Source organism: Coptis chinensis, chromosome 9 (assembly GCF_015680905.1).
Source record: "Coptis chinensis isolate HL-2020 chromosome 9, ASM1568090v1, whole genome shotgun sequence".
NCBI lineage: Eukaryota > Viridiplantae > Streptophyta > Magnoliopsida > Ranunculales > Ranunculaceae > Coptis > Coptis chinensis.
In genome coordinates, this window is record NC_141464.1 from 58,402,105 (window position 1) to 58,474,193 (window position 72,089).

The window sequence follows — 72,089 nt, forward strand, 5'->3', positions numbered from 1 at the left end:
ATTAACAATTTTTGTGAAGAAGAGTTTGCCTAATTTTGACCCAGTCAAAGGAAATTTGCAGCATTGAAAATATGGTCAAAATGGGCTTTTTTGTTGATTTTGGACTTGTGCTCGTGGGCTGTGGATTCAGCTCTAGTTGGACCTTTTCATTAGGTTTTCTAGCCCATTTTCAAGCCTCCAAAAACCTAGAGAACCTTCCTTGTTTGTTTGATTTGATTTTGATCCCAAAAATCAAGAATATTCTAAAGAATATGCCATTTTGGAGCCATGTTTGGAAACCTTGGATTATGGGCTCATTGAGGACGTGTAGGGCTTGTTTGTTTGCCCTAATCCATCTAAAAGATCCAAAAACCAAGGGCCAAGATCGCACCTCTTATTCCACCTCTTGAATCAAGGGCCAAATTTAGGAGGTGCATCCAGAAAGATATCAAGCCATTGGATTTTTCTTCATCAACACTCAGCCATTAGATCAAACTCATTACCATATTGAAATTCATCCCAAAAAGCTATAAATATGGGTCTCATTCACCCACAAAAAAAATCTGGAGCTAGGAATTCAGAGTTAACAATCTAGACCTTGTTATTCAGAGCTAATAGCCTTCTTTTATTTAGTGTTCTTCATTTTTTCTTTCTAGTTCTTCATTTTAGCCTTCTTTTCTTCTCGTTGATCTTGAGTAGAAATTTCTTTTCACCAAAAGTTATTTTTTCCTCAAATCACCTGTTTCAATCCAAAAATCAAAGTTGTCAATTCAAGATCAAGTTTATTATCATCATTCATCAACAATCAATCAAGATCATCAATCAGTCAATCAATCTACAATCAAGTATGAGACAACATTTAAAACAATGTGACATCATTATTTTCTCTTTTATTTCATTTAGCATTGCATATTAGGTTATTTTTTTTAGTTTTATTATAGCATATAGTTATTAGTTTTAAAATAATTTAGTGAAGATCATCCAACTTGGTAGATTAATTTTTCAAGCTTTCTTCGTTCGCCTATCTTAAAACTTTACACCTCAATAGAAGTAAGGCTAGTTTTTACCAGGCGAGTGTGGATGCCTAACACCTTCCCACATCGTACCTTGACTCCCGAACCCAATAATCATCTAGTTTCAAGGGCTAGTCCTTCACATAGGTTTTACTCAACTTTCCTTAATAAAGTTAGTGGCGACTCTAAAACCAATTGCATAGACCTAGGTACACATTTTTTGTCATGAGGTTTTGGCGACTTTCTTTGGGGACCTCCCTAGAGAGTCAGACTTACGTTTTCTTTTGAGGTGTTTCAATTAAGATAGGAGAGAAGAAGGATTATCCAAAAGCTAGTTGGAATAGAAGACCAGGGTTAAGGTTATCTCGTGCAGCCATTAACTCGCTGATTGAAATGGAGAATCTACCAGATGGTTCTTCTCAAGAGTTATCGCTGCCACCTATATCTTCATCACAGATGTATGTGCCACAAGGAAGTTCTCCACTAGCACCTCCATCTGAGGGACAAATTTTATCAGCTAACATCCGAAGTCCACATACAAATAATTATGGTGAATCATCAACCCCTACCAGTCAAGAGGAATTGATGGGGAAGGCGATGGAAAAGATGTTTCTCAAGATGATGTCAAAGTTTGCAATAACTCCAAGTCTGGGTCAACCACAATAACTAGGTATCGCACTACCCCCCATGGTTAGTCCTAAACCCTACCATTCTACCAACCTCATTACCCACCCCATATGCTACACATAGATCAACCCAATTGCATGTTCCTATGCCAACCCATACTCCGTCCCAATTTTTTCCTTAGGATAACCCAACCTACATGCCTCAACCATCCACTCATCAAACTTTTCAAAGCCTAAACCAAATTCCAACTACAACCATGATGTCCAACCCATTCATGTTACCAACCCCAACCTATTTTCCACAAACTCCACAACCACTATTCTACACGAACCCCCAATACCAAGTGCAAAACCCAATCCAACCACAGGTTGACCCTGTAATGGAGGAGATTAAGAAATTGAAAGAAGTAATGACCAAGATGAAAGGTGAAGACTTGGACCTTGATAATCTGTGTCCATATCCACAGATCAGAGTACCACATGGATTCGAATTTCCAAAGATGGAGCGATATGAGGGAACCGGTTGTCCAAAGGCCCGCATTCGTATGTATGCAAGTTATCTACAACCGATGGAAATCGGGCCAGAACTAATGGTTCAACTATTCCAGAGGATTCTTAAGGGGTGCAGCCCTTACTTGGTGGATGAATACTGAAATGCAAAAAATCAAGACTTGGCCTGAACTGGTAAACGCTTTCGTAGCTCACTTCTCTTACAACACTAATATCCAAATGGGCCGAAGGCAACTTGAAACTTTGAAGCAAGGTCTGAATGAAAGCTTTACCAAGTATATTACAAGATGGAGGACAAAAGCGGCCTAAATCATTGATTGGCCCACAGAGCAGGAGCAAATTAGGATGGTTATGAAAAGTTTGAACCAGGCTAAATGCTAGTTATCATCCGACATATCAAGCCTTAGTTGCTGACCTTCGCTCCTTTTTGTGTGTAGATGGTGTATGGATGATGTAGATAGATGATGGTCGTTGAACAAAAAGAAGCGTATCAAAACCTAATTATTCCTCAATAAGTAAAGGATGAGTAGGGTATCGTTCCACTTTTAAGTGTATGTTTATATGAATTATAGGACTGGAAAGGGGGTTTGAGGGATTAAAAACTATGATTATAGAGATAGTAGATTCTAATGCTAAACTAAACTAAACTAACTAAACTTATACTAAAGCTAAGAATTGGAAATATGGAGAGAATATGAGAGAGATAGATTCAAGAGATTCAAATCCACCAATGCTTTTGATTCAATGACTTTTTGCTTCATGTTGTTCTCCAAGTAGACTACAATCGGGCAATCGAGCGAGTGTCGATGCATTTTTGGGTGAAACATCGTTAAACAATTAACTCTACTTAAGGTTATTCCTATGTTCATGTTACTAGTATCTTCTTTCCTTTTATGTGAGTTTGGGCAGCTATTAAATGAATCACCATCTAAGGCAAACACAAGGAATATTTTCCTTACTCTAAAACACTACACAATTAGAAAAAAAGTAGAGAATAATAGTATAATATTCAATTACAATAAATAAAACTCTATTCTAGCATTATATTCAATTGCAATAAATAAAAGCATGTTACTAGCAAATATTCAATTGCAATAAATAAAACCCTAAACTAGCATGATATTCAATTGTAATAAATAAAAATCTTAATCTATACTTCCATCCCCTTATGTGGGCAATGAAACTAATAACTAAAAACATAAAGAACTAACATGATTGAAGAACATCATGAACCAGAAGAATCATTAAACCTTAAGCACTGGCTTCATCTCCTCCCTTGAAGGAGAAGATTAGCCTTCCATATAGAAGAAAGAACACGAAGAACGAGAAGAAGAAGAGTCGAAGAACATAAGACTAGAAAGACTAATTTATTAAGACTCAGCTAGTTAAAACCGATCTTTTATTATTAATCTCTCTCTGTCTCAAGTTCTAGAGACAAGAATATAAGTGAATTGGCAAATTACATGAGGCACTTAGGTCCTCTATTTATAGGGGTTACAATGAGCTCTAGAAGCATTCCAAACCGTCATTTGTTTCCTAATACAAATAGAGTTCTTTCGAGTCCAACTTCATCTTCAAAACTGAGAAGGAATTGGCTACAATTGTCGATTCATGCGTCCGGACGCACTATTCATCGTCCCCGGACTTAATCAATGCAATTTTTGGACTTTCGATCCATCGCCCCGGACTTGATCAATGCGTCTGGACGCTCGATCCATGTGTCCTAGACGCGTAAGCTTATTTTGTCTCTTCTGCTCTATCATTTATCCTCTTTTGCGGGCTTTGGTCCAAGCAACGAATCCTTTGGCCTTGGGCTTCCAAATAGGCTTTAAAATAGGTCCAAGTCGCATCTTTAATAGCTTCAATTCTTTGGCCTTTTCCATGATTGTCCACGGGCTTCCCATGTGATCCTTAATGCTCCATATTGCTCCATTTTATCCCTTTTTCTCTAATATTCTACAAAACTCTCTTTCTCACCTGTAGAATCTTAAAACATAACTTACAAACACTATTAGTCCACTAAGATGGCTAAACAAAAGGCATAATCGAGGGTTAAATTGCACTTTTTGAGCACTTATCAGTTGTCGCTGGATCACAAATAGAAGATGGGTTATCATCTGGTAATATTTCTCCCATCAGCTCAATGTCTACAGGATCTATCCCGCAAAAGAAGAAGCCTCCCATTGTAACGGTGAACAACAAAGAAGCCAATGTGGTTACTGCACAAGTTCAACCTCAGCCACATACGTAAATTCAATCGGAGGTGACAACTCATCCTTTTTCCAATCAAGTCATTTTCCCTCCAAGATAGCAAGACAGGGGTTTGCCCAGGCAACAGAGGCAGTTCACAGAATTGGGCTTCCCATTATAAGTTGAATTGAGGGCTTTAGTCCAACAGGGCTTAATTAAGTTAATGCAACCGAGGCCTCCTCCAAATCCGGTGCCATTCTAGTATGATGCTTCAAAACATTATGACTTCCATCAGGCTCCAGGTCACACAACGGAGAGGTGCATGCTCCTTAAACATTTTATCCAAAACTTAATTGATGAGGGTAAGATAGATGCGTCCAGTCTCGACACTCCCAATATATCGACAAATCCACTACCAATGCATAATGGAAAAGTTAATACTTTGGAAGCTGTCAAGAAGGATCCGGCATCATTCATCATTCCAATCAGACAGACGTCCAATGTTAACACCACAAGGCTAGTTAATCTTCAAGATGTAGTTAGAAGATGCATGGAGCAAACAAAATCTAGAGGTATCCAATTAAATGAGGTGGTGGCACCATTTCTACATACTCTATAAATTCAAAAGTCGTTTAGGTTGACTAGAGAGCATCTGGAATCTTTTATGATGCAAAGGCCCGTTACGAAATGGGTAGATCCTTTGAATACATCTCAATCCGTGGCATGGGTCAAAAATTCAAGGACCCGTGATTCGCCAAAATCCAACTCAACAACAGGTAATCCCAACTCCTATCACAATCCCCAAGGTCCAGTTTATGCCAGCTAAGAGTCACAATACCAAGGAGGTTATAGAGAAGAAGTTGTTGAGCCTGAGAAAAGTGAAGATGACTCAGCAATCTCACTACATCAGTTGAAGCAATTAGAACCTAGTTTGGCAGAGAAATGTGTTGAGACTCACGGTTTGACAAGAGGAGGAAGGATATACAAGCCACCACACTTACAGAAGGATCAGGTTTTGGCCCAACAGCATGACCTGCCCACGGCTACTGAACCAGAGAAGCAGGATGGTAATGAAGTAATCCAACAATTGCAGAAAACCAAGTCCAACATTTCCATATGGGGTTTACTCATGGCATCACCCCAACATAGGCAAGCAGTTCTTCAAGTCTTGAACCAAGCTCATGTTCCAGCTTCTATCCAGCCGAACGATTTGGCACGTACAGTCGTTTCTCTCAGGAAGACAAACTCCATAATATTTTTTGATGATGATCTAACCGCAGATGGAATAACCCACACGAAAGCGTTGACTATTATGGTGCATTGCAACAACCATAAGGTGCCATTTGTATTGATTGACAACGGATCTGGTTTAAATATCTGCCAAATCAATTCTGCGAAAGCCATTGGAATCATACCGAAAGACTTCACTTTCACTAAGGATACAGCCAGATCAATTCATGGGTTTGACAATCGGAGAAGAGAAGTCCTTGGCAAGTTCACAACTGACATCCAAATAGGTCTAGTCACGTTCAAAGTCACATTCTTGGCTATGGACATCGAGGCTAATTACAATTTCCTTTTAGGCAAACCGTGGCTACACCAGGCCGGTGCAATTCCATCTACACTTTACAGAAAGCTCAAGTTTTTATGGCAAAGGAAGCTTATATGCATCACTGGTTATTCGGATGATCTGGACTCTTCAGAGGAGGATAAGGTAATACCAATGATTGAAGGAAATTGTAAATACACTGAACTAGGGATTGTGGAGTTTAGAGCACCTGACAAGGAAAAGCTCCCTACCCCGTTTTGCCATGGAAATCCCAAGATGACTCAGTTGTTCCGTGAGCAGAACTATTTTCCAGGACTTGGATTTTGAAAAAACTAAAATGGCATCTTAGAACCTCTGCAGATTCCTAGTCAAAATGATCGAAAAGGGCTAGGCTATACTGAGGAGGTTGTGGAAGGATTGTCAGAATTGTTTATTGGTTCTAGTGCTACGATGAATTGTCTCGGATTGGCTCTACCTGATCTAGGGGCGGAGATTGAGGCTATTATTAATTCCAACATATTTTGGGGAGAAGACGATGACCTAGATCCAAACTCAGAAATTATTGTTTCAGAGCCAGATATTAATTCCTATTCAGGATATCGCAAGCTTAGGTTGGATCAGGAGGCTAGGTAGTTTAGTTGGATAAATGAGGTTGGATCGACATCCTCCTCGTCAGGTATGGACTATACTCCATCTTTTACTTTAGCCAGTTCCCCAGGGTTAGGATTTGACGTAAGAGACAAGACTGTCACACCTTAGCATGTCCAATTGGACCCTCAGGCCATACTTGATTTGGATGATCTGTTGAATATGGAATCTATTGTTGACCCAGTTCCAGTGGATGTTGAGAACATGCCATTTTCTGACTCCCAGACGCAATATGAGATTTGGGAAAGGTTTTTAGAGACCTTAGATTCTGATGAAGATTCATTCATTGATAGAGACTATGATTATTGGAGAACGCAAGTCATTATTGATCCAATCCCCAGCCATCATATTGCTCCGGTTGAGCCATCAGATGAATTTGATAGGGCTCAAAGGGCGTGAAACTTTTTGTTCTAACTCCTTTTGTATATAGTTATATTTCAAAAATTCAAAAAAATCAAATATTTCAAAAAAATCAAAAAAATCAAATATTTCAAAAAATCCAAAAAAAAAAATCAAATATTTCAAAAATCCAAAAAAATCCAGATATTTCAAAAAACAAAAAAAAAATACAAAATTTCAAAAATACAAAAAAAATCAAAAAAAAGTTTTCAAAATCCCACAAAATAAGATTTACCTACTTGCCTTAGTGCAAGATGATTGAATAACTTGTGCAAATTATTATGATCCCCTCCCCCCGACGATGAAGAAGGAATGGACAATGAAGCTGCTGAGTCCATTCTTTCTCATGAGCAGTCTGAGGATTGACAGACGCTAGTCATTGTGGAGACAAAGACCATCAACCTTGGCACCACAGATGAACCAAATTATGTGCAGATTGGTATAACCTTTATCCCCTCTGAGCGTTGAAGCCTGATCAAATTACTGAAGGAATCCATAGAAGTGTTTATCATACCTATGACAATCTATTGTCTTAAGGGGGTACATGATTTTCATTGTTCGAAGATGAGAAAATCACTCACCGAGAAGAAGAAATTGAGGAGGAAGAAAGTTCAGCGGTTATGTTTGAGAAGATTTTTCAAATGTCTAAGATCACCAACACCCAATATCAGCATTCAGCATTATGCATTTACCCTTGTGGAGAGGGCAAAGCTCCACAATATCATTTGATCAACTACCCTACTGAAGAAGGGGAATATTCTGCATTCTATCAATCAAAGGGTACTTAGCCAATCAACCAACCAACTACCCTACCGTAGAGAGGGCAAATTCCATATTGCATCATTAGCCTTGATCGAAGACATGAGAGCTATCTATCAAAGAAGTCAACTGACTCGAATATGACTACATCAAAGAGCAAAATGCTGAGAAGAGTTCATATATGATCAACATTCTTGAGAGCTGAGATATATGAAGGAGGGCATTGATGTTCTATTGGGACTTAGATACCAATGGAGACAGATTGTTGCAAGTAAAGTTGGGCAAGCGGATCTAGACTAGAGTGGAATCAATGAACCAAAAAGTTCAAACCCAACAGTGAATGTCCATTCAGTATGAAGATTCTACATGGAAAATCCTACCAATGTCGACCAATTAAAGAGTACTACTTTTTACCCAACTTTGTTTATTTTAAGACGAAAAGTATAGTGGAAATCTTAGAAAGATGATGGAACAGGCCATCTTTGATCGTTTTGTTTTTAGCATCATAAGCCCACCTAATATCATATATTCCCGATTGAAGCCCATTCGAGTCTTAGCATATTCTTTTGTTTCCCATAATATAAGCCCATATCTTTTAGGAAGCCTAATAAATCCTTAGCCTACCCATAGATTACCCATACCCACTCTTACAGAACTTGTCATAATCCAAGGGCATCATTCCATCCATCTTTGATCACAAAATAATCACCCCCATGTTATTTATCCCAAGAAGATGTTGAAGAAAATCCTATTGCAAAGCAAAAAAAAAAAAAAAATCTCGTCAGAACTCAAAATGCTTAGAGTTGCACAAAATAATCAACACCGGTCCAAAATGGAAAACCTAAACAAGGGACAATTTCATTTGAGATTTGGGATCCGTATCATCATCTCACTACCATCATTCCAATTACTCATCCCTTTATATGACAAGTTCTACTCCATAAATAATTTTTTGATCTTATCCCTTCTTTTTGAGCTTATCACCTAAGCCTACATTATAGTCCTATGAAAGTCCGATTTTGATCTCTAAGTCCACTATATCTCCTGGTTGAGAAGTACTCGAGGAAAAAAAAAAAAAAAAAAAAAATGGAAGACATTGGAGGATTCACTACTAGTGATTGCGATGTATGAGGAAGTTGTCTCCAGAAGATTAGTCCTATGCTTTATGCTCTATCTGTTTTGGAAGAAAATTTTTGGATGTCTGTCGTTCAGTACGTTGTGAAGGTCAAGCAATCAAAGGGAAAAGAATATCATCTACTTCATATGTGCCAAGTTTGATCGTACTTCTAACCTATGGTTGTCCTCATGCTCATCTTCTTTTCGGTAACTCATTTCTCTGCCCTCACTTGTTATTCAATCATCTGTGGTATTTCTTATTCTGTGAAAAAAAAAATTGTTTTGTTTTCCATGGTTTTCAAAATAATTTTCAAAAATATTTTAATAAAAAAAAATTGATTTGTTTTCGAAAATTTGGTTTGCTTTGGATGGCTTATAATGAAAAATCGAGGATAACACTACTGGCACATAGAAAATTCTGAAGCCAATATATCCTAAGTTCCTAACTAAACCATGTACTTTTTCTACTAACATATCATTCAAATAAGGGTTCATACATGCATCATCATCTAACCACTCATGCAGTGGCGGAGCTAGGAAATAGAATGAGGGTGAGCCAACCCTGACTACAAAGTATACAAAAAAAAAAAAAAAAAAAAAAAAAATCAATTTTTAACTAATTATTCATAACTCTTATTTGAAATTTTTATTTCACCCAAAATGAAAAGAATCAAAACTGAATGTTCCGTGCAAATCTCGCCCATTAATGTTGTTTATGTACTAATATCCAGATTTTTATAAATAATTTAAGTAGTTTTTTTTTTTTTTTTTTTCGATAATAACTCTAATTTAATTAGTTTTTGCATCTACATTTCTTATTTTCTTAATCCTCTCAGGTGGTTCTAGATATGATTAGGATTTACTAATGCATGTCACATAAAGTGATGCAATTGTTGAAAAGGGGGCTCTATTTTTTGTTGAAAATATTATTGATATAGGTACTGAACTATAGTGGGTTTTACATTATAGGTACTGTATTATTTTTTTTGCATAATAGGATACCGTATATTTTAAATATTACTAATATGGGTACTCATCATCATCTTATTTGTTAAGTATTTATCGTATTTGATGATTTGGCTTAACGAGTCAACTAATTTTACAACGGTCAAAATTTGTTTGCTTCATAATTGTACAACGGTCAAAATTGACAACATTCAAAATTTGAAATTAGTTAACTCCATTTGCCAAATCATCAAATACGTATAAATACTTAACAACATACATGACGAGTACCCATAGTAATATTTGAAATATACAGACTGGAGTACTCACAGTAATATTATCAATTCCAGTTTCTTCTTCCAACTTCTGAATCAATTCATTTATTTCATTCCCTTTAAAATTAAACGAATCCTCTTCAATCGCGTAGTTAACATTTTGATTATTATCAGCAGTACGATAATATATAATCTGATCATCTCCCGCCTTTTGCATCGAATTAGCGAAAGAACCACTTGACTGCAAAATCCAAAATTACAAACACAAATTAGCCCAGGTTCAAATTTTGACAAATACCCTTTTCTTAGAATACAATATTAAATCAAGACTCAAAAGACCCAATCTCTAAGACTTGTTCTTCTTCTATGGGTTTCGGTAGTGAATCAGCATGATCTTGAAACTCTAAAACATCAATATCCCATAAAATCCATTATTGAGTAGTAGTTCTATACTTCTATGTGGAATGTCATGAGTAAGAGAGTTTCCCCAAGGTGATAATAATAAAGCACGATTAGCTCTTAAAAATTTCCCATATCTAGTTTTCAACTTAACTTGAGAACCATCTTTAATAGGTTCCCATTCAATAGAAGAATCTAAACGTCTTGGTTAAGTTTGTGTAACTTTACAAACAGTCGTGTACTTGCGCCATAACTAGTTAATAGTTTTTTTTTTTTTTTGGTCAAAGTGAGGGTACGCCCAGGTGTATGCTGGGCCCCCCCTGGCTCCGCCACTGCACTCATGCATATTCCACTAATAACATAGTTGTATTATAGTTTTATGTATATCATGTATATTGTACTAATTTGCCATGGAGAGAAATAATGCCTGTGCATATTTTTTGCCAATAATTTGTTTTTCTAGTCTCACAGGCTGTCCAACAGAATTCTAAGATGCGAGAGATTGAGGGTAAAGCTGCCAGCTGCCAAGTATGAATAAAGTAAGATTCCATTATATGTTGCGCAAAAGAATCAGTGTTAGTTCGGACAGAAAAAGGAGAAAAATGCGTTACCATACGTGGCGTGGTTTTGACTATGTGCCACTTCGACACGTTCTACTATTCTTCCTCTGGACGTTTGCAAGGTATGAGTTCTTATTTCCAATCGTATTTATATGGGCTGCGGCACGAGCTTGATTTATATTTAGTGAAGTCGCATGTCATTGGAATAGTTTAATTTGGAAAAAGACAAAAATAAAAATGGGTAAAAGATTGGCTTACCACGCATGGTGCGGCAGTTATTTCATGAGCTTTGGCTTGCTGGATATTGGCAAAGGTATCTTTTCTCCTCGCAGTCTATGTTTACTAGCCAAATACACGTGCTATGCACGTGTGGTGAAATAATTTTTGATACATTCGTAGGTCCGGTCTCTCTCTAACAGTCTCTGAGTCTCTCTCTTTAAGAAAACAGCAAACAAAACAGAAAGAAAAAACAAAAAATGAAATATGACAACTTTATTGACTTTTGTTTTGATTGACCGGCTCAAATGGCTTAAAAGGAGTAGAGATAGAGATATAGAGTTTAGCATGCATGTCGTTTTAGAAACTGTCCATAATTAGGAGTCGGTGCATGAGAAAAACTTGGTCAGTACTCAGTAGTCGGTTTCTTACGTTTTTAGAAAAGGACAAAACAGAGAATAAAACAAGGAAATAATGATATGTCGAAGATTCTCTTTCCTTTCTAATCTGTTTTAACAAAAATGATACGGTGCAAATACTACGAAGGAAGGTCGGGGTGCCCCTTACCTGTTTCTCACCAGGTCCTGTATCACCCGGTTTGGTCTGGTTCAACATGGTTGGCCCAGGTTGACCCGGTTTCCACCTGTTGGACCCGGTTTCCACCAGTTGACCCGGTTTTGACCAGTTTTGACAGTTGACCAAATTTGACCCAAATAAAGAAAAAAAAACTTTCTAAAAAAAAAAAAAAAAAAATTTTTTTTCAAAAAATAAATTAAAAATGATGAATATTAGTACCATGGGGTTCTTACCCTCCAATATGATAAAATATTCATCAAGTTTTGTTTTCACCATCGCACTATTGGCAACCACTTGATCATTAATATCATTTAGGTAATTTCATTTGTGCAACATTAAAATTGTTCGCGAGAACAATGTCAGTTTTACTGACAGCCTCACGGATGGATCAACATGAACTCATAGTGACAGTCTTTTTCAATCCAAGTACTTGAACGTAATTGACTGATTGATTGATTGAACTTGAATATATTATCCCCAGCATCCATCTTTCATCTCCAGCACATCTCTTATCTTCCCCAACAGTGTTTGTCTGTGTCTTCGTCCATCTTCTTTAGAATCTCTTTGCTCTCCCCGGTGAGTTTTTCCTTTCGTCAGTGTTTGGTTATCACCATTATATGAGAATCTTTAATCTAAGTCAAAATCATGAATGAATTGATTTATCAACTTGATTTCACCAGTTTCCTAAAATAAATTTGGAAAATATCAGATTTCAAAAAATTTGTCCCTTGATTTCAAAAAGTTGTTCATCCTTATCCATCACCATTTTTGGCATAAATGCCTGGCTTGAGCGCCATTATCCTGGTACACACTGATGTAATGTAAGACATAAAATACACGCATTAGAAGGAGTGATACCTTTGGTTGACTACTGAAAAAATGTAAGACGTAAAAAACGCATTTGTAAAGTACGATACCATCCTATCTTGAGTGACAACCATTTTCAACTGTGCTTTCACCATTGTCACCAAGTTCGGCGTTTTTTTGAAAAAAACGCGTTTAAAACCCGAGATATTGGCAAGGCGTCTGGTTCCAGTTTAAAACCCAGGTTTTTCAAAAAAACCCGTTTTAAACTTAAAAAACATTTAAAACCCGAGATTTTGAAAATCTCCCATTTAAAACTTTTTTTTTTTTTTTTTTTTTTTTTTTTAAATCTAAAAGAAAACACGAAGAAGAAAAAGGGGTTTTGGAGTTTACCTTTTTAAAGAGTGGGCGTTAGATTGACTTATTGAGACAGTTTTATTTTGTTTTGGACTATTAATAGTTAATTATAAATTTTAAAGTTATTAACTTATTTGTAGAACTTGATTATGCCATTATGATTGGTAATTAGTAGTATCTTATTTAGAGTCGTGTTTTGGTACTGAATCTAAAACTTCTAGTATTTGGATGAGTAATGATAATTTGATACTTTTATGTATTTGTGGGGGGTTTAGAAAACTGTTAAGAAAACCGTAAAAATTTCCACTCTGAGTTGGGGTTTAGAAAAGCATATATTTCACAATTAGCCAGAAACAATATGCACAATTTTAACGGTTTAAAATGGCATTCTTGGTTTGGGAGCGCAGCTCTCCTTGCACTACATATGTTTTTCTTATTATTTGATTTCTTAAAGTATCTGCTTCCTATACATCTTCCAGACTACGTGCAATTTTCCAGCTTGGCCAATTTGTCTTGGAAAGACTAGATTCCTTTGAGCTTTCCAAAGTGTCCTGTGTGAACTCAAGTTTCTTTTTAATACGTCTAAGGTTTTGAAGTTTGATACATTTCTTATGTCTCTCTTATTTTCTTTTCCTTTCATAAGAGTATGTTCAGATTTCACATGACCATCAAATAACAAACTGTATCAATATAAAGTTGTATTCTTCCTAAAAAATTTAAAAATCAAATCAAATCAACGTAATATAATGACAATGAATTGTTTGTTTGAGGGAGTCGACAAAAGTTATAAATGATTGACAAGTAATATGTATTACATATTAATGTAACATCAATTACGTTACTTTTTTTCTTTCTCTTTTTACGCTTGAATGATTGAAAGTCGATTTCCTATAAGGTACGCTATCTCTCATCTATTAGGCATCGGAATCTTGTGAATCTTTTGGGTTATTGCCAGGAAAATGGTCAACAAATGCTTATCTATGAGTATACACCTAATGGAAGTATTTCCAGTCACTTATATGATAACTGTCCAGCCATTTATGTGTTACTATAGCTTATAAATTGGTTATATATCCTAGTTGCTTATATTAAGAATTTGATCTAATCGTTTCGTGAATTTTGTGCTTCATGTGGTATATTTATGTGGATGCTTGATTGTTTCTAATCATCACAAACTTCAAAAAGTTTACTGCAGTCCGCAGCTGTTCTTCTGAAATATAATATATATGCAAATTCTCCTAGAATTTTAAATTAAAGTCATAGTCACTTAAGTTTCTTGGTTCTCTTTTGCAGGTGCAGGTCAGGTTTTAATGAAAAACTACAGTTCAAGAATAGACTTTCAATAGCTTTTGGTGCAGCTAAAGGTGATCCTATGCAAAACAAAGAGCATTGACTGCTTCTCTGGTATTAGTTTTCACTTTTCATAGTCTTAGTAAGCTAAGATATCTGAAGATTTTTAGTGGATCTCACCAAATTTTTAGTATGCTTCCTGCAAAACGTATAATATATTCCTTGAAGTCCTCCTTAAGACTTGAAAGGTCTTAAACCAATGTTACCTGATGCTGCCCTGTTTTATTTTCCTGCAGGATTGGCTCATTTTCATGCCATAACTCCTATTTTGGTGCATAAGAATTTTAAGACGGCCAATGTCCTTGTTGATGAAAACTTCATTGCTAAGGTTGCAGATGTAGGGCTTCGCAATGTACTTGGTAGAGTTAACGTTGCGGATCCATCTCATCGAACAATGGATGAAGACGTGTTCTTTGCTCTTGAGTAATGTTCTTTTCTACAAAATTCTCCATGCATTAGATCATATTTACGTACTTAATATTTCAGTATTTGCAGCATTCTTTGCATGCAACCATAATGCAGTCTAATCCCCATCCCCCCGACTTTTTTTCCAGATAAGTTATATCAATTGATATAATTTGGAAATTACATCAAGAAGATTATATACGGGTGATCAGCAAGTAGCTAATTTGCCATAGACCCTAGTCTGCCCAAGTACCAGTACACCCAAGCTCCTGCATGTATCTTGTAGTCTAAAAGGCCATTGCCTATTTGCCTATACTATATCATGCATTTGTATTTTCAAATAATAAAAACATTGTGTGTTTTTTAAATTAAGTTAACTGTACCTTGGGCTTGGATAAATGCTCTCGGTGAGTATGCGCTTGCCTTGAGACATTTCGTTCTTAGTTGGGCGTTGTGAGTATAGTACATTAGGTATTAAAGTTTAAACCAATACTCAGTTCAACTCCATGAAGTTGGTTTCCGAGTATGCAACATCATTACGGTCTTATGTTTTTACTATAAGTGAATAAGTGATCACGTACCAAAATCATTTTTTCTTTATAGCTTCTATTTATCTATCTCCTTTTACTGATTATAGGGTAAAAGAATTTGGGAGATTTTCAGATCGAAGTGATGTATACAACTTTGGAGTATTCCTGCTGGAGTTAGTAAGTGGAAGAGAAGCTTTGCAATATGAGTCTTCAGAATCTGATAGAAGCTTGGTTGAATGGGTAATTAACTTCTTAATACAATGCTCTTATATGTTCTTAAAAGAGTGATCTTAAGTGATTAGATAAATCTTCCTCTGATCAGATAATACAGGGCTTTAAAATGAATATTTAGAGCTTTTCGTGTTCTCATTTTTTTTTATAGAGTATTATGTAAGTGTATTAAACTTTGGAACATCTAACTCAATATCAATTGGCAATGAGTGGAGCCAACCCAGGAACACATATTATTATGCAAGACTTTAAAGTTTATACTTCTGATGTGGGACAATGTCCTGTGGGGCATGACTAGAGCCTAAGTACTGCCCAACACATAGACTTTGATTTAGCGGGTAAGATGAAAGGCATGGTTGCTTCCATGGACTGGCCAGAGATACCCAAAAACAAAAGTCTGGTCTCGGTGCAACAACATCGCCAAGGATTGATCCAAGAACTTTACTCATAGGTTGAAGTTGGGAACCAAGCAATTTAAACGGTTGCCAGTGTGTCTGCTCAGGCATAATAATGTCAATTGTAAGTGTGCTCACCCAAATTATGTATGTTTATACTATATATTCAGTAAGTTTTGTTTGACATCGCGTGCATTACATGTGCATCTTACTAGTAATGATAATCACTAACAAGGCGACAACGCACAACGCATATATTATGGTTTGTGCACTTGTTTTTTCTTTTTCTTTAAATATATACAATTTTACATTTGAACTTTTAGTCACAAAATCAGAACGCATTAACACATATAATTCTACGGTAAAGTATATTTGCGTCTAGGTACCAATAGGTACCCGATTACTCGAAACTGAACCGAAACCGAAACCGAATGTTTCGGTTTTGGGTCTTAAAAAGTTAGACCCATTTAAAATGGGTCATTAAAAACCGAACCGATAAAGAATCAAAACCGTTGAACCGAATAGTAAAAAACCCGTGGGTACCAGAATCGAAACCGATTATTATGATTTCGATATATAAAATTTAATATTATATTATATTTAAGATAATCAAACTCATACATCATAATATAAAATATATTTTTTACGTGTAAAAGTCTATTAAATATATATAGCATAATAGTGAATGTGTGTTGTTAAATGTATATTTTATAATTATACGTTAAACAAGTGTATCATAGATTGTTAATAATAATATCAACGTGTATATTATGAATTAACTAATACATTTTATATTTATTAATTTATGCACATGTATATTTAAATAGGATATACATGTTTGATATATTGTGGTACACATATTTATTATAAACCAATATATAGTGTTCATGTTAAAAATTAGTGATGAGATGTAATTGTAAAATGCATGTACTCGCATGTTCGATTTAAAATGCGAGTTAATACATGTGTACAAATATATATGTATGCACGTAAAATATATCAATGTAACAAATATATGTGATTGCACGTGTACACGATCGAGTTAATACAAGGAAACAAATATATGTGTATGTACGTAAAAATAAAAATAAAAATTATAAAGTTAGATATTTGATTATTTTAATTTCTATATCAAAGGTTTAAATTATCACATGAATAGTAAATATTTTAACGTGTATGATTGATACATATTCATAAATTGATGAAAATATGATTGTTGATACATCACTAATTATATATAAAATATTATCGTGTAGGAAAAAAAAAAAAAAAAAAAAACAATGTAAGTTTTAGTATTTAAATGATTGAAATTGTTTAATAATCATAATAAATAATAAAGACCCGAATTAGAACCGAAACTGATAAAAACCATAAGTTTTTATGGTTTTGAATTGGGTTATATAATTCTTGTACTAAAACCGTTGAGAACCGAAACCGATAAAACTGCAAATAGTAACCGTTAAGACCCGACACATTCGCACCCTATTTGCGCCTGTGCGTCAAAAAATTATTGGGTGAAAATTTGATAATGTCAAAGAAGTTTTGTAATAGTTTAATGGTGTTGATAAAAATGGGACCCCTGATTGGGAAATATCAAGCTTGTTCATGCATAGTTGTATATTTACTTATTTTGAAATGATTTTATGATGCGATTTCAATCAATTTTCATGTCGCAATGGACGTACATAAAATGATTTAAGAGAGCTGATGATTTAATGCATTTGGCCCATTCCATTGTCCCGCGTTCAAAGTTCAAACACTGACCACGGACCACTCATAGTGCAGCACGTTTTTCCTGTGGACTGAGAAATAAGTTGGGAGTTGGGACATTAGATCTACGTACGAGTATATCCCTGATAGCCGGGGTCTAAAAAAAAACATGTTTTAGTCCCACATCGTATTTTTATACAGTGTTTATTACGTAATTAATAAGTTTGATACTAGGAACAGGAAACCCCACTTCCCCTGTCATCGAGGCACTTCCTTTAGCTTCACTTGTGCAGATACATTCCGGGGACAACTAAAATCTGTTGCTTTCTTTTCCAAAGAGTTCCTTCAGTTTTCTATGTTTAATTGTAGCTTAAACACCAAAAGACTAAAGAGAGGAAACGAAAAGGGAAAACTTAGGAAAATATACTTTTGCCAACGTATTTCCAAAAGACCAACGTATTACACTTTTGCCACTTTTATGCAAAATATACCAAAATAATTGACTTAACATAGTTTTGGTGTTTTGTTTTGAGACTTTGAATCCTTTTTAAAGATTTTTGGTTTGGGTCTTGGGTTCATATGCCAGGATGCTAGAATAACTTAATCAAATAGACCTAGTGCTATGTTCTCAATCCTATGTTTGTGTAGCATCAATTGTTTGCTTCCTTTATATTGGTGTGTAGGATTATTTCGAGGAATTTGAACGTTTTTTTTTCTCTTCATATTAAAATTTTAAAACAGTATAAAACATTTCTCTCCTTTTGTGATCCTTCTGATAATATGAAGTTCATCAAAGGGCAAAACAAAAAGTTGTAGACGTGTGGGCAGATGGGAACTAATGGCTATTAGGTGATTCAGCCGAAAGGGTGGATGAAGTAGCTTGATAGGTGACATGGTGCATGTACAAGTTTGAAAGAAGAAACTTAGGTTCAAATTCAAGTCTACTTGGTTTTTGTTGTAAACTAAGTGACTGCTTTTTCGATGTTAAGTGTACTTATCTAAACTTAAATTTTAGGATTGGGTGGATATGGAAAGTATATATGCATCATTCTGTCTATATTCTTGATTTTTACATGTAAGTTACACCCCGCTTCAAGTTCAGGATATAAATGCATAAGAGCTAACTATTTTATATACAATCCCTTTCGAGATTGTGCGTGTGCACACATGTAGATATTCGATATCTTTCACGTTGCAATGGTAGTCCTCCATGTTAGAAATCAAGGGCAATTAGTACATGTACAGCCATGCTGAATTCCATTTAGAACTTTGTAAAGCTTCTCCCCAGGGTCGTGTTTATGTAATCTCATCATATCCATTGTTAGTCTCAAAATTACCTTCCAAAATGTCCACTAAGATGTGTCCCATATATGTGAGTTGTGACAATTTTAAGGCTCTGAAAGTTTTTGTGTTTCTCTTTGTAAGTTGTTGTTGATTGTCAATGTGTGTGCATGCAACAATTGATGAAATAATATGACAAAAGGGACAACTCTTTGTTGGTATGGTGTGCTATGCAGTGCAACAAATTTGAGTAAAATTATGTTCACAAAATGAATGAGAAAAATAATACAGTCTAATTCAGGAAAAAAATATATAGTTTTAGAGTGATACAGTGATTACATTTTTGTTTGAAGAAAGTCCTCACTGAAAATGATTCTGTTTCTTTGGAGTAGTTAGTTTTTTGACATTGTGGGTACTGTTTTTTTTTGGTTCTGTTTGGACTTTGGAATTGCATGAAAATGTTACCATTCTATCTCAGTTCAACTAGTATAATGCATGTCAGCATGTGTTAACTGAAAATATTCATATTCATGTAAGTTTTTGCATTTGGAACTCTGTTGTTTGAAGTTCTATTGCCCATATTCACCATATCCAATATGGTTTACTACAATGTTTCTACAATATGAACTGATATAAGGTTTCTACAATGTAGCCTGCCAAGTGTCAAAGCTAGAAAAGAAGATTGTAGATCATATTACTCAGTAGTGCCTCTTTATTATGGTGCAAACAAAGAGGTACGTCCCATTTTCTCCATATGAGCATTTGTTTTTTTTAAAGAGCTAATATGAGGTTGTTATTGATTATTGAAACTTGTTCCCAGTATGAGGGTGCTATAGGATATCTGTTTATTTTCTTTTACTGAATATAAGTTTATTCTGTATGAGAAATAAGGATTGTGTGTATACACACCAAGAGTATGTTATAAATCCTTTTTTCTTGGACTTATATTTTGTTATTATCTAACTTGACTGACCTCAGTTGATTTTAGTTTTGAATAAATGAAAATCTAAGTCTGTAACTTTCCGTTATCTATATGTATATGGTATATATCCTAAATGAATTATTGAAATCCACTAAATACCTGGATGCAAGCATTTAACTACGATTCTAGAGTCTTACATGCTTAGAGTAGATTCAAACTTAAGAAGCCTGTATGTCGTCTACCACTAAGCTAAGGAAGATTTTCCCGAGATTGCAAATAGTAGTATTTGTGCATTCATCCAGAAGAAAAGAGTGAGGAATATTTTCAGAGACTACTAACAGTATGAGTAATGGTTCACAGCTTGGTTGTGTGGCTCTATTCACATTGCACACTAGACCAAGAGTCCAAGACTGCCCAGCCATACTCTTGCATTGAGTCCTTTCCTTTCTACAGTTTCAGAAAGAACTTGATTTGCACCACAATCAACAAGAAATTCAAATATTAGATAATTGGCCTAAGGGGGATAAAAGCTCATTTGTACCAGGATAAGCTGGAAATGAGAACACTGATGGATATCTAAAGGGAAATGAGACTGAGGTGTACGATCCCGTTGATTGATATCCGTATGTTGATTCTACGTATCATCTCTAAACCATCACCGCTTGAAGAGGTTACAGTCGATTACTAAGAAATAATAATTGTCTAATAGCCATTTTAGAATGAGATTATAAAAGCTCTTACAATCTAAAAGGTAAACTAGTAGTAGTTATTCTGTTTTACCATACTAAGAAAGAAGTGAATCATATGGAAGGGGACTCCGGTTACTTAATTTTCGATGAGTGAAAATAAATGAGGCACGTGAAGTTGAATGTTCCACTGGACATCTAATTATTTTCGTTTAAAGAACAGATTAAGAAGACTGTATCACTTGCTAAATCCAATGAAGTAAGTATATAGCGGGGTGAGATAGGGAGTAATTTGCATGTCTTTTTCCAAGTATCCCTGTTCACACACAATTTCCATCCGTCGGCACGTTAACTTTTTATCAGTTTTTGTTTTCAGAAAAACTATATCTGATGGGTGAAAGCTGCACGCAGCCAAGGTCCTTGACCTGTTTTTGTGCAATAGTTTAAAATTATGTGCATGTTGTTATGTCTTGTCTTCCGGCTACTTGGTGCACTTTATTACCATAGTATGCCTGACCAAATATGTAATATTAGTATTGTTACAGATGAAGAGTATCTAAGTGCTTTGCCTTCATCAATCCCAAAGCATACAAAGCTTATGTCCACTTGTTCACTTTGCCATCAATTTCTTCTTCCAAAGGTTTATTTCAGTTACTCTATTTTCAGTTTGCAATATGGCTTGGTTGGTTTTTCATATCTTTGCATGCTTTGTCTTGACTGATGAGCAGGGGAGAACCAGAAAGAAATATTAGAGCTAGTTTAACTCTGCGTCTTCGAGCAGTCCTGTCAAGTTCAGGTAGTTTCTTCTTTCTTTTCTTTCTTTATCTTGGATCTATATATTGCTGCTGTGTTTCATCTATTTAAAGTAGACTCTGATTAGTAAAATTTATATATGGTGTTGAGTTTAATACTATTGTTTCAAGGGAAAATTAACTGCTCCAGAAAGAAACCTGCATGCAAAGGTATTTCCCTGATTTCGTTTTTGTATATTACTCCTTATCATTTTTTACTACGCTTATCAAGATTACAATACTTAAAATTTAGGATTGGTATTCTTGATGGCAGGTAGGGTTTGACGAGGAAGGAGAATTCACTGATGTCAAACGATCCACGGTGTACCCACGCACAACTTATTAAAACTGCAAACAACGATCTCTCACTCATCAACAATCTCATCACCTTGTATTCCAAATCAAATCTCTTATCTGACGCTTTATGTCTCTTTCGTCAAATTCCATCACCCAATGTTGTAACATGGACGGCGCTGATTTCTTCATACACAAACACCGTCTTCTCATTTCATCACTTCATTTCCATGCTCCGTTACCCTAAACTCCCCAACGAGCGTACCTTTGCATCTCTCTTCAAAACCTGCGCATCTCTTTCTTCGCTACCTTTTGGTCTTCAACTTCATTCCTTTTCTCTTAAACTTTGTCTCTCTCACTTACCCTTCACTGGTTCTGCTTTGGTTCATTTTATTCAAATGCCGTCTCCCTTAATGATGCTGTCAAGGCATTTCATGAAATTCCTGACAGAGATGAAGTTAGTTTTTCTGCTATAATTGTTGGTCTTGCACAAAATTCTCAGCCAACCCATGCGTTAGCCCTTTTTGCTGATATGGTGTCTAGTAATGTTGGATCTACTATGTATAGTGTGTCAGGCGCGCTTCGTGCTGCTGCTCACCTTGCTGCACTTGAACAATGTAGGATAATTCATGCCCATGCTTTTGTTGCTGGCCATACTGAGGTTGTTGTAGGGACTGCATTGGTTGATGGGTATGGAAAGTCGGGTACTGTTTCGGATGCGCGTCAAGTGTTTGATGAGATGTTAAGTAACATGAATATCATTGGGTGGAATGCTATAATGGCAGCTTATGCGCAACAAGGGGATGTGAATTCAGCAATTGAATTGTTTGATGGGATGAAACAAAGAGGATTTGTTGCTGATGAACTTAGTTTCCTTGCGATTTTGACTGCTTGTAGGAATGCAGGTTTGGTTGTTGAAGCTGAGAAATGGCTTAATTGTATGATTTCAGACTATGAGGTGGAACCTGGACTTGAGCATTATACTTGTGTGGTGGGTGCACTGGCTCGAGCTGGAAGACTAAGAGATGCTGAACGATTAACCAAGACAATGCCGTTCACGCCTGATGCGGCAGTATGCAGATTGTTACTCTCGGTGTGTGCAATCCATGGTGAAACAGAAATGGCTTCCGAAATGGCTCAGAAATTATTAGAGAAAAATTCACAAGATGATTCAGCTTATGCCATCCTTGCGAATGTCCATGCGGCTTCGAAGAGTTGGGACAAGGTGGCTGATGTCAGGAAAATGATGAAAGTGGGAAGAGTGAGGAAGGAAATTGGGCGGAGTTGGATTGAAGTACGTGGAGAGGTCCACGAGTTTTTTTCTAGGGATACGAGGCATGAAAGAACCAAGGAAGTATATGACAAGTTGGAAGAATTAATGGAAGCAATACGGAAGTTGGGTTACAAGGAGGTATCGGATGCAATGTTGCATAACATGGATGTGGCAGAAAACAGCAAGGCACTCTGGTATCATAGTGAGAAGTTGGCTGTGGCCTTTGGGGTTGTTAGTGGTGCTGCACCTCCAGGGAAGGCCCTGAGGGTGGTCAAGAATCTAACGATATGTAAGGATTGTCACGAGGCTTTGAAATACATGAGCATAGTGATAGAGAGGGAAATTCTTGTAAGGGATGTGAACAGATACCACAGATTCATGCATGGGAGTTGCACATGTGGTGATCATTGGTGATTATATTGGCTGAGTGTAGAACACTACTACAAATTGTTTCAAAGACATACATGAAGATCGGAAACAACACTACTATAGAATCTTACATGGACATACATGAAGATCAATGAAAGCACCAGTGGAAGATGTTTACTTCAGTGTGAAGGCCCCAGAAAGATCGGACGGAATTGATGCCAGAATTTATTCAGTGCATGCCTTGATTACAGACCCAGTCACATAGCAAACCTGATTCATTTGGCAACCCCGGTAGTAAAATTTATATAAGGTGTTGAGTTTAATACTATTGTTTCAAGGGAAAATTAACTTCTCCAGAAAGAAACCTGCGTGCAATAAATTGAGAATATTTTTTTTGTGGGAATTGAGAGTAAATTATGGCACAGAGTAATTGGGAAGCAGATAAGATGTATGTTCAATTTTGTTACTGGTTTAATTACTTTTTATGTTGAATTCTTGTTTCGAAATTATATTTCTTTTTGCCAGGCTTTATGTGTATATTTATGATTACTTGTTGAAAATAAATCTTCATAATTTGGCAAAGGCTTTCATGACCCAAGGGAAAGTAGCCGTGGATCCAGTAGGTAATAAACGACATCCTTTCTCTGCCCTCTGAATTTTAAGTAATAGTGGATATTGGGTTAGTGTCTTTTTTGCTAATGGAATTATATTGTAGGTTTTTATGAAAATTTTAACATGCAATTGATATCAGCCATGAACATACAATATTTTATGAGGTTTATGATTTTAACTGTTTTCCATTTTAATGGTTTTTGCATGCCAAGTGATCTTGTAGTAATAGTATTTCAAAATTTCTTAGGAATGAATTGATTGCTTATGTGAGTGGCTAATAGAATGAAGTTTGAGCATATTAGGGCAAGCTTTTGATAATGAAACCTTGTGTTGATATGCAGCGATTGATGCTCCTGGAGGGTTTCTTTTTGAATGGTGGTCTGTCTTTTGGGACATCTTTATTGCAAGGATGAACGAGAAACATTCTGAGAATGCTGCAGCTTATATAGAGGTACGTGAAATCAGTATCGAGTAATCCATTAGTTTCCAGAGTGTGTCTCTTACTTGATTCATAAATTCTCTACGGAGGGACAGACACAACAAATCAAGTCAAGAGAGCATCACCAACAGCTCCAGATGCCGCGAATGCAAATCATGCAGCAACGTCATGCTCTGCAGCGAAGGGATGGTAATCATCCTTCAATTGGTGGGCCTGGAAATGCTATAATGCTGAAGGAATGATTGGGGGTTCTACAGCCAGTGTATTGGCTGCAAAAATGTATGGAGAACACATGAAACATTTGCACTCTCAATGGAATCAGAAGCATCACCACAACTTATGGATGCTAGTAGAATGGCCCTTTTGAAATCAGCAACCAACCATCCAGGGTAATCTCTTTCGTCACCGTTTTTACTTGCTTTGCTTGAGTACTTCGGTGCGCCCGCCGCCCCCCGATATGCGACTTGATCATCGTTTGCCCTTCATGACACAGCCAGTTGGTTCAAGGTAATCCAGGAAGTGTCTCCACAGCATTGCAGCAAATTCAGGCACGAACACAGCTAGCCACTGTAACTACTTGAACTACAATGTCTTTTCCATTATTATTTTTTTTGTTTTTTTGCCTGTTAATTTTTTGTTTTTGCTTGGGTTAGATTGCATTCACTTACATGTTTTCAAACGACTGTAGGACATCAAGACTGAAGTTAACATGAGCGTCACTCAAAGATCTTTGCCTATGGCATCTACAATTTATGGACAGGTTATGCAATCAAAATCCGGAATGGTCAGTGCAGGTAGACTTTTCCAAGATCTCCCACTGTTAATCTTTTCACATGTATCTACATAGGGTCTATTGCTTCTTTTTGCAATTCTTGAAGAAAGTTGTGAGCCAACTTTGTGACCAGTTAGAATTGAGAGAGTGAGCTTTTTGGAGATTTTATGTATGATTCTGTCTGAACAGAAGCCCCTGTGAGAGAAGTAGTTGATGGCCCAAAATTATCTATTGAAGCGGTATTTGTCCACTTGGTTATTGAAACTTAGATCAAGATTGTTAGGTTATAAAGCTTACGTTGAGGAAACCTTGGAGAAGGTTGGATGTCACTTTGGAGATAAGACGTTAGAGTTCCCCTTGATCTGTCCTTTGTCCTTGGCATGTTGCTAAAAAAGCCAAGTCATTGTGTGGATTTTGAGTACTACTAGTCTACTACTGCAATATGTCTTTTGTTTTTTTTGTGAAATTTTGTTGATTAAGGAATCTATTAAGACTGTCTTTTGAGAAAACTGATGGAAGCCTCCTTTTTTATTTTATTTTATTCTTTTATGAAAGTTAAGTTATTGTCCCTCTATAAATGATGTCCAGAGCGTATATGGTTGGCACCGAGCTTGCATATGCTTCTGGTTTTGTAACATATCATTCATCATTAGCATTGGACACATGTCTTTGCCCCTCACTATCAGGCTATTTAGAATCCACTCAAAAGAACATACTTAGTTTGTTGACTTTTAAGAAAACAACAGAGTTTTCTGTATTATCTTTTGGTGATTAATTTTGTCTGGAACAGTTTAGTGATTTATTTTAGTGGTGCAGTTGAATGAACATTCCCCATGTCTTTTCCTACAGGGTTGAACCAAGGTGTCGGTGGCCTTCCTTTGAGGGGTTGGCCCTTAACTGTAAGTGTAATAGTGAATTTCTTATTTTTCTCTGTTGGACACTATCTTCTTATTGCGTTTTGAATAATTCTGCATCATGTAGGGCATTGACCAAATACGACCAACTTTAAGTGCACAAGTACAGAAGCCATATCTGCAGAACCCCATTCAGTCTCAACTTCTCACACCTCGACAACGGCAACAGATCTTAGCACAGGCTCAGGCACAAGGCAACCTTGGCACCTCTCCTAACTACGCAGATATGGACCCTCGAAGGTTTAGGGTTTTACGTCGGAGAAACATTAATACAAAAGATGGTCAGTCTACAGGAATTGAGGGCTTTATAGGTTCTCCCATGCAATCAAGTTCACCGAAGGTTAGAGAACTTCCTCAAGATCAAGCTGAATATATGATGAAGGTCAGCATTAATGACAAATTTGTGTATATATAGAGTATGAAATTTGTTATTGAAAGATGAAATAAAAAATGAATAAGAATAAATTCAAATAACTTGAGAACGCAAAGATCAACAATGTTAAAATGGTTGACACTGAATGTTATCTTTCTAATATAAAATTTTGCTTCATATATTTTTTCATTTATATGCAGTAAGTTGCCATTGATTTTGATATGATTGCCTTTGGCGGCTCTAAGCAGATGAAGATGGCCCAAATGCAACAGTCTTCCTCTCAGCAACAAGACAGCTCCAACAGGTTAGTATAGTAATTTCAATTGTTGGTTCAGTTAACCATGTTGTTTTTTCCTTACCCTGCAAAATTTATGAACTTGTGAAAGTTTTTTTAATACATTTAATACATTCAAATATTAGATCATTGCCTAAGGGGGATAAAAGCTCATTTGTACCAGGATAAGCTGGAACTGAGAACACTGATGGATATCTAAAGGGAAATGAGATGGAGGTGTACGATCCCGTTGATTGATATCCGTATGTTGATTCTATGTATCATCTCTAAACCATCATGCTTGAAGGTCTTACAGTCGATTACTCAGAAATAATGATAGCCTAATAGCCATTCTAGAATGAGATTATTCACGATCTTACAATCTAAAAGGTAAACTAGTAGTAGTTATTCTGTTTTACCATACTAGCAAAGAAGTGAATCATATGGAAGGGGACTCCGGTTACTTAATTTTCGATCAGTGAAAATAAAAGAGGCACGTGAATTAAATGTTCCATTGGCCATCTAATTATTTTCGTTTAAAGACAGATTAAGAAGACTCTATCACTTGCTAAATCCAATGAAGTAAGTAAATAACGGGGTGAGATAGGAGTAATTTGCATGTCTTTTTCCAAGTATCCTGTTCAGAGTGCGTTTACTTTTATCAGTTTTTGTTTTCAGAAAAACTATATCTGATGGGTGAAAGCTGAACATAGCCAAGATCCCTGGCGTGTTTTTGTGCAATAGTCTAAAATTATGTGCATGTTGTTATGTCTCCTGATGCACTTCATTACCATAGTATGCCTGAGCAAATATGTAATATTAGTATTATTACAGATGATGAGTATCTAAGTGCTTCACCTTCATCAATCCCGAAGCATACAAAGCTTATGTCCGCTCGTTTATTTTGCCATCAATTTCTTCTTCCAAAGGTTTATTTCGGTTACTCTAGTTTCAGTTTGCAATATGGCTTGGTTGGTTTTTCATATCTTTACATGCTATGTCTTGATCGATGAGCAGGGGAGAACCAGAAAGATATATTAAAACTAGTTTAACTTTGCATCCTCAAGCACTCCTTGCAGGTAGTTTCTTTTTCTTTTCTTTAGTTATCTTGGATCTAAATTTGCTGCTGTGTTTCATTTATTTAAATCCGGACGCAACTGTGTTAAATTTTAGACTCTGATTAGTAAAAGTTATATCAGGTGTTGGGTTTAGTACTATTCTTTCAACGGAAAATTGACTGCTCCAGAAAGAAACCTGAGTGTAAAGGTATTTCCCTGATTTCTTTTTTGTATATTACTCCTTATCATTTTCTACTACGCTTATCAAGATTACGATACTTAAAATTTGGGATTGATATTCTTGATGGCAGGTAGGGTTTGACGAGGAAGGAGAATTCATTGATGTCAAACGATCCACGGTGTATCCACATGCAACTTATTAAAAATGCAAGGAAAGATCTCTCACTCATCAACAACCTCATCACCTCGTATTCCAAATCAAATCTCTTATCTGATGCTTTACATCTCTTTCGTCAAATTCCATCACCCAATGTTGTAACATGCACGGCTCTGATTTCTTCAACAAACACCGTCTTCTCATTTCATCACTACATTTCCATGCTCCGTTACCCTAAACTCCCCAACGAGCGTACCTTCGCATCTCTACTCAAAACCTGCGCATCTCTTTCTTCGCTACCTTTTGGTCTTCAACTTCATTCCTTTTCTCTTAAACTTTGTCTCTCACTTACCCTTCACTGGTTCTGCTTTGGTTCATTTTTATTCAAAATGCCATCTTTCCAATGATGCTGTCAAGGCGTTCAATGAAATTGCTGAAAGAGATGAAGTTTGTTATTCTGCTATAATTGTTGGTCTTGCACAAAATTCTCAGCCAACCCATGCGTTATCCCTTTTTGCTGATATGGTGTCTAGTAATGTTGGATCTACTATGTATAGTGTGTCAGGTACGCTTCGTGCTGCTGCTGACCTTGCTGCACTTGAACAATGTAGGATAATTCATGCCCATGCTTTTGTTGCTGGCCATACTGAGGTTGTTGTAGGGACTGCATTGGTTGATGGGTATGGAAAGTCGGGTACTGTTTTTCGATCTTGGCGCCGAAAGTGTTTGATGAGATGTTAAGTAACATGAATATCATTGGGTGGAATGCTATAATGGCAGCATATGCGCAGCAAGGGGATATGAATTCAGTGAGAATTGTTTCCTTGCGATTTTGACTGCTTGTAGGAATGCAGGTTTGGTTGTTGAAGCTGAGAAATGGCTTATTTGTATGATTTCAGACTATGAGGTGGAGCCTGGACTTGAGCATTATACTTGTGTGGTGGGTGCACTGGCTCAAGCTGGAAGACTAAGAGATGCCGAACGATTAACCAAGACAATGCCGTTCACGCCTGATGCGGCAGTGTGCAGACTGTTACTCTCGGTGTGTGCAATCCATGGCGAAACAGAAATGGCTTCCGAAATGACTCAGAAATTATTAGAGAAGAATTCACGAGATGATTCAGGAAGATGATGAAAGTGGGAAGAGTGAGGAAGGAAATTAGGCAGAGTTGGATTGAAGTACTTGGAAAGGTCCGCGAGTTTTTTCCTAGGGATACGGGGCTTGAAAGAACTAAGGAAGTATATGACAAATTGGAGGAACTAATGGAAGCGATGTGGAAGTTGAGATACAAGGAGGTATTGGATGCATTGTTGCATAACAAGGATGTGGCAGATGACAGGAAGACGCTCTGGTATCATAGTGAGAAGTAGGCTGTGGCCTTCGGGGTTGTTAGTGGTGCTGCATCTCAAGGGAAGGCCCTGAGGGTGGTGAAAAGTCTAGGGATATGTAAGGATTGTCACTAGGCTTTGAAATACATGAGCATAGTGATAAAATGGGAAATTCTCGTAAGGGATGTGAACAGATACCACAGATTCAGGCATGGGAGTTGCACATGTGGTGAGTATTGGTGATTATGTTGGCTGAGTGTGGCTCATTTGTATTTTTTTCTTTTGTCAAGGAATACATTTTTAATGTGATGGGATTCTCCTTACCTCCAGCAATCATTCCATATTAACATTTTAGCATTTGCAATCCTGGAAACTCAATGCTATTTCCAGTTGGAATTAAAAGCTATGATCATTGATCAGTGTAAGAACTGTAACATAGGCCATATCATTTCAAGGGTCTGGATCCACTGATCTTGTCCAATCAATACTGATGGGAAAAAAAAATGTAAAATGTAATGTTTTTTACTTTTAAATGACTGCTCCAAAGGAATGATTCATCTAAAATAAACAACTTCTGAATTAATATAGATAAAAGAAAACAAAAAGAAAAGGCTATCCTGAGAACACAAATATGAAGTTCATTAACTACAGAGTGTAGTCAAAAGACCTAAAAGTAATTAACAAAGACATAAACCATGCATAGAATGTAAAAGTTCATGCAAATTTCCATTACAGAAAAAACAACCATATAATAATTAGTTGCCTTGAATCAAAGTAGAAGGGAGGAGGAATAGCGAAATAAACAATGTGCCCGATTATTTCGGCGACATGAAGGTAACGAAGCCCAATAAAACCCTTCATTTTGAAGCCTATCCCAAATCCAACAGACAAACATAAACCCTTCCCTTCGTTTTTTCTTCATTCCACTAAACCCTCACTCTCACTCTTTCACTCTCAATCAAACCCAGGGACGGAGCAAAGATTATGAGCAAGGGGTGCGAGATTATCTGCACACCCCTATTTTTTTTTTTTTTTGTTAGAAGGTCTAAATAATAAAGATCAACAAAAGTATGCATTTATTTCAATTCACAAAACTAGAGTGCGCTGACTACTAAGAATTTAATATGGACTAATGAAGTTAACTATTTAATCACTTAAGTCATTAAATTAATTGATACTATTATTTCTATATATATCTACATAATCTAGTTCACAAGTCTACAACAATTCAACAAATTGTTAACTTCCTATAATGTTATAAGTCTATATAACTCTATTATTATCTGGATAAAACTATAAAAGATTAACATTGAAAGTAAAAAATTACATTGTTTTGTTTTGTTTTTGTTTTTTTAAGTGGAAATTTTATTGATAATGATAACTAGTTTTACAAATAATTAGGACAAACGTGCAACGCGTCGCAAATCCTTTATGAATTTTTTTTTTTTTTTTTTTTTTTTTTTTTTTTTTTTTTTTTTTGTTGAGCTTGTTTGAGAATGAAAAAAAGGAGGGAGAGATTACGGGTTTGTTATGGGTGATTAGAATTGTACAAAACCGATTGGTCTTTGGGCATTTGGCTAATGATTTTGGACTCAAAATAAATGATAAATGATAATTTTGTAAGTGCAAAAATAAAAGTAAAAATAAACGTTGGTTTATTGGAATATTTTTTATTAGTCTTTTTTTCATATTATTAGTTTTTGTTGACTATAATTGTGAAAATTTTGGGGGTGCGGTAGTGGAAGTTTGCTAAAATAATTTGGGGGGGTGCGAGTCCCTATAGTTTGAAGATTTTTCTAGGCAATTAGTTAGTTATGTGGTAATTGAGTTTTTCTAATCTTAGTGGGTGCGATTGCCCCCACACGCACCCCCTATATCCATCTATGATCAAACCCCCACTCTCCTTTAAGCATCACTCTGTCAACTTCTTTATTTCATTTTTTCTCTCATGGCTGAACCAAACACTAGCAGTAGGGGCTAGATAGCTGAACGAACGAATGAATGTTGTGACGCTATGAAAACACGTTACAAAAAAGTGTGTGTGGAGGAAGGCAAGAACAATTGTGCTACGTAATTCCCTTCACGACTGGTCGGTTGCTTTTCAAGGACATTATCTCGCGTTACGTACGTGGACGATAAAGAACGTGGAATTTTTTCGCAAATGGATTACTACTGAAACTACAGCTTTCCGTTGTAATTGGATGATGATTTGCTAGGTTTTTTCATGTATTTAATTTGGTTGGATTCGTAAGTTTAATGATAATTCATTTTATCGACACGAATAGCTTTTGGAATCGAAATGTTTATTGATTCATTATTCTCCTTGTTGTCAGCATTATCCTAATTACACTAGTTGCTGTGTTTTCCACTAAAGCGAAACTTTATGAATTCATTCCCAAAACGCTCATTAATAGATTTGGGAATAATTCTTTGTTGACCACTCTAGTGCATTCTCTCGATAAGGCGTGTGTTGATTTTGCTTTTACGGTCGCCTTGAAAGCACAGGTATGCATCACCACATGTGCTTTTCCTTTCTTATTTCCTTGTTCACATCTCATATTGCCAATCTGTCTTGGTGTAAATACTTGCAGCTTATATTTACTCTAGTTAAAGTATTTTAGAGGAAATTTCTCACATGATGCAGTTGATTGGGTCCAGAATAAATCATATATTATTATTAACATGGCATTACTCTGCTTATCTTTTTTTGCATGTACCAACAATACCAGTTCCTGGCGTTCAACTTTTGCTACGAGGTGCAGAATTGGCAGTGAAGATGGCAAGACAGGAGCAGCTACAAGGAATCACCTTGAAATGACTTCTAAAGGGTCTTTTTGATCCAGACATAAATGTGGATTGGTCATCCTAGATAGCATTCACCTCAAGTTGTTCTTGTTCATTTTTGTCTGCATTTACTAGTAAGGCCGGGTAACCGGGTTGTAGTATGTGGCCATATGTTTTAGCTGACAGGGCTTTCAAGCATGGTCTAGGTTCTTTTGGATTTTGTATGCACCCTCGAGACTTTGAAACTAGTGTTGTGTTTGGATGAATGAAAGGTTCGGTACGTGTCAAAAGGAAAAAAAAAAAGAATAACTCGGAAATTTACATCTTATTCTCCAGGTTACGTGCCACTGAACTTCAAGCACACCTCCCTGTTCTAATACAACTTAAGATAGCAGCAGCGATAAATTTCACAAACTTGAGTTTTTACTAATGATTTTTTGTTTTTGTTTTTGATAATCATTTTTACTAATGAATTAATAATGTTAATTGAAATTATTATATGTGCCGGTATTTGGTTCGAAGGTATCCAAAAATAATTCTCCCATCGTTACGATCTTGGCTAGCTATGTTATTACCCTTCTTCTTTGAGTCTAGTTCCTCTATAACCGGGTACAGAGATTAATCTCTGTAAATGTATTATTTCACTGTTAAAATTGTGTCGAGATACACAACACACGAAATTCGAGGTCGAGGTCTGTATTTCGAGACGATCCAACGGTTAAATGACACGGTTACAGAGATTAATCTCTGTACCCGGTTATAGAGGAACCAGACTCTTCTTCTTTAATCATCTAAAAATAGATACCTTTGGATCCATGCTGACTTAAGAACCTCAAGAAGAGAGTTTAATTTTGAACGAAAAAATTAGCCAATCTCTTTGGTGGCCTTTATGGTAGTCCCAGCCCAGGCCCAGGTCTATCTCTAGTACTCCAGTTGATCCATTAAAAGGACCACTGGTGACAACTTTCAACTGCAATACCATACTTCATATTTTCATAAGGACAAAGTTGTTATCTATAAAACTAGCCTCTTTGTACGTGTCTCCGCCACGTTAACAATCTCCGATTTTATTTTATTTTTCATTAATTTATGAACGTGAAACTACCATTTTACCCCTCCAAAAAAAACAAAATAAAAAAATAAAACAAAAAATGGCATGAGCTGTAATATTCGTGTTTGGCAAGGGGCAAAATTGGAAAAAAAAATTAATGGCGTGATGAATTTACTATTGAAGCCCTCATTTAGAAGAGAGTTTAATTTTGAACGAAAAAATTAGCCAATCTCTTTGGTGGCCTTTATGGTTGACCCAGTCCAAGCCCAGGTCTATCTCTAGTACTCCAGTTGATCCATTAAAAGGACCACTGGTGACAACTTTCAACTGCAATACCATACTTCATATTTTCATAAGGACAAAGTTGTTATCTATAAAACTAGCCTCTTTGTACGTGTCTCCGCCACGTTAACAATCTCCGATTTTATTTTATTTTTCATTAATTTATGAACGTGAAACTACCATTTTACCCCTCCAAAAAGACAAAATAAAAAAATAAAACAAAAAATGGCATGAGCTGTAATATTCGTGTTTGGCAAGGGGCAAAATTAGAAAAAAAATTAATGGCGTGATGAATTTACTATTGAAGCCCTCGTTTTCTTTAAAGAAGTTAGATGATCTGAACCAGTGGAATTTCTAGAAAGTGCATTATTAGTAGATTTAAATTATTCAACAATAACAACGTTGTGAGTAGAGTCACTAACCCTACTACACAACTTTGTGCTACCTCTAGCAGTATTAGTAGATTTAAATTGTTCTACAATAACAAAGTTATACTATCTCTACTACTTATAAGGGGCGAGGGTGAGTTAGCCAATTGAGCTGTCTATCGGTTCTGCCTTTGCATAATTTCACAACACCTGTTTATTTGAGCCGGTTTTGTTTTTTGATTTTTGATTTTTGATTTTTTGTCTTTTGTTGGGCCCACCACAAACAAAAGCATGAGAGAGGCACGTGGTTCATCAAAAAAATAGGTATGAGAGAGAGCATAAAAGAAGAGAGAGAGAGAGACGACATGGGAACCACGTGCCAAAGGCTAGTATATAGTTGGTCACTTAACCCAACTGAAAGCTAGAGTTCGAGGTTCTCGAATATGTTTGTTGCATGTTTGTACGCGGAGCATTCTCTTCGAAAATGACGGCTTCCTTTATGTGTTGCTTGGTTACTTGGTCTCCTAAGAGCATTCCCAATGCAAATAATAATTTGTTACCTCTATATAGGCGCCACATAGGACTATTTCCTCTTACAGTTACCTTCTTGGTGAGAAGCTACTAGGGGTTGCCCAATGCAAATGTGACTTTAAAATTCGAACGGAATGTTTTATTCCGTTTGAATGTAAAAAATAAAAAAATATCGAAAAAAAACTCGCCAAACGGAATAAAACATCCCGTCTGAAAGAAAAAAAAATGAAAAAAATTGAAAAAAACTTGCAAGACGGAATGAAACATCCTATCTGAAAAAAAACGAAAAAAATTTTGGCAAAACCACATGAAACGGAATAAAAGGTTCTGTCCAAAGATCACAAGTTGACAACTATCTCAGTAGCAAGTGCTACCCTTATTGTAACTTAGTGAAAAACTAGTTTTATTGTCACCCTTACATTGGGCCATTGTTTTTGGCTCATAAGAGCATTCCTAATGCAGGTGAATATCAAGGGGATGTGAGAATTTTCACCTCCAAATGGTCAAAAACTTTTGCCCAATGCAAATGTGAAAATGGAGGTGACTATTTTCCCAAGTCAAAACGAGAGTGAAACCTTCAACCGAGATAGTGGCTGAGTTGGGAACTTCGGACAGGATGTTTGATTCCGTCTCGTGTGTTTTTTTAAAAAAATTTCAATTTTTGTTTTTGGACGAAATGTTTCATTCCGTCTCGCGTGTTTTTTCGACTTTTTTTCGGTTTCTTTTTTTTAACTTCAGACTGGATGTTTCATTCTGTCTGACGCGTTTTTTTGATTTTTACATTCAGACGGAGTCAAACATTCCGTCTGAGATTAATATTCACCTTTGCATTGGGCAGCCTCACCTTGCTTTTCACCAAAACGGTGGAAAAGAGGGAAAATAGAGCTGACGTGGAGGTGAATAAGAGTGGCTTGCATTGGGAATGTTCTAAAGGTGACAAGTTGCTATTTCCCCTCAAAGTTGCTTACATTGGGAATGCTCTAATTCTAGTGCCAAGAGTTATTGTAGAAGGGCTGGCTCACCATATAGGCAAGTGAAACAAGTGGTGAGGGCCTCACTTTAAGGGGACCTCATAATTCTGTAGGCCTATATTGGTTTGGGTATTTTTAATTTTAATTTTTGTTTCCCCATTTCAAAGCCCACTAAGAACATGTTTCCTAGAGGCCCAATGATCTGAGTTATGCTGTCTCAAAGTTTGGTGTCTAGCTATCCCAAAAAGATCACAATCGCTTTATTGTGTTTTGATATTTACACAAAACCGCTTGGCATGTATTTTAATGCAAACCGAAGGTACATCCGGTTTTGGACAGCTAGGACACACTTTTTTAGGACAACAAAATCGGGTTCTTTTATATAGATAATTATTGCTGATGCACATGTGGTTCGATCCTTTGTGGTTTGTAGCTAACAATTGTAAATTGAGTACTTATGGCAAGGGTTGCATTTTCCACTTTATATTTGAGGGGAAAACTTTTGGATTGAGCTTGCTCTTTGGGTGACAGTGTATTACTCATAGTGTACATTGTCGGTCCTAATCACAAATTAAGGACGAGGGTTTGCAGTTTTGCATTAGTCACACTTAGAAGGGGCCTCATTTATACTTTCGCCTAGGGCCACATATTGTCTTGAGACGGCCCTATTCTCCTTTGCTAGCTGTTATTTGTAGTTGATATGGGGTATTCCACTCCTACATTTATGGGATCACAACCAACAAAGCAATTCAATTTCTTTTACCCCCCAAATAAAATAAATAAATAAATAAAAATACTACATTTTTTAAATAATTTGACTTAGCCCTCCAATCGAGGTTGACATCTTACATAATGCCAATCAATATTACTCTTTTTCTTCATGAACTATAAAAATCCATTCTCCAAAATAGTGATCCAAACCAAAAACAAGACACGATTAAAAGTAAAAGTCAACCCATATACACAATAAATAAAAACAAACCTTATAAATCCTTATTTTATGTTTTTTGCCATGATTAAAAAAAAACATGTTCTCATTAAGAAAAAAAATGTTTTTTATGCACCAATTAACAGTATTTGACAAATAGCATCTTTGAAATTGTGAAGCTTATAAGGGTCTTTGGTCGTCGAATTAGACAAGGAAATAACGGTATAACGGGTATGGAGTTGATGTTTGTTTGCATCTTTGAGTGGGTTAAGGAACAAAAATTAACAAAGTATGAACTTCAAGAAAGAAGTGAAGTTCATGGTTTTCGGTTAATCTGAACAAAACAAAATAAAAAAAAGAAAACTTAAATTTCAAAAATAATTGAACAATGGGATTTCAAAAGAGGGGGATGGTGATTTTCTTTTTGCACACCTTTAAAGGAAGATGAGAAAGAAAGAGCGGAGAGAAGGTATGGTGATGAAAGGGGCAATGAAGGAGGCTAGATGATTGCCTAACAGTTTGGTAAATATGAACAAAGGCAGAGGAGTTGATGAGTAGTAAATGGAATGTTTTTATCTTTTATTGATAACAACTGTGAAATCGGACTTCGAGATGCCTATCCCCAGAGAGAAAGAACTTGCTAGCATTTGTTTGGGCAAGGTAGAAATTAAATTGGATCTTTTTTAGTTGATTTGGGGTTGGTATGGATTGTACTGAACCTGTTTTGAGATGAAGAATATGAGATTTATCACATATTTAATTTATTATTTTTTTTTATTTTTTTATTATTATTTTTTTTTGCAGTAGGAGTTATTTCCATGGGTGGTTTTCTCAAAATGCTACATACTTTTGGAGGGTTAAGTAAAAAAACCTATTCTTTTTATCAAAATCTTGGAAGAATTGAAAAAGGAGAATTTTGACCCCCCAAAGTTTGTACCCCCTTTTAGAATACCCCCCATTTTCAAAATCCTTAGTGATTGCCCCCCACTCCGTCAATTTTCTATGTAACGAACGTTGATATTTAGCATAATGACAATTTTACCCCTACTACAGAGCGGGAATATTTTGGGTTTCCCACCACATTAAAATGAGCAATGATTCGTGAAAACCCCCTAAATTATGCCCTAACTTAATACGATCGTTCTTTCTCTCTCACACTCTGTCTCACTCTTGTGCTCATCTGGATCGATCGTGGTCACTTGAAGTTCTTTTCTCATGTTCATCTGGATTGATCGTAGTCACTTCTCGTTCCCCCTTCTCTCTCACTTCACTCGCACTGGTAAGTTCGCTAAAAAAATTTACTTTTTAATAGTAATGCGTGATACTATGTTTAAGCAAAACGTAATTTTGAATTTTGAATTTGTATAGTATTGTGTTTCAAAAAAATGTCTGTTAGAGGATATAGGGTTTTGAGGATACATATTAATGGAGAATGGAGAGAAACAACTAGAGATGGTGTTAGGCGCAATGTTTATATGGGTGGGGAAATAGTGGATACAAACATGATAGATGGTGATAAAGCATCTATGGTGGAATTGGTTGCTTGGGTAAGTCACATGTAAAATGGATTGTTCCCCAAATCCTATACTTAAGCTTAGTTGGGCTGATGGAGAAAACATAAAACAAATAGTGTTTGATGATGATTTGTTTTATATGTGGACTCAAGCAAGTAGAGATAGGAGAGGGTATAGCCATTTGTATGTTAATGTTATTGAGGTGGAGGAACTAAGTAGTGATGATGAAGATAATTCTAATGAGGGCCCTTCTAGTGATTACCCACCCACATACTAAGAAGCAGAAGAAAGTGATGATGATGATGATGTCATATATGTTAAAGGAGTACCATACAAGAAAGGACAGGAATTTGATCTTGATGAGTGGCCAACAGTTGAAGAAGTGGATAGGTTGCGGGACTTGACAAGTGGGTCTTGTAAGGGTAAAAAACTCTTGGAGTATAATATTGTGGATGATGGGTCTGAGTCCAATATTTTAGGGCCCAATAGCCAATGCAATACAACACATAGAGGGGACCAGTTGGGTTTGGGAAGTTAAGCAAATTGTTCTATTGAAAGAGAAAAGTCTCAAAGCAATTAACTCTAAACAAAGGAAGAGTAGGAGAAGTTCCCAGTCCCAAAGCTCTTGCTCCAAAGTTATAGGTTTACTTCTCATTCATTTTGAGATGTATTCATATTTGTGCAAATGTTTCATTGATTTTAGCAGATGAATCTAGCCATGGTGAGTTTGATGACACTGTTAACTTAGACTTTTTGAACTTTGGGGTGGAAGGCAATGTTGTTGAAGTAGATGAAGTTGCAGGTATAGTTTACTTCTTATTTTGTTCTTCATTTGATTTGTTTGTACAAGATAGAGGTGGTGATATATTTACTAGATGCTTGATTAATTTTGTAGCTGAACCAACAGGCTCACGACCAATAGATCGATGTGGACAGAATTGATGCAGAGGAGGGATATCATAGTTATGCATCATCAGATGAGGAATAGATCCCTTCTGTAGGTGATAGTGAAAGTGAATTTGATGACTATGTTGAAAAAAATAACGGAGAGTAAGTGGAAGATGTAAACAATGTTGCTAGAGTTAATGACCTTGTAAACACAACATTCAACATACCATCTGATGAAGGTGTTATTGCTGAACCACAACCAGTGAAGTTGTTTGTTGGTCAAACTTGGAAGGATAGGTATGAATTAAGAGATTACATGAGACTTTATGCTATTACTAATAAGTACAGTTTGAAACAAAATAGAAATGACAGTGATAAGATAGAGTGGGTGTGCAAGAGTAATGATTGTAAATGGTTGTGTTATGTGAGGGTGTTGCCAAATGGTCATACAATGAAGTGTAGGAAGTTGAATGATATACATACATGTGTGGGTGATGCAGAAGACAGGAATCCAATGACAAATGCTAACTGGATAGTAAGTCAAATTGAGATAGAAATGAGGATGCATCATAGGACCTTTACTCCTAATGACATTAAAGAAGAAATTATGCATACGTTTCAAAAGTTTCAAGTGAGGATTAAGTATTGGTAGGCTTGGCATGCTAGAAATCTAGAAATGGAGAAGATACACGAAAGCTATGATCTTTCATATGCAAAATTGCCTGAGTTGTGTAGGCAGCTTCTTGCTTCTAACCCTGGAAGTGTTGCAATGCATTCTAGGCATGAGAATTACCATAGTTTTACTACTCTCTGTATTACATTCAAGGCTTCTCTTGATGGATTTGTTCAAAGGTGTAGGCATCGATCTGTTAGGTCTTGATGGTTGTTTCTTGAAGGGGAAACATGAAGGTGTGTGTCTATGCATCATTGCTTTGGATGGTAACAATGGATTGTTTCTTATTTCCTTTTATGTCTGTATTGCAGAAAACACAGAGAAATGGACTGATTTTTTAGATAAGATGACACCACACTTGAATAGGCACCCTGATAAGTTGACTATCATTTCTGATATGCAGAAAGGATTATGTAATACAGTGGCAACTATGTTTCTAGACTGCAACTAGAGGTTTTGCTTTAGGCATATGGTGCAAAACATGAAGACTAAGTATAAAGGAGTTGACTACGAAGCTTGGTGTGCTGCCAAAGGTTTTGCACCAACAGAGTTTGAGAAGTTGATGGGTGAACTAGAAAAACTTGATAGTGGAGCCAAGGGGTATTTGATGAGTGAAGACCCAAGGCTGTGGGCAAGATCACACTTTGATATTGTGTCCAAGTTTGATCATTTGTCAAACAATTTTTCAGAAGCATGAAATAGTTACATATTGGATGCTAGGGACAAGCCCATTGTGAATATGGTGTCACTGGTGATAGTGTTACAGATGAAATTGTTGTATAATAGAAAGGAAAAGTGTGAGTTGTGGGCTGATAATGACTTGGTACCTAGGGTTAAACAAATCATAGATGAAAGATGTGACAAAATTGGAAACCTTCATGTCAGTGCTTCTCAAATCCAAGGCAAGTTTTTAGTTACTCATATCTTTGGTAAATGGTGGAATGTGGACTTAAACTCTCTCACATGTGATTGCAATGAATGACAAGTCACTGGGATTCCTTGCCTCCATGTTGTAGCAGTCATCAAGCCAAGAAGACTTATATGGGCTGAGTAAGTTATTGTATTTACAAATTGTAATATTGTCTTATGTTGATAATGTGCATATTTATAATAGTTACATGTTGTGAATTGGTTTAGGTATTGTTGCCCTTACTTCTGTGGAGCAACTTGTAAAAGAGCTTGTGTTGGTCACATCACAGTGATCACACCATACTTGCATGAAGATGAATGGCTACCAGTGAGTGACTTAGCCCTAGTTTTTGAATATGTTATAGTGTGTTATTGTTAGTGATTTAGCCTTAATGTTTAGAACTTCTTTTGTAACAGCCAAGTGAAACTGAGTTTATCTATCCACCAATCGAAAGAAGAGAACCTGGTAGGCCAAAAGTGAATAGAAGAAGAGGTGCAGATGAAGCAAATACAATAAGATGTTCAAGGTGCTAAGCATATGGACATAATGCTAGAGGTTGTCAAAGAGGTGTAGTGGGAGACAATGCCAATGCAGAAGCAAATGCAACTGTTGCTGGCAGAGAATCTCATAGAGAAAGGGGAAGGCCTGGGAGACCTCGAACAAGGCCAATACCTAACCCTTTCCTAATAAGACCAATCAATGTTGCTGATGGGACTCAAGTACCTGAAGGTGAATTGCTTGCAAGGGGAATAGGAAGTAGAGGTCAAGGTAGGGGTAGGGGAAGAGGAAGGGGAAGGGGAAAGGGAAGGGGAAGAAATGCTGATCAGGAGGGGAGCCAAGCACTACACCATATCTGTTGAAAAAAGACACTTTTGGATGTCGTTTTTCCAAAAAAAAGACACTTTTGGGTGTCGTATGGTGACCCTTTTTTTTTGCAGTCTTTTTTTTTCTACAACACTTGACAAGTGTCTTTTTTTTTTCATTTATTTTTAAAAAAGGCTGAATCAGGGCCAAAAATGCCCCTACAAATTACGTAGAGCATCGAATAAAACGAGACTCGATAATAATAACATATTTGAAGCGTGCAGTAATAGACAAAGCCCAGTTCTCATCCATCATCAAATGGCTAATAGAAACAATTTTATAGCCTACTCAGCGACTCAGCCTAATAGCAACAGTTAAAGGTTCCCATCAAGAAGTTACTCAGCTCCTACTAACAAACCATCGCAGCTTCTTTTAGTACTTTTACAACAGAAAACTCAAAACAGAAAACTCAACCAAAACATTTAGTCGTTAAATGGTACTAAGTTCAGGATATCCATCCATAGAAACAAAACAGAAAATAGTGTATTCTTCTAGTACCAATTGCTTTTAAGATACATAAGATCTTGATGGAATTCTCCATCCTCGACTTCCCGCCTCAACCTGAAACAGATAATAAGATTTCTTTAAAAACAGAATTCTTTAAATGCCTGAGACTGAAAGAACAAAACACTAGTGACAACAACATCTGAAAGAAACTGCGCTTGTTAAAATCTGAAAGAAAATTGTGCAACTTGTCATTGAGGACAGGAAGTAAACAGAAGGTGTTACTGAATTTGGAAAAGGTTCCTATCAGACTTCATACAACAAAAGGAATTGTTGAGGATGGACTGGAGGACACTGCTGTAAATGCATCATCCCATACGCCGAGATGATCCCTACCATTTGAGGATCCTAAGCTTATCCCCTAACCAAAGACCAACTGGTTGGATGACGATGGCTACAAGTCCTGCCGTTGTCTTCAACACCACGTTCCAAACTATTATATATATACGATGACCATAAATTTAAGTCCTACTCAATTATATGTACACAATCTACAACCTGTGTCAACCGAAAAAATGAAGTGCTCCCCAAAACTCAATCAACTAGACTATTATCGCATGCGAAGTAGCTCATATCCGAGGAAGCATACAAAGGCGAGATACCCATCCCAGTTGCAATTAAGCTCAACACCACTATTTATGGTAAACGGCTTAGCTTGTCGGGCCAATGCGGACCATCTCGCGCCGCTTTTGTATCATTTAAAAACAAAGACAGACACATACTGCGACAAAGAAGATGGTCGTAACTTACATGAACCATGACTACACAGGATTCTAGAAAATAGCACTTGAATACTTCCATCCCCTCTCAAACCTAGACAATACTAAAGACGACCGGCAACAAACAAGAGCATTTACAAGTGACCACATAATCAACTATACATTTGAGCATATTTGTAAAAGAATCTATCCTACATCTGAAACACCTAGAAAAGCAAGGATTACTAGCATAAAAAATAAAATAAAAGAGCAAGACGATCATACACCAACAGAAATGTCATTCATTGTTTATGTTTACATTAGAAAAAGGAAACCATATCAATATGTTTAATTAAACCACAGCATAACATAACATAACAATCCAGTACACAAAGTTATTTCCATGATCAAGGTTGGTTCGGCCTCAATTAGGTAAAGGTTTAGCATCCGGGGACTGTGTGTAAGATATTGAGATCAGCTCAGACCTACACTTCTCAGCTTCATCATCTTTCACATTAACCAGACTTCTTCCAGTAGATTCCTTAATCTCACCTTTATATAGAAACATAATTGAAATTGAATCCAAAAACAATAATAACAACAGTTTACAATAACTACTTACAGGAGAGGTGTGAGGAGTTGGGGAAACATTAGTAGTAGTTGAGAAATGAGATGTTGTCAGTTTCCATGCATTAAATGATCTACCTGCAATATACCATACACAATCAGATCCTTGATTCAATGATTAAAACATATTAGTATAAAATTTTATACCTCTTCGAAGAGAGAAGTGAAGCATTTTGTTTTTGGACTTGTTGTGGATTTCAGATAGACTCCAAACTCAAGTGGGAGTTTACTTTTATATATATATATGCAAACTTTTGTTTTTTTCTAGGACATCATGATTTTGATCTAAAAAGCTCTAATAAGTCCCCTAATAAAACATTGAAGAGCCTCATAATTTCGCTCCAGAAGCTCTATGGTCCCCTCTGGGGACTCACAAAGTCCGCTGGGTCCTATGGATTTCCTGCCTGGCTTGATTCTTTAGCTGCTGGGAAGCGGCTAGAGTTTGTTTATGTTCCTTCGGCCTCTCCAGCTGATATCATATCTCAGTCTCTAGCTACAACTTAGCTTGAGGAAAGGATGAAGGTAGTATGACGAATGGGGGAGACTCGATAGCATTGTGCAGTTCAGGGAGATAATTCTAGTTTAGATGAAATTGTGCGAGAGTGAACACTGTGCAAAGGAGAAAGCAGATAAGAGACAGATTCAGAGTGCTCATTCGCTTTCTTCTTTCACTTCATTTATTTATACAGAGTCAGATTGAGAGACAAGGAGGAAGAGACGAGTAGGGAATTCCGACTAAAGAAAACGAGAAGTAACAAACACAAGAAGTAAAGACAAGAAGTAAAGAAATGATAACACAGACAAATAGAATACCGTACCTAAAGAAAACGAGTAAAATCCTTCGGCCATTTGACTGCTGTAGGAAGGTGTAGCTCCCCGAATGTTCTTTTGGATCCAAATAAGCGCTCAGTGCGGTCAATGACAAGGCATACACGGACGTTGTAAATGTCCATTAGGGTATCCAAAGTTGCATCAAGAATGATATTTGCCCTTGTTGCCCTTCCCTTGGCAACAACTTCTCGATGCATGTTAATCAATTCACATAATTCCATCCCTCTAGAAGAATCACCATGTGATTGTGAGCGTGTTGGATCCCTCGCCTACAAGCAATAAGTTAACAAAGACAAAACCACGATTTAGTTATCTCCTAAATTAGCTCAAGCCCCTAGGCACAATGTCTCACATTCAAATCATACATTTGACGTCGCTGATGAATCTGCAACGATCCTTCTATGTGATTGCTGACCTGCCACTTCTTCTCTTGTCTCCAGCAAGGATATTCTAGCCCAGGCCTTTTTTTATCTATGAAACACACCCTAAAAAAAGAACCGAAAAGGAACTTTGTTACTTTCAACTTTGGACGGTATAACATTCACCAACAAATCAGCCTATATAGTAACGAAAAATCAGTAGATTAACGAAGTTGTTGACATGTCACATTTGGTGGAACATGTAATCATGAACATGAATGAATGAATCTACGCCTTTAAATTGATCGAGTCTCATCAGGAAGAAAGAAAACAAATTAAAATCATTGGTAGGGTCTTATCTATTTCTTTAGCCTAAAGATGTTTAACAAAGTAAACTTCAGTCGATCTTGTTTTTCCTTTGTTAGGTTATAGAGGTGATCCCTTGAAGTTATGGGCCTGAATCCACTGTATTTAATTGGAGGTTCGTGGATATATGGGATATTGAGAAAAGCTTAGCTCAAGAGTTTAAAAAGTGGTCTTTCAAATCAAGGAATGGATAGGGCTTTGTATGTTGGGTTGTAGTTCAGTTCTAAGCACATATAGGGTTATGTTGGACTTGTTCTTTAGAATTGGTCTCTATTGAGTTGGAACTTTGGGAAAACTTAAGAGACACAATACCTAAGAACATGGTGGCAGTTCAAGACTTCAAGATACAATGAACTTGGCCCGCCAACGACCTACCTACAGTGCCTACAAGGACCGTAATTTTTCATAGGGGTTTAAGGCCTAGATATGGAGATACACAATTTCTTTTTTCGCTTTCAGAGAACCCCTACCAGCTTATCGATATTGGTAACGAATAGAGAATGCCTAACTAGAAGTCTAGAAACATATATGCAATTGTAAAGAAGCATAGCAATAACAAAGTAAAGAAGGGGTACTATTTATTACGATAAATCATCCTAACATATGTCTTAAAACACATACTCTACTGTTAAAACACATAAGTAGTTATAGTTTCTCAGTAAATGCTGAACAGGACATCAAGGAGACCAACAAACTATATGCAGTCTAGCACAACTACACTCTATTAGATGCCAAAGTCGCCGATAATCGGCATTATTGTGGATTGGTGCATTATTTTTGTAGCACGCCCTTAAACTTAAACTTTTACCACACACGGAGAAGAACGGATATCTGACCGATCCTTAAGATGAATGTAAAACACGTAAAACTCGATCCGAATGTGACAAGAAGTTAAATTGATACGCATTCTAGAAACGCTCCAGTTCCTGCTGCAGTCTATATACAAAATAGTTTGTATGTTTTCAGTAACTCCCGGAAGTAGATCTTAAACAAATGATGCTTCAGGACCACTAACAGGCTCTTTAGCTGATTCAAAGATTGCTGCTATCTGAAATAGAAGAATATCAATTTCAATTTAAGTAACTATTAAAAGTGAAAACTGAGTATGGCATGAAAACTGAAACAAATAATACTCAGCAATATCATCACAATGTTGATTCAGAGATTTCTAGGTTTCATTACCAAACGCAAAACCAGCTGACAAATCAATGAATCACTAATTTCGAACCTGATTACAATACTACTCTGTTTAACTAATTTCGAATCTGATTAAAGATTATATGAATTAATCATAGACGGATTAAAAAACGTTAAAATCTAAACGAAATCGCTTAGATTTGATAAAGAGATTGTAGATTTGATAAAGAAATAATTGAAATTACCTGAAGAGATTGTAGATTTGATAAAGAGATTGTAGATTTGCTGAAGAGAGTGATTTGAGAGGATCGATCAAATATTATGAAGATTTTGAGAGTGATTTTGAGAGCAGAGATTTTGAGAGCAGTGATTTTGAGAGTGATTTTGAGGATCGATGATGAGACCCTTTTTGGTGAGAGAACGAAACAGGTTTTTTTTTGAGACCCTTTTTCTTGATCCGACGCTTAGGGTGAGTTCAACGACACGTGGTGGGCGTGCTCACAAAAAGACAAAACAAAAACGTCGGTAGGTTTGTCTTTTTTTTTTAAAATCTGGTGTAGTGAAGTGCCGCCAACTGTGGATGGGACTCAAGGACATGCAATTGTGGATGGTAGCCAAGGAGTTGCAACTGTGGATGGGACTGAAGGACCTGCAAGTATGGATAGGAGCCAAGGACCAAGTGGGAGAGGAGCAAGAGGTGGTAGTGGTAGAGGTAGGGGTAGAGGTAGGAGTAGAAATGGTGAAGATGATGGGAGTGAGAGATCGAGGAAGAGAAAGAGGAAGTGTTAGGGGTAGGGGTAGGGGCAATGCTCAATATGAGCCAATGCAAACAATGTCAGAGCTTCTATTTGGAAATTCACAGGATCCCCCATAGCCCAGCCAGTCCAGCCAGCCTAAACCAATTCAAACACAAGAAAGTGTACATTGCAGCAGGCCACCTATGCCACTCCAAGAAAGAGAGGAAGGAAGTCCACAACTTCTTCACAAGCAGAGTGCGTGATGACTGCAGTATTGAATTTGGACAGTAAATTTGTGTTTTTAGTATTTATTTATGTTTTTGTTATGTCAGACATAAGTTGAAATGGTCTAATACAGTTATGTTTTGTTATGCTTGGTACATAAGTTGAAGTGCTCTTTTACATTGAAGTGCTATGTTCTATTATGTAAGGTACTGATATGTTAGCCTATTTTGATTCAACATGTAAATGTAGACTTCAATACACCATGTAAAATGCAACAACTCAAAATTTCATATATTACATTGTCAGTTTCTTTACAAGCTCAGTTATATCAGACACACTGCCTTCAATGTGCATCTTAATAGCACCATCAATGCACAACTTCAATTTCCCCTCCTTTTTTGGCTTATCTTTTTCCTTGGCATCAACCACATCAACAACCTTTCCTTTTGCTTCACAGGTTCCTAGATCAATCCATTTGAAACAACTACATCTTGGTGCTCTATTACATCTGAGGAATCTCTGTCCATTACTACACTCTTGGGTACTCCAACGAACCATCATGGTATCTCCACATCCCTTAACATAATGGTAGTTAAGCCATTTGCAATCACACTTCTAGTGATCAGCATCTCCACACAAAAAACACAATCCATTGTTTGTTGATGACATTGCAATAGGTTCTTAAAATACCAACAAAAAACTTAAATTATTCTATAAAACGTAATGTTCTAAAACACCCCAAAATGAAATAAAGTATTTGTCAAAACCCCCTATTTTTAACATACACCTTTGACCAGTAACCCCCAATTTTCAAAATCAGTGAAACAAACGAGATGATAGTTAATTTAAGACGAATCAGACATAACATAACAGGGATCAACCTTGTTAGGACCAGATCCATCACCCATGAAAAAAAAAAAAAAAAAAAATGATTTTGAGAAGAATCGAGATGGAGAAGAATGGTCTTCGTGTCTTCGTTTTTGCTACAAGTTCGGTGCTCCAAGTTGGTCTTAAATAATATTAAAAAAGGAAAAAAACAAAGAAATGCAACGACTATTTTTTAAGGGTAAAACTGTCATTATCTAAAATATCAACGTTTGGACAACAATTAATTGATTCTGAGGGGGCAATCACTAAGGGATTTTGAAAATGGGGGGAATTCTCAAAAGGGGGTACAAACTTTGGGGGGTCATATCAAAATTACCCATTGAAAAAAACCCTACTTAGCTAATCCCTTCACGATTATATATATTGGCAGTGAAAACAACAAACAACTATGCTAATTGCAAAACAACAAAATGAGCATATATATTAGTTTTTGAAATTTAGCAATTTTTATTTTGAATTAGATTTGATGATCTCAGGATTAGATCTGAGGGACCAGGAGGGGTGTGAGATAAGGGTGGCAAAATAAGGGTGTCACTATATATAAGCTAGTGAACAAAATAACTTGTAACTATTTCTAAACTACACGCTTTGCTTGTAAAATTGGTTAGGTGTTTGTCATAATTCAACACTAAAAGTACGAAAATTGAAATTGTCTTTCACTTTTTTCGATCAGCACAAAACAAAAAAAAAAGGATATAAATATAAATAAAAAACATAAATTAATGCATTCTTGGGTTTGATAAAACAATCCGTTTACATTTTCAAAATAGAATTAGAGTTGTGTCTCCAAGTATGGGTCAGATTGCATGAAACACCTGAACAAATCCACAGCTAGACCGGGTTGTTACCGAAAGATGAAAAAAATTCTACAGCTGATAGAAACAGACTTATATTACACTTTTTTATAATATAAATATTTTTGTTTGTGATAATTTTTGGCTTCCGCTACGGGCACCTTCTATTTTGTGTTGGGCAGACAAAATAAAAAAAGATTTATTACAAATTTGCCATTGACCTAAAAAACATGTTTTGTGTTGGGCACCCCCAAATACATCAAGTTAACCTATTGGCAACCTCTTATAGCGCCTTTCTCTTCCCACATTTAAAACTCAAAGTTAGGGTTTACATAAACAAGTTCAATAAGAATGATTATAATAAAACATTTGCAAATTTTAAATAATATTTAGTTTTAAATCTAAACATGTTATTTTCTATTTTATTTTGTGCAATTGTGAATCAACAATTAGTTTAGGGTTAACAAATTTCTTACCAAAGTCTCATGTAAATTGTTCTCAATAGCTATCTTAATTTCAAATTTTACTCAAAATTTCTACAAATATTTGAGATTTTGCACAAATATCGATACCAATTTGGTGATAATTTGGTGAAAGCGGTTAGAGAGAAAAAAAAAAGACACGAAGGAAGGCTGAAACAAGTTAGTACCGGTTTCTCAGTTCTTGGTGAATGGGGGGTGTACGGGAATTTGTGTAGTGCCTAACATAAGTACAAACCCCCAAATTGGGCCAGGGTTTACCCAACATAATTTGGGGGTGTCAATAGTAGGACCCTTATTTTTTGAGTAATGTTAAAGGGTTTTTCTTCATTTCATGTGTATACTACTATATATTACATTAGGAAAAAAAAACCACCTAGCACCTAGCCTGTTTAGGTGTTGCCTAAAAGACTTTGGCGCTAAACGCTCTCCCACAGCCTAGCTACTGCTTATAAACCCCTATTTGATATCATTTTTCAAATCTTTTCCGTAAAGCCCTTGGTCCGGCTCATCAACTAAAAATAGAAACCTTTGGATCCAGGCCTACTCCTAGGTACATTTGTCCCTGCTTTGTTTGCAAGGCAAATTGATGTATTTGTCAGTTCACTTTGATCCATTAAAAGGACCACCAGTGACAACTGCAATACCGTACTTCATATGGAGAAAGAGGTTTTATAGATGGTGCTTGTAGATGTTGGTTATTTTGGGACTATGACCTGATGATCTGTTGGATAGGAAATGGCTACACTCTTCTTGGGATAAGAGTTGTCTACGTATCAAGTTTCTTGGGGTAAACTTGAATCAAGCCTTATGTAGTTAATCTCTCTCTATTTGTAGATGTGTGTCTAAACCGTTATAGATTGCAGATCCACCTTGTATGCTATCTTGATGATTTGCCATTACTCTGATGTTACAAAGTAAATGACTCCTTGATTGTTGTGTTGACTGAGCTCCAAGATTGCGCTAGTTGATATCTTTCCATGCATGGCTGTAACTGTTGCTGGTAACGACCTGGGTGTTGGGTCGTTGGTACGATCTGATGTTGTGGGGCGAGCTGGAGTAAGACGTCCTGCCTTGTGGACACGTGCTCTGTAGTGTAGAACAGATGGTACTTACACAGCCCCCTTTATGTTTTATTTGTTCTTCGGATAGTTGTTACATGGAACAAGAACGGTTTAAAAGGTAAAGTTTTAAAAGCACGTGTCTGACAGTTGTTTTGTTTTGAATTTAGGTTTTGGGGAATGTACGGAACTGTTGGGCTGGATTCATGGGCCCGGATTTATGGCGATTTGTGGGCGAGTAATGATTTAAGTTTTGGGAACACGAAACATTTTGATAGTCTCGAGGTGTTTGGGCAGTTGAGGGGTTTTTGACTTGTAGAAGATTTTTGTTTGTTCACTTTTCAACCAAAGGAAAAAAATAGTATAGAGTGAAAGAGAAAGAAAGAAGAAAAAAACTTCTCGTCCTTCTTGAATCAGGTTCATCTTTCCACTTTAAAAATTTGAGCTTTCTTTCTTTTTTGATTATGTCATGTCTATGACTAGTGATAGTGTAAGTGGTGAGGTTGAAGTTGGTAAATGGAGAGAGAACTGTAAGTTAAGAAAGTGAGGAGAGGGTTCGTAGTGGTGATGAGGCTTCGTCGTCTTCCTTATTGGAGACGGTGGATGAGAGTAAGCCTAAGTCGGTGAATTGTTATGCCGCTTTGAGGAGGGAGTTTGGTTGGGTGAAATCCGACCTGGTCATGTACGATCTGGCTGGGGAGAAGAATTTGTATACTAACGACTACGTTCCTTGGGGTGGATGAGTAGTTGTTTGTTATGGGCAGTTGAAGGCTAGGATGAGACTGCCCTTTTCCCGTCTTACTGTGGAGGTGTTGAACTTTTTGGGGAAAGCCCCCTGTCAGCTCATGAGGAACAGTTGGAGGGTTCTCCATGTGTTGGACTTGTTGAATGACAAGGGATACAACATCTGTTTAAACGATGTGATTGAGCACTTTGTTTTTAGGAGGTCGGGTGTTATGAACTTTAGTTTTCATGTTTATAAGGGGAAGTCTCCTGTTATTATGGGGGTGAGCAAGGAGGACTGGAGTCGTAGGCCGTTGTTGGCTCCAGGTAGATATTGTCCTCTTGGTTTGGAGATTAATAAACGTATTGTACAATCTCGTGGTAGGTCTTTAGTTGTAGGTCATAATGTGTATTTTATATTATAATTTGGATGTTCTGATTTATTTTTGGGTTTGTTTTTGCATAGGTTTCTATCCCTTCTCGTACGAAGAACGGTGTTATTGAAAGGTTTGCTTGTTTGAGTTTAGAGGATAAGCAGGCTTTGCTGGGTGAGGTTGCACATTACTTTAAGAGGCGCGGAGGGAAGAAAATCAACCGTAAGAGGCTGGAGCAAAAGGCTAGGGCTCGCAAGGTAGTGGTTGAACTTTCTGATTCTAGCTCGGAATCTGCCATGGAGAGGGAGAGTCACAAGAAAGCACCTGTTTCTGAAGTGAAACTGAGTGGAGGTGTTGGTGACACCCTTATGGAGCGGTGAGGGCGGCTAGAGGGGTGACGCCTTCCAGACGTCCTGAGTTGGGTGACGCAAATCGTTTGTTATCTCAACTTTCTGAGTTAGGTGATGCAAATCGTTTGGCACCCCAACGTTCTGAGCTGGGGGGTGGAGGGCGCTCTGCATCCAACCGCTTCTCCTCTTGTGATGCAGATTATTCTACATCCAACTGCTTCTCCTCTAGAGATGCGGGTGCTGGAAGTGTTGGTGCTGCTGCAGGTGGCAGTGCTGGTGGGGAGGGTGATGCTCCCACTTCGTTCCGAAAGCCTAATCTAAAAAGGAGTTCTAAAGTGGTTGAGTCGGAGGGGGCTAAGAAGGCCCGTACTGAGGCTGAAGACCGACCTGGCTCTGTTGAAGGTCGTTCGTCTTCAGGTCGGGCTCATCTGAAGAGGATGAACCTGATTGATTTGGCTTATGATGCTGGGTTGGCTGAAGCCCATGGAAAGGAGAAAGTTGGTGAGGCTGAGCCTGCTGCTGAGCAGGGCAAGGGGTCAAAAAGTATGGACCCAAGTAAGAAGAGTGATAATGATGTCCTTGATAGTCTGCTGCCAAAGTTTGTTGTGAATGGTGACTGTAGCTTCAAGTCTCCTTTGGTTGGTGGGGCATTGTTGGAGAGTATTGCGCTTGCCAGGGATAGGCGCAAGCTGGATGTGAACTTTGTGGAGATGGAAGGGTCGTTATGCTTTGTGAGTAATCTTCTGTTCTGAGCTTGCTCCTTTTTGGTCTTGTTGATTTTGATCTCTTTTAATGTTTACATTTGTTGCCTTATTTGTTAGGTTCTAGCGATGTATCGGAAGCTAAAGGATATGGCGTCTATCTCCGACCGTTACAAGAAGGAGCTGGATGTTAGCAAGCAAACTTGTAGCAGACTGGTGGCTGAACAGCAGGTGGAAAGAACAGAGGTTGGAGGGTTGAAGGATCAGGTGCAACAGCTTGGTGGTAAAGTGGCTCTGTTGCAACCCACTCTGGATTCTGCAAAGCTGGAGGTTCAGCAATGGGTTGATAAGTGTAAGAGGCTGCGCTCCATTGCTGAACGAGCTGAGACTGCATACAACGACTTGGTGGATACGGTGGAGGCGATGTGTATATGCTGTTAGATGATTATGTTGAGACATTGGATAAGTATAATCGCCTTAAGATGTCTATTGAAAGTGGGGCTGCAACAGTGTCTGCTATAGATGCTGGTGTATATGCTAATAGACCATCTGATCTGCCATCTGACCAAGTCGTTGTGCCACCAGTTGCTCCAACTGTTCCTTCTGTTATTTATGAAGTTGTTGTTGATCAGGCTACCAGTTCTGGTGTTGCAGAGGGTGTTGATCTGGACCCTTTGAATGTGGATACTCTCTTTGTGGGAATTGATTCTGAACGTCTTGTGCTTGTCTTTGGGTTGGGAGGTCTTTGAACGTCTTGTGCTCGTCTTGTGCTCGGGTTGGGGGGTCTCTAAGTAATACTTAAACAGCTTTTGTTCTTGATACAGATACAATATTATTTTTTTATGCGGATACTCAAGTCGTTTTCCTGGGATAACCTAGGGGCCTTGGTATCTAACCGATTTTGTATTGAAGAAGAAATATTTAAATTACTTACTTGTTGAAGTTGGTTTGAAGTATGCATGTGATTTGGTTTGAAGTATGCATTTGTTGTTTGATTGCTTTTCTTTCGTTACTCTTGATTTGTTGTTTGACGACCTGTGCTGCATAGTGCTAGTCCTGATGTACTGCTTGATTTTGCTAGGTCATCTTTAAGGTACAGATCGTAGAGCGCTTGAGTACGACCTGATGTCTTTGTGTAGTTGGCACCTAGGCTTCGTCTTGTGTCAGGTATACGCCCTGATTCGTTCCTTTTGGGGGAACTTCTAATTGATATAATTAGCCTTTGAGTGGCCATTATATTTAAGTCTGTCTTAAACCCTTTGTGAGGTCGTAAGTTGACTTGGGGTCCTTTTGGGGTCCCCTAGATTGAATTTTTATGATAATTGGCCTTTGAGTGGCAATTATAGTTGAACCATACCTAACCATGGCGTTGGTGTTAGGTTGGTTTAGGGTCCTTTTGGGGGACCTTGATTTGAATTGATTGGAATTAACCACTACGTGGCTGTTGTTGTTGAGTCGTTCTAAACTCCGTCTTTGGTATCCGACCTGACATTGTGATGTGCTAGGTCGGGTTGCGTAGTGTGAAATACAAGGTGCTTATGTAATGCTAAAATGATAGTTGCACTCAAAATGTTGATGAGATTTCATTCATATTGATTGATGTACTTGGAGGAAAGAAAAAAAAACTTATTGATAAAAGCGCTTGAGGAGAGCTGTATTCCAAGGTTGGGGAAGCCTATCACCGAGCTGGGTTTTGATCCAATATGCGCCATTTCCAACAACTTTGTCAACAATGTAGGGGCCCTCCCATGTTGGGTCGAGCTTGGCTGGTGCTAAAGTCTTTTTGAGGACTAGGTCGCCAGCTTGGAAAGATCTTGGGATGACCTTCTTGTTGTAAGAACGTTGCATTGTTTGGTGATACCGAGCTAGGGATATTGTGGCAGTTTCTCTACGTTCTTCTAGAAGATCAACTTCTTTTTCCAAGATGTTGTCATTAACTCTTGATTCAACAATGTCAGAACGTGTAGTTGTGATTGTGAGTTCTGATGGTATCATTGCTTCCGTTCCGAAGCAAAGTGTGAAAGGAGATTCATTTGTACTGGATTTAGCTGTTGTTCTGTATGCCCATAAAATGATTTCTAGTTGCTCTGGCCATTAGTTTTTCTTGCTCTCCAGCTTCTTTTGGAGGTTTTCTTTGATGGCCTTGTTGGTGGCCTCTACTTGGCCATTGCTTTGTGCATATCCAGGTGTAGAAAATGCTTGAGTGATGCGCCATTTTTGTAGAAAATTCTTTACCTGAGTGCCAGCAAATTGCGTTCCGTTGTCCATGACTAGGGTGTGGGGTAGACCAAATCTAGTGATGATATTAGTCGAGATGAAGTTGATTACGTTGACTTTCTTGACTTGGACTAGTGGGATTGCTTCAACCCACTTGGTGAAGTAATCTGTGGCTGCTAAGACGTATTTGAGCCCTGATTTCTTTTGCGGGATGAATGGTCCCATGATGGCTAGCCTCCACATGCGGAACGGCCATGGGCTAGCTATGTTGATCAATTCCCTTGCTGGACTTAGGTGATTGTGGCCAAAAGTTTGACATTGGAGGCATTTAAGAACGTACCTTTTTTGCCTCGGTATGCATGCCTGGCCAATAATATCCTTGGGCGATTGCTTTGTGTGCCAGTGATCTTGCTCCTGCGTACGTTGTTTCCACATTCACCTTTGTGGATTTCGTCGAAAATGAGTTGTCCCTCCCTTGGAGTTATGCACCTTAGGAGGGGTCCTCTAGTAGATTTACGGAACAGTCTTCCTTTGATAACTGTGTATCTTGGGGCTCGGAGTTATATTGCACGGGCATGCTTTGTTTCTGATGGGGCCTCACCATGTAAGATGAACTTAAGGAATGGGCCCATCCAAGATTGATTGATTTCTTCTTCAGATGAGGGCTGAAAATCTGTGAGGCTGTTGATATTTTCTTTCTGGTAAGCAGGTTGTTCCAGAATGTCAATGTAGACTGTGGTCGAACATGCCTCTTGTGTTTTGGAGGCTAGGAAAGCCAAGTTGTCTGCATGTCTGGGGTGGCTTGTTGATGGAGTGAAGTGATTGGCTCGGGTTCCCAGTTGATGTCTTCAATGGGGAAATCTTCCAAGAAATCAGCAATGACCTGGCCTTTGGGAGACGTTCTGGGAACGAACTCGATGTGATGTTCTCCGAGTTCTTCAGCCTATTTGGCCATACGGGCTGTCTTGTTGTTAGAACTCAATACCTGTTTGATGGGTACATCTGTGATGACCTTAATGATGTGAGATTGGAAGTAAGGTCGAAACTTCTGAGCTGAGTAGAGTAAAGAAAGCATTGCTTTCTCCATCGGAGAGTAGTGCTTTTCTGCTTCTGCCAACATTTTGCTGGTGAAGTAGACCGGCTTTTTGATTCCATCGTGCTCGCGAAAGAGAACTGAGCTGATTGTGAAGTCGGTACTTGCAAGGTACAGCCTTAGTGTTTCTCTTTCTTCTGGTTTGGGCAGGACGAGTGGAGTTGATAAATAGGCTTTTAGGTCGGTGAAGGCTTTGTGGCACACGTTTGTCCAAGTAAAAGTTGCCCCTTTTTTGAGTATTTGCAGGAATGGTCTGCATTTGTTAGATGCTCTTGAGATGAACTTGTTAAGGGCTGAAACCATGCCAGATAACTTGTAGATTTGTTGCTTTGTGGTTGGTTCTGGCATTTCAAGGAGAGATCGTATCTATTCTGGGTTTGCTTCAATGCATCTTTGTGAGACAAGGTAACCTAAGAATTTCCCTGAGGCTACTCCAAATACGCATTTGGCTGGGTTGAGCTTCATCTTGTTTTGACGGAGTCGTTCAAAGGCTTCTTGTAGGTGGGAGATGTGATCACCTGCCTTTTTGCTTTTGACCACCATGTCATCTATGTAGACCTCTATAGTGTCTCCTAGCAAGTCTTTGAACATTTTTGTGACAAGTCTTTGGTAGGTCGCTCCTGTGTTCTTCAAGCCGAAAGATAGGACGTTATAGCAAAACGTACCTTGCTCGGTTATAAAGGACGTATTTTCCTGATCTTCTTCTGCAAGTGGTATTTGGTTGTACCCATTGTATGCGTCCATGAATGACAAAAGCTCATGGCCGCAAGTTTGATCTACCAATATGTCGATTATTGGTAGGGGGAAGCTGTCCTTTGGGCAGTGCTTGTTGACGTTGGTGAAATCTATGCAGAGTCGTACATGACCGTTCTTCTTTGGAACGGCTACTATGCTAGCAAGCCAGGTCGGGTACTCGACTTCTCTGATGAATCCCACATTTTTTAGCTTTTCTATCTCTTCGTTGATAGCTTTTTGAAACTTGAGTGCTAGCTTCCTAGGTCGTTGTTTGATAGGCTTGATGGTTGGATCTACATTTAACTTTCAGTGGGCGTTTACACGAGGGTCGATTCCTGGCATATCGATATACGAACAAGCAAAAACATCTTTATTGAGAGATAGAAATTTGACAAGCTGCTCCTTGAGCTTGGGGTCTAAGTCAGCCCCTACATATACAAATTTTGGGTCATCAGTTGTGCCCAAATTGACTTTTTCTCCTGGTTCTATTTGAGCTTGTTTTCCTTTGAGCTTTTCTGATGTCGCTGCTGGAGGGCGGGATGTTTGGGGATCTTGCCTCTTTAGGACGTCCTTGGCTTCGACAACCTGAGGCTTGGGTGAGGTCGTAGTGCTGACCTGATTGCATCGGTGAGCCTCTAGTTGGTTGCTTCTGAGCTCCATGATGCCTCTGGGACCAGGGTATCGTAAGACCTGGTGTAGGGTTGATGGAATTGCTTGGATTTTATGAATCCAATGGCGTCCTAGAATGGCTGTGTAGGACGACCTAACATCGATTACACTGAAGCGTGTTGAAGTTTTGACCATGTCCTCTTTTTGCCAATGGAGACTGGTAGGATTATGTCTCCGATGGCATCTGTATGATCTCTGTTGAACCCATAGAGCGGTGCATTGGACTCTATCATCACCGATTCTGGTAGGTGCATGTCCTTGTATGTTTGATAGAATAGTATGTCGCATGAGCTCCCTAGATCGATGACGACTCTTTTGACTGTCTAACCGTTGATTTTGACATGCACTACCAAGGCATCATTGTGAGGTAGGCACACCTTGTCTAAATCCTCTTCTGTGAATGAAATTGTCGTTGTCTTTTTAGGATCGGTGGAGTTGATCATCTCGGCTTTGTGTGAGAGGTGATAGATTTCTTGGATTGCTCCCACTCCTCTGCACCTCTCCTGACCTGAGGTTTCGTCGTTTGAGGTGTCTGTAATCATGTTGATTACTTTGTTCTCATCTTGGTCGGAGGAGTGTTGTCTCCTGTTGTGCCTTAACCGACCTGGAGACTTAGATTGTCGAGTTGATCTGCTCCTGCCTCTATTTCTGTTGTTGTCAGGTCGTTCATTGCTGCGGCTCCTGCTTCTGTGGCATTTGGCATCCAGCTTGTGCCTCGGATAAACTACGGCAAGAACTCTTTTAATTTACCTTCCTCCACTAGGTCTTGGAGGTAGTGCTTGAGGCTCCAGCAATCATTGGTGTCGTGGTGGTAGAGTTTGTGGAAATGGCAATATGGACGCTCTGGTATGACTATCACCTTGTTGATGTTTAGTTTGAAGTATGGCGCTGTATATATCTTTTTTAGGATTTGACTTGGCATCCTGGAGAAATTGGAGAATTCCCTCTTTGTGTATGAGGGTTTGTTGGCATTGGATCTCTTGTTGTTGTTGTTGTTGTTGTTGTTTGAATATTGCTTGCTTTCCTTGGGGTCTGGCTCGTTGCTAACTGCGAGGACCTCTTTGCCTTTGCGCTTGGCCATCCACTCTTTGTACTTGATGTATTTGTCGACTCTGTTATACAGGTCGGCTAAGGTGTCTGGCTTGTTGCGCATGAGAGACCCTGCTAGGTCAGAGTCGTCCAAGAGGGCGTTTGTGAAAGCAGAAATTGCGAAACCGTCACTGAGTCCTAATTCTAGTGAGAGGAGGTCCTTTTTAAAACGTCCTAGGAAGGCTCGGATCGTGATTTTGGAACAAGGAGTCCGTGTCGGGCTTTTTTTCTTTGTTTGGAGATACGAATTCGCTACAAACGTCTCGCAAAAGGTCGAAGTTGTTAATTGAATATGGAGGGAGTGTGTAAAACCAGTCTATTGTTCCATCCTTTAAACTGGCTGGAAAAAGTTTGCACTTCAGGTAGTCGTAGTTAGGATGGCTGTATAGTGCTAGGATTTTTGGAACGGGGCAGACTCACGCTTTCGCTTCGGGCGTGAGGTACCATCAAACGGGGAACTTTGGTTGAATGAACTCTGAAGGAGATTGTTTGTCTCTAATATCTTGGATGAATGGTGATGCTTTGTATGTCTCCAGCATCTTCTGAGCGATCTGGATCACGTTGGCTCTTTCGCTTGACTTCTCTAGTTTTTGCACGAAGTCTTCTAAACGCTGATTGGTGGTGTTGGCTAGGGCTGCAACAGTGTTGTACTCCCCTGCTTCTGTGGTGCCATTGTTGGTGTTGGAGTTGGCATTCTCTCGCATTGTCTGGTTTTCCTGTTGCAAAGTGATGAAGGCTTCTTGGAGTGTCTTCATCTGGTCTGCCAATGCTTGTAGGTTGGGCTCCATTGTGGTTTTGCTGACCAGCTTCGTGGGCTTGAGAAAAGAGTGGTTGTTTTTTTTCTTAAGGAAACGAATCGGCAGACGGCGCCAATGTAGATGTTGGTTATTTTAGGACTACGACCTGATGATCTGTTGGATAGGAAATGGCTGCATTCTTCTTGGGATAAGAGTTGCCTACGTATCAAGTTTCTCGAGGTAAACTTGAATCAAGCCTTACGTAGTTCATCTCTCTCTATTTGTAGATGTGTGTCTGAACCGTTATGGATTGCAGATCCACCTTGTATGCTATCTTTATGATTTGCCATTACTCTGATGTTACAAAGTAAATGACTCCTTGATTGTTGCGTTGACTGAGCTCTAGGATTGCGCTAGTTGATATCTTTCCATGCATGGCTGTAACTGTTGCTGGTAATGACTTGGGTGTTGGGTCGTTGGTACGATCTGATGTTGTGGGACAAGCTGGAGTAAGACGTCCTGCCTTGTGGACACGTGCTCTGAAGTGTAGAACGGAGGGTACTTACAGTGCTTCAATGTTGTTGTTTGTTAAATGATCTGAAACAGTTGAATTTGCAAGGCGATGTGCCCCATTTTTTTGTAGAAAGTACAGTATTGAGCCTATGGTATTTTACCAAATGAACAAAGTTGTGAGCAAAGTCACTACCATACTACACAACTTCGTAGAAGCTCTAGCAGTATCTGCATCAGTAGGTTTAAATTGTTCTACATTAACAAAGTTATACTATATTGTCTATATAGTTGGTCGCCGAACACAGTTGAAAGCTACTTTGCTAAATTCAAATGGCTAAACTTTGCTAAAAGATCATAATAGCAATTTTTGCTGGTGTGTGAGTGTGTCACAATTGTTTTAACAATTGCGTTGATGATACTCTTACTTGGGTTAATATCCAGACTATCAATAGCCAATCATATCCGTTGATCACGATTATATATATTGGCAGTGACTTGCTCAATGCAAAATGAGAATATGCAGAGCGGTGCTAGCCTCTTGTTTCTCAACGGAGGAGTAATATTATACGCACCAACAGTTTTACCAACAAACAACACCAACTGACGTACCCCAATTTGACTAAATTTCTGCTGATTAGGATTTCCACTAGCAAAACTAAAAAAACAAAACTGAGTAACTTTCCCCTCCATTCACTCCGAATTCTATTTTCCCTCCACCCATCATGATTTCCACTAACAGGAAAAAATAAATAAACATGAAACTGTTAAATAAGATTAGAGAGAGAGATACAAATTCATCAAAATAACACCAAAATTAACTCGACTTTTGCACCAGTAGCTAACAGCCTAACACAAAATAGACACCAGTAGCTAACACAAAATAGACACCAGTAGGGTTCAAAACTTCAGAGACACCAACAGTGGTTCAAACTATTGCACCAGTCGCTAACGCAACTGTCTTGATTCCCTTGATGAGTCTTTATTGAGAAAAACGTTTAGCTTTTTTAGATTGGATTTCATTACTAGTATGAAACATAGATGGTGGTGTACAAGCACCGAACTGACGAACTAGGTGGTGAGATCCAAAATGTCCATGAGCACTTAGATGTGGAGGTGTGAAGTGCCCCTGCTTCCGATACGTTAAAAAATTGAAATAAGTGAGCCAGTTAAGAAATTAGAACAAATGAAAAAATTAAAAATAAATAAGTACACAAAAGATGTCTGTGTGTTTATCAAACCATGAGTAGTGAATGAAATTCTCCAAATCTTGGTTGGTTGAGCATCAATAAGCCTAAAGGATTGCATTGCTCCTATTCCAAACATTAGGTCAATAAAAAAAAATATAAAATAATAATACATACAGAAACACTAGATAAGAAGATAACAACATTGCATACCATATTTTGAAATTTTTGTTGTATGTTATATATGTTGGAGTCATATATCGAGCCATTTAAATCTGGCAGTACACTCTGGAACACAAACGAAAAATTATGTATAAGAAATCACAAAGCATCAATCAATTATTAGCTTAGGAAAACATAAAATAACATCTACTCACATGATGCTTTAAGAAAGAAGTTATTGCATACTATATACACAAACATACCTTTTTCTGAATTCCTTCAGCGAAACTTGGTTGAGCAGAGTTTTTCATGTTAAAGCCTCGCAGCTTCTGCGGTTGTATTGTGTTGCAAATATTGTTAAACTCTTGGAGTGTATTTGGTTGTTCAAAAATAGGTTCTGTAATCCAATGTTGCGTTGCATAACCCTGCAACAAACAAGTCAATTCAAATATTTAAGTGGCAACCCACAATGAAGAAGCTAAACAAATTAACCATCTCTTGATTTACCTTTGAGGTTATGCTCTCTTGTATTGTCAGTTGATCATATGCAGGGACATTGCTTGCATTAAGCATATTTCTCCCTTCCTCAAAATTTAACGAGTGAAAATCCTAGAAAAAAGTAAAGTAACAATAAGTTCTTAGCTTAGGAAAAAAAAATCATCTATAAAGTAAGAGAACTATGAAATTAAACAGGACAAGTGAACACTACTACCTTCTTTGAATTTTCCTTGCTAGGTGAAGTCTTCATATTCTTTTTCCCTTTGTTTAGTCTCTGAACAATTTTTTCGAGATTAGTTTGTTTCCTTTTAAATGGTCCTCGCCCCTTGCACCGAACAGCCAAAGGAGTAAGAATATTTTGACCATCTCCATATGTTGGTGAAACGGTGTTCTTCGAAACAGGCTTAGCGCTCCCACAAGCACCATTATCATGACTAAACTTCTCTTTTAAAGTATGCACATGCACCATCAATTCCTTATACCTGTCTTCACAATCTACTACCATATCCACAACCTCTTCAAAAGCATTACACAATTCATCAAAACGACGTGATTCAGGTTTGGCTGACCGTTCGTCATAACTAATCTTAATTTTGGTGTCTCCGTTTGATATTTTTGTTCCACCTTCGTAAGATATACTTATTTGGTACTTGGTAAATCTTCTTGTGTAGTAAAACCATAATAGAATGCCTACATACTATCCCCCTAAATTGAAACAACCGACAATTACAATCAACTTCTTTGAGATCCCCATTAAACCTAACCTTAAATGTGGCTCTGCGAAGGCTAGCTCCAAATGGTACATCTTCGTTTACTTTGTATTCTTCATCTTCCTTACACGTAGATAAATCACAACAAATTTTCCCTCTCAACTCTTCTTGGAACTCTAGAAATTTTGCCATCGTATAAGCACTTTGAAATTGCTTCTCTATATCATAAGGACTTATACAAGGGAGCCTCGATTTAAAAGAATTAAAATCTGCTTGATTTTCTTTTTTCCACCTTTACAAGAAAGCATTTTCATATTGTCCAACAAACCGCGTGAGAGTAGTTTTTGAATTAACATAGCCATCAAAGAAGGCATTCATGCTCTCGCTTCGTTGTGTGGTTGACATTCCAGCCCAAAAGTTGTCTTTCACTAATGCAGGCACCCAATGATCTCTTTCCTTGTACAACCCTCCTAACCATTCATTGCTTTCGAGATCGTACTTTAAAACGAATTCGCACCAGTTTTCTTCAAATTCTTCTTTTGTTAAAGAATCATAGACTGCAACTTGCATACAGAATTTGATTGATTCATACTCATTATATCCTCTCAATTTTTTCATGATATGCGACAAGTACCACCGATGTCGCACATTAGGAAAAACAGTAGCTATGGCGTTTTGCATTGCTCTATCTTGATTTGTAATTATTGCACTTGGAGGACATCCATACATACATGCTAGCCAAGATTTAAATAGCCATTCCTATGTCTTAGTATCTTCACTTGAGATAAGACCACAACCTAACAACACTGATTGACCATGGTGGTTTACCCCCACGAAAGGAGCGAATGGCATGTCGTACTTGTCTGCTAAGTACGTTGCATCAAATGTAATAACATCGCCAAACTCTTTGCAAGCTGCCCTACACCTACCATCTGCCCAAAACACATTCCTCAATCGACCTTCATCGTCTAAATCCATCGTGTGAAAAAACTCAGAATTCTCAGTTTGCATTTTTAAAAAGTAATTGTGCATAGCATTAGCATCTCCTTCTCCAAGTTGCAAACGACGAAACTTTTCAACATGATTTCTATAGTCTTTCTCTAAATATGACAAGTTCTCATGACCCTTTGCTTCAAAAACAAATGAATTGATACTCTTATTCAAACTGATGTCGGATTCGTCATTGGTTTCAAGCCTTCTCTTCACTTTTGGTGTAAGTTTCCTATTGCATCTATGAAACCTGGATTTGCTCGGACTTAAACCATGGTTATGTCCAAGTATTGTAGAGGTTATTATCCATTTTCCATCAAGGCGAAGAGCTGCTGTAATTCTAGCTTTGCAATCAGTTTTTGATATTGGACGCATATTAACTAGACTTTTTGATGTGCGCCGAACCTTTCCTTCAAGCGAACAAACTATAGTCAAATACTTCACATCCCCATTATCATCTTTGGTGCTGCTTCTTTTACAAATACCAAATCCCAACTCTTTTCCGTATCTTGCATAAAATTCAAGAAGGTCATTAACGGAGCTAAACGACATTCCCACTGCAGGCTTCTCAACTGTGAGTTCTACATTAATTGTTTTATCCACTTCATTCCCTTCAGTTTCTCCCATCACCTCTTTATTTGAAAAATTATCTGGTACTTCTTCCATTGTTGTTCTAATGGCAACAAAAAATGAAAGAACGCTGCACTGGAAAATAAAAAAAATGAAAAACAATTTTAGAAAAGGTGCTACAAAATAATGGAGAAAACAAATTTTGTGTGTTTTTAAAACTAAGTAGAATGGAGATGAAAGTTAAGAGGAAAAAAAATGAACATGAACATAGCACACTCATCTATAAGAGAAATAAAAAATTATAAACTGACCTAGAATTTTTGGCTGGAGAAAATAGTAGTCCTAGAGAAAATTTTACTGTCGTTAATCATATTTTGCTGGAGCCATGGAGGGAAAATAAAACGACGTGGAGGGAAAATAGAATTCGGAGTGAATGGAGGGGAAAGTTACTTAGCTCTGTTTTGTTAGTGAAAATCCTAGTCAGCGAAAATTTAGTCAGGGGTAACCACATCAGTTAGTGGTTTTTGTTGGTAAAATTGTTGGTGCGTATAGTATTATTACTCCTCAACGGAGTGATTTTTTGCTCCCAGCATTGGTTCCTCTAAGCCCTCCAAGGGAATTTTGAGCCAATACACATCTCATCTTTTCCACCAAAAAAGGAAAGTTACAACCGACACAAAATCCTCAAAATTCACAATTTTACTAGTTTGTCACTCATAAAGGAAATAAAAAGAAGAAATAAAGGAAATGTAAAGTGGAATAAACCAACATACGTGTGTATTTCTTCTTCATCTTCTTCCCTCAAAAACGTGTTAATAACAATAATATCATCTTTTTGTTAGCTTGTTCTTAATGCATCCATCATGTTTTTCATATTTTTTATTCCTATTTTTTGTTTTGTTTCCTTTTCCTTTTTATTTCCTTTCTAGTTATGACTTATGAGGGACAAATTAGTAAAATTGGGAATTTTGAGGGTTTTGTGCGAGGTGTAACTACCAATTTTTTGTGGGAAAAATGAGACGTGTGTGGCTGATAATTCCCTTGGAGCACTTGGAGAAACCAACACTGGGAGCAAAAAATCACTCTTCTCAACGTACGACACCAATGGGCAATGGCTATTAGCCTATTATAACATCATCAATACGCTGCTATATCCTGTGAGGGACTAATATACACAACTGTATATTATACACGTGTTCAGCACAAAACCATATCAAGACCTTAGCCAAGTCTCAAAGACCTGCCAGGTCGCTCATACCAAGACCTACCAAGTCGCTCATGTCAAGACCTGCCAGGTCTCGTAACACTCAGAGAAGGAAGGACAGTCATTACAACCATTCTGTAACAGCAGCCATGCACTCATTTATCCCCCATTTAAGCTCATTCAAGTCCCACATTAAAGGGGATGGACCAAATAAGGTCATGTGATATAAATGAAGAAGGAAGGACCAAACAAAAGGGGGGGGGGGGGAGGGGGGAGAGAGGTCCATGCTCACATTCTCTCCATCTCCAACTCAATCACTCAAGATGAACTACGTCTGGCTTGATTCCAGTTCACCAGAGAACTGGATACGTAGGCAATTCGATCATTCGAACTCAGTCCCAACATCATTCTCCCCAAATTTCCTACACACGTGAGGTTTGCCCAATTATAACATTTACATTGGCGCTGTCTGTGGATTGAATTACTTGGGAATTTATCTACTCAATCAAAATTCAATTGCTACAATCAATATTTTTATTACTTTCAATTTCCAAGCCCACGAAGCATGGTGATGGTTGTTCCGAGGAGATCAATCAAAAAGCTCGCATGCCTAAGGAGTTAATCAATACAGCAAAGATAAGTTTTCCCATTATACCAACTTTCTGTTAAGTTTGGCTTTATTTCAATCGGATCAAATATTAACTCCAGTCTAGTCACGCATGAGTCGTTACGATTGCTGCCTAGTCAATATTGCTTCAGTCACATGAAGATCAGTCATCTGCATATTAAATTGAAGTACGTAGTCTAATGATACTCAATTTATTTGTTGTTGGCATCTCTTATCCACACACAATTGGATAAGTGCGGTAACCTTTTAGAACTAATATTGCAACAGTTCTTGTTTTGTTCAACCTGCTCATAAGCAATTCTACTCGTCACAGTCTGAAACTCCACTTCCAATCACAATAATATAGCAAACCTATGAATCAGATATATTGCCTTTTGATTTACCATGCCTTTAGTGTTCTAACACTATGGCAATTAAACTTGTGATACCCCTGGGTGGGACCCGAGGAGGGGGGATGACGGAAAGGCGCCTAGCCCGGGTATGGGTGATGGTTGTGCCATGGTGTGATCCCACATCGCTTAAGCAGTTGTCCAAAGATCCTGGCTATGAGTAATTGATCCACCAAATCCTAACATTGAGGCCTTTTCCAGATCGTTAGTTTGGCTATGGGGTTGGTGAGAACTCCACAGTTAAGCGTGCTCGGGCAGGAGTAGTCCAAGGATGGGTGACCTCTTAGGAAGCTGTTGCTCGGAATCTGAAAACCCTACACTGTCGGAGGTCTGCAGTGGCCAAGTGGAGACTATCGATGTGGTAGGATGGGGCGGGTCGTTACAAAACTTGTCTTGAAAAGGACGAAAATATTGTTCTAAACAGTTCTTACAATTTGCAACATCATATCAAATCACACAAAGAGTCCCTCTGGGGCTTAAAGTCACTACCCTTGCAAATGGGTATTAATATTTCAACAGGGACATGTTTTGAAGTTTCTTTCCAGTTCTTCATTGCAGGTCGTTAATTTAAGAGCATGCATATTTAAAGGATAGAATAACCTGCAGAGTCACTTGGTTCACATCTTTTATAAAGTTATTGCAGAATTTTACCTCAAACTCTTAGTGCCTAGCAATAACATGAGCTTGCCACATCAGTTTGACTCAATTTCATTATGGTCAATCAGTCAATCAAACAAAAATTCAGCTCGCTCATGGAATCGGCATTGGTTCAGGCCTACAACATGTTGATTGCAAGTGACTCACACTAGCTAGTTGGGAGTCTAAGCTACCATTTATGTGTTCAGGAATGAGCATTCTAGTTCGTAATTGCTACCGCTTTACCAACTCAATTCATGTGGCCACTAAGTTTACATGCAATCAAGAAAGGAATTAATCAGTTTAATCCTCACACATTGCGAGCTCACAATACTTAACATTTACTGTTGCTTTATGGCGTAGCTGGATCTGTCACAGGTTGATTCGACTTCAACTTTGGGGCTATTGCTCGTTCAGTTCTAGCTCTACCCATTGCAGGTCGCTTTCACAGTTGCAAATGATCAACCTACGTAATTTATGAAATTCAAACTTGATTGACCGAAAATTGTTGCCATCAAGTGTGTATACCGGTTACTCAAGTTACAATCCAAGCTGGGGGCTACAACAGTTGTGACAACCATGCTTCTGTGCATACTCAATACAACTATGATTTGAGCACAATGCCTCAAATGCTAGAACTGTTTTCTACTAATTCCTTTTTGATAGTAGGCCAATTTATAGTAGATCATCAATTCACTGGAGCTTGAACGGACACTGCTACTCCAGCTCAACATACTGTAGGTCGATCAAGCTCCAAACTAGGAGCTAGCCAAAACCATCTAAGAGCTGGGGCAAGTTATTGTCATATAATCATGTTCAATTCTGTTAATATTTGATCTTAATGCTCTATGCATCTCCATAATTACTTTTGTTAGTTCGTACTAACTCTTTCGTGCCAGCTCGCATTAAACTTCAAAAATAAATTGGGGATAGCTATCGAGTGCGTATACTCCTGGTTTCTTGACCTATGCTTACTCAAGCAGAACACTTACTTAAGCACAAAAGGTCCCTCGACCTATGCTCACTCGAGCAGAATGCTTACATAAGTGCTAAAAGGTCCCTTGACTTACGCTCACTCGAGCAGAACGCTTACTTAAGCACAAAGGGTCCCTCGACCTATGCTCACTCGAGTAGAACGCTTACATAAGTGCTAAAAGGTCTCTTGACCTACGCTCACTCGAGCAGAACATTTACATAAGCGCTAAAAGATCCCTTGACCTACTGGAGCAAAACACTTACATAAGCGCTAAAAGGTCCCTTGACCTACTGGAGCAGAACGGTTACATAAACACTAAAAGGTCCCTTGACCTACACTCACTGGAGCAGAACGCTTACATAAGTGCTAAATGGTCCCTGGACCTATGCTTACTCGAGCAGAACACTTACTAAAGCACTAAGGGTCCTAGACCTACGTTCACTAGAGCAGAATGCTTACACAAGCTCCAACACACTCACTGTTCCACTTGGACATGTGTCAAATTATTTCTCTCGTTAGATTGTTCTTAAGAAAACACGACCTAACGAGAAGGGGCTGTGTGAGGGACTAATATACACAACTGTATATTATATACGTGTCCAGCACAAAGCCATATCAAAACCTCAGCCAAGTCTCAAAGACCTGCCAGGTCGGGACAGTCGTTATAGCCATTCTGTAACAGCAACCATGCATTCATTTATCCCCCATTTAAGCTCATTCAAGTCCCACATTAAAGGGGATGGACCAAATAAGATCATGTGATATAAATGACGAAGGAAGGACCAAACGGTGGAGCTCCATGCTCACATTCTCTCCAACTCAATCACTCAAGATGAACTACGTCTGGCTTGATTCTAGTTCACTAGAGAACTGGATACGTAGGCAGTTCGATCATTCGAACTCAGTCACAACATCATTCTCCCCAAATTTCTTATACACGTGAGGTTCGCCCAATTAGAACCTTTACATATCCCATTTCTAATGTGACAGATAGAAATTTATTTGGCAATTTCGTTCACCAACGCGCTGCCAAACATTAGTTTCTATCCCAGCAATTGTCAAATTCTCGACCAAAATACTTAGAAATTTAGCAGCCACTCGCACGGGACAACTTTAGCCGTCCACATGTTGGACGGGTCAAGTTTTGTCGTCCAGAATTTTTTTATTTTTTTTAATTAAAAAATTAAAACGGATCGATTTTGTATGTGGGGCCCAAGATGTTGGAATGGACAAGTTTTGCCGTCCAGGACTTTTTCAATTTTTTTTTAAATAACAAATTAAAACGCGTTTTAAAAAAAAATTGTTTCTATTAGGAAGGGACAACTTTTGCCATCTAAAGCAAATTCAAATTACAACGGGACAAGTATTCCCGTCCGAAATAGAAACTAGAAATTTTGTGAAAATGTGTTGGTACTTAACATGATTATAACAATTTTGATCAACGAAAAAAGCTGATGTGTCACAATTTTTTTTAATAGCGCATTGATGATGCTCTTACACTTCTTTTGTTGTCCACGAGTAACTGAGTCCCCTAGTTCTACACGAAGGTCATACTTTAGACTCAATTTAATTTGGGTGGTGATATCTAAACCCACCATATATATTACTTAATCTTAACTACTTCAAAATTTTCGGCTCTCACCTACAGTTAGTGTTAACGATTCCGAACGGAATATCGAAATTCGTTGGATATTTCAATTTAAAAAAAAACCGGAAAAAACAACATAGGGTCAAAATATTGATGATTATGAAATTAGTTGAAATCAAAATATGACATGAATTGAAATATTGTGAATTTTGATTTTCCAGATTTCTGGAATTCCGATAATTCCAAAATGCCAAAGTATGTCTACAGTACTACAATAGTATTATAATATTTTTTTATGTGTGACTCTTGGTCCATTTTTTATGACGATTTTACCCCAAGTTTTTTTAATTTGATAATTGTTTTGCCCTAATTTTCTTTTATGACTGTTTTTCCCCTCTATTGATCATTAAATTTCATAAGTGCATAGCACACTAGCACTTGCATCAGACTAGTATTACATAATATAAACTCACATCTCAAAATTTAGGCTAGAGTGCTCCTAGATTGAACTCTACACCTACCTTCAGTTTTTTTTATTTGGGATCTCTTTTTATTTTATTGTTGTTTTTAGTAAACCACCTTCACTTATTTCGAATTTATTCTTGCTTCATATTTCCTTCTTCCTCCATCTTAAGTCTCCCACACATGACCACTCAACAACCACCAATAATTTCACATTCATAACCCACCACCATCGCCTCCCAAATAGGAAGTTCAACTCATCCAATTTCTTGAAAGTAAGAAATGATATAATCAATGTAAAAGCAAATATTTATTGTTAACCTAATTGTTGCAAGTTGAAAGAAGCAATATAAAGAAGGGAGGGGTTCTAGGGACATATCTTATTTTAACACGTAAACAAACTCAAAATCGTTAGGGCATTTATAAGTTTTGGATTAGGCTAATTTTTTGTAGATATGATTTTCTAACTATTCTAAACATTGTACAAATAATAAAAAAAAAAAAAAAAATCTCTAAACTTGCCAAATATAGTATCCAAAATGGTGAAAATGAAAGGTCTACAATTAGCCAAATTTTGTAAATTGTTAATTACACTTGGCAAGTTTGGAATTTTTTGATTATTTGTGACAATATTTAGAATAGTTAGGAGATTATATATACAAAAAATTAGCCTAATCCAAAACTTATAAATGCCCTAACGATTTTGAGTTTGTTTACGTGTTAAGATAAGATATATCCCTAGAACCCCTCCCTATAAAGAAATCACAAATCATAGGGCCAAAGATATGAAATCAGTAGCAAAAAAACACGCAAGTACAAACAAATCCTAAATAAAACATATTACCTTTTTTCTTTTTCTTTTATAACACACATCTTCATTGATTCTTCAATTGTTGAACATCACTATCAATAATTAAATTACCAAGAAAATTAGTAAACACTTATAACAAATTTTAAAATAAATTTTAAAATTGTTAAACACAAATAGATCTTATGCACACCCCATATGGATTGTGTTGTCCCTTCCAAATATGAAATTCGTCCTGTAACTTATAGTTGAAAGTGAAAATGTTGGTGGTGGGTGCATTCAATGAGTTGGGATGAAGGAGGAAGAAGGAAATATGAATCAAAAGGAATGGAAGGTAGGTGTGGTCGTGTGGAGTTTACTACAGGGGCACTTTAGTCTAAACATCAAAAAATGGGTTTATTAAGTAATAACTAGCATTCCGGCAGGGCGCCAATGCCCCGTTACATTCTTATTTGGTGCTCATTGTAAAAATAAAAATAAATAAGTTTTGTAACTTATAGTATAGGGGCTTATTTGTAATTTAGACAAAATATAGGGACTGCTATATAATTTATCGTAAAGTATACGGATGGATTGTTTTGTAATTTAAGTAAAGTATAGGAGTTGTTTTGTAAATTAAAATAGTTAGATGGCAGTTTCATAATTTGTTGATAACATAGGGACAATGCGCTAAATCAAGAGAGAAGTGTCTAAATTTTACCAGTCAAATGTCAATCTTACCCTTCCATAACATATCTTATTACATATCTACCTATTAATAATAATTGTAATAATAGAAACTGCATAGGGGTATTATAGATCTAGAAAAAGGCCACTGTTCACCGAACCATCCTCTTTAAAATAGTTAGATGTGAGTTTTGGTTCTGAGTCCAATGGCTCCCTATCCCCTTAAAAGTAGAAGCTAAAGTCAATAGATTCTACTCTCTATCATTAATTTCTTCTGTATATATACAAATGATTTTATTCTCTATCCTTATTTTACTCTATATATATATATAGAGAGAGTAAAATAAGGATAGAGAATAAAATCTTTTGTATATATACAGAAGAAATTAATGATAGAGAGTAAAATATGTTGACTTTAACTCACTTTTAAGAGGATAGGGAGTCATTGGACTCAGCCTTACAAGTTTACAAGCTACACAATGTTTTGTGCCTTAGAGGCCTCGACACAAGTTAGCTCTCCTTTTGCTTAGCACATCTATAAAAATAAAAATATATATAGTAAAATTTTCCTGTTAAAATTTGGTGATTTGTGCCTTTGAGGTAAATATATGACTATATGAAGAATATGTCAGAAAATATCAAAAAAACATTTTCAGCTCAATGCAAAAAATGAATAAAAGGTGACCAAAATCTTTGAAAATAAAAAAGAAAAAGAAGAAGAAATAGGAAAGGAGCAGGTGCTAACTAGTAATGTTAATTAGTAAAACTTTTGATTGATGATACTAGATATCTGGAGATCGAATCTCGCCAACATCAATGAGTTATCGGTCTCATAATCTCATATAAAACAGACTTGCCAGTGAAAAAAGCAAACAAACCTTCATTTTTTTTGCTAATTATTCTTAAGTAATGTTAATACGATATACTCTATGTGCTCTCATAATTTGTTATATCTTTCATACCAAACCTGAACTAGTGAACCCCTTAATCAAGTTTGTGTGAACAGATTAATGGCTATACATTTTAAGCTACAAATGAAAACTTAATCCGGCCGAACTATTGGATGTGTCTCATAAACTTTATTGTTACTAGTGTGTGTGCCTATGTATGCGTGGTTCTTTTTCATTTTTTTCTTTTTTCTTTTTTGAGGTAAATTAATTTGTCGTCAAATTTTTTAAAAACACGTTCTTGACATCTTTTGGGTAGCAATTAATGTGCATAAACCATAGCCAAGTTCAATCCCTTGCACTCACTATTTAAATCCATGCCCAAATGAAGTGGCGTGTTAATGTGTTATGTGTTCACATAATCACATATTGGGCCAAATCCTGTGTCCTTCCAGATTGTATTTGAGACTATTGGGCTTGGTATTTAAGCACTCAGCCCAACTTCAATCCTTTTCCCTTGTGCACGCACTATTTCTGTATTTCGGCAACCTCTCAAACAGAATACAGAAACCTTTTAGTCCACTCAACCATACAGTAGAGCTGACGAGTTGTGACTCCAGTCACCAACTAATGCGGTTTATTATTTTCATAACAAATAACCTGAGTCAATTGACTAACGGGCTTCAATTTTGTCCACCCTATAGGAGCTTGGCCCAATTTGTCTTGGACGTATCCCATTCAACTTTTCGTTAATCTTTCCAACACAAAGTGTTTGTCCAGGTTTTAGGTTGGGA

The 72,089-nt window shown here is 37.4% G+C and overlaps 2 protein-coding genes, 2 long non-coding RNA genes and 3 pseudogenes across 5 annotated transcripts; 2 read left to right on the forward strand and 5 right to left on the reverse strand.

Moving 5' to 3' along the window:
• Positions 1–9,959: 9,959 nt before the first annotated feature.
• On the reverse strand, positions 9,960–11,799 carry LOC147476958 (uncharacterized; annotated as a pseudogene).
• A 6,208-nt stretch (positions 11,800–18,007) lies between these two features.
• LOC147476959 (transcriptional corepressor LEUNIG_HOMOLOG-like) lies at positions 18,008–29,685 on the forward strand (annotated as a pseudogene). The gene is made up of 16 exons (XR_015207242.1): positions 18,008–19,557; positions 20,977–21,071; positions 21,160–21,227; positions 22,138–23,606; positions 23,684–23,781; positions 24,112–24,221; positions 24,305–24,598; positions 24,703–24,778; positions 24,898–25,003; positions 25,831–25,880; positions 25,963–26,277; positions 26,517–26,572; positions 26,689–27,471; positions 27,560–27,621; positions 27,742–27,808; positions 27,912–29,685. The product of XR_015207242.1 is annotated as a transcriptional corepressor LEUNIG_HOMOLOG-like (transcript).
• Positions 22,049–23,203, forward strand: LOC147476960 (pentatricopeptide repeat-containing protein At4g33170 pseudogene; annotated as a pseudogene).
• Positions 29,686–41,254: 11,569 nt separating the features above from the next.
• LOC147476961 (uncharacterized) lies at positions 41,255–44,134 on the reverse strand. The gene is made up of 3 exons (XR_015207886.1): positions 44,056–44,134; positions 43,678–43,959; positions 41,255–41,591 (listed from the first exon to the last, which is right to left on the reverse strand). It is a non-coding gene; the product is annotated as an uncharacterized LOC147476961 (long non-coding RNA).
• On the reverse strand, positions 42,658–43,658 carry LOC147476962 (uncharacterized). The gene is made up of 3 exons (XR_015207887.1): positions 43,007–43,658; positions 42,855–42,937; positions 42,658–42,784 (listed from the first exon to the last, which is right to left on the reverse strand). It is a non-coding gene; the product is annotated as an uncharacterized LOC147476962 (long non-coding RNA).
• A 15,782-nt stretch (positions 44,135–59,916) lies between the features above and the next one.
• Positions 59,917–61,683, reverse strand: LOC147476963 (uncharacterized). The gene is made up of 7 exons (XM_086585880.1): positions 61,546–61,683; positions 60,996–61,478; positions 60,791–60,892; positions 60,547–60,708; positions 60,335–60,409; positions 60,176–60,247; positions 59,917–60,063 (listed from the first exon to the last, which is right to left on the reverse strand). Exons 1-7 carry the CDS (start codon positions 61,681–61,683, stop codon positions 59,917–59,919), a joined length of 1,179 nt encoding a protein of 392 aa, XP_086442006.1.
• Positions 61,684–62,250: 567 nt separating this feature from the next.
• Positions 62,251–63,147, reverse strand: LOC147476964 (protein FAR1-RELATED SEQUENCE 6-like). Its single transcript, XM_086585881.1, has one exon. It carries the CDS (start codon positions 63,145–63,147, stop codon positions 62,251–62,253), a length of 897 nt encoding a protein of 298 aa, XP_086442007.1.
• Positions 63,148–72,089: the final 8,942 nt, after the last annotated feature.

What these genes read in the sequence shown, in the direction of transcription:
- LOC147476963 (XM_086585880.1), bottom strand. Translation starts at nt 61,683, where the DNA reads ATGGCAAAATTTCTAGAGTTCCAAGAAGAGTTGAGAGGGAAAATTTGT. An exon ending in GCAAGGAAAATTCAAAGAAG is followed by an intron (nt 60,893 to 60,995) that starts GTAGTAGTGTTC and finishes ACTTTTTTCTAG; the next exon opens with GATTTTCACTCGTTAAATTT. An exon ending in AAGAGAGCATAACCTCAAAG is followed by an intron (nt 60,709 to 60,790) that starts GTAAATCAAGAG and finishes TGTTTGTTGCAG; the next exon opens with GGTTATGCAACGCAACATTG.
- LOC147476964 (XM_086585881.1), bottom strand. Translation starts at nt 63,147, where the DNA reads ATGGAAGAAGTACCAGATAATTTTTCAAATAAAGAGGTGATGGGAGAA.